Consider the following 61,714-nt stretch of genomic DNA (forward strand, 5'->3'; position numbering starts at 1 on the left):
TGCAATAAAGATCTACAATAACTTAGAATCATTTGATATGATATAGTGTGGCCCTGCTAATCTTCAAAAGAATTTGTTGTAATTTCCTGTAAATTTCCATATATAACTTCAATCTCCTATTGTGGCCCCGGGCACCCTACCTCTGGGGACCCTGAATTGAACAAACTTTCAATTTGTCAATTTACACAACTTGCATATTTTGAAATATGACTAATCATGGCCCTGTTGTTCTTGAGAAGATTTTTTGTTCCATATACATTGCCATGTAAAACTTCCCAATTGAGGCCCCAAGGACCACTTTTTGAACAAACTTGAATCTACATTACCTGGGGATGCTCGCATATTAATATGAGTAATCATGACCCTCTTGTTCTTGAGAAGGAAGATTTTTCCTCTATATATCCCAATATAAAATGTTGATATTTATTGTGGCTCTTGGATTTGAACAAACTTGAATCTACACTACGTCAGATTCGTGTCAATTTCAACTTTTCTGGCATAGTGGATCTTGAGAAGATTTTTAAATTATCCCACCCTGTTTTTGCCTTTTCTTGATTTTCTCCTCTTTGAAGGGAGCATTGCCCTTCATATGAACAAACTTGAATCACCTTTACCCAGGTAAGATTTGTGTTAAGTTTGATTGAAATTCTTGAGAAGATTTAAAAAAAAAAAAAAACAACCACAATTTTTAATCATTCTTAATTATTTCCACTTCAAAAAGGGTTGTAGCATTTCATTTGAACTTGAATCCTATTTACCCTAGCATGCTTTGTGACAAGTTTGGCTAAAATTAGCCCAGTGCTTCTGGAGAAGAGGTTGAAAATGTTAAAAGTTTACAGACAGCCAGAAAAAAAAAGTAATCAGAAAGCTCACTTGAGCTTTTAGCTCAGGTGAGCTAAACTGGTACATTTCCTGATGCCTATCATTTGCTCTTGCAGTACACATTTTAGAGCAAAAGAAAGACTGTAAAAGCGTTACCTGAATTCCCTGTCCTTATCAGTGAGACGAGACATTGCTCTTGCTTTGATGTCTTCCAATTTACTTCTCTCTTCATTCAGCTTCAGAATAGTTTCTACAAAATATTACAATGATTAACAATTTAACTATCTTAAATTCATCAATTCAAAACCTTTAAGGCCTACACAAAATATTGTAACTATCAAGCACATGTATGTGTACCTTGATCAGAAGACTGTTGTTCTAGCATGTCTTTTTCCTTTGCTCTAAGATTCTCTATAACTTTGTCTTTCTCTTGAGCCAGTTTTATCACAGCTGCATTAAAGGCTACCTGTAATTTACAAAGAAGTATTAGTTACAAACAAGAATTCCTTCCTGACAACAAAACATTCTGTGATCATTTACTTATAAATTCTTAACCTGTTTTTCAGCTTGTAAACTGTTATGGATGGCAGTCAGGGAATCTGACTTTTCTTTTTCCAGCTTGCTGATTATCTCTGAAATATCTCTTTCACACTTTTGCTTCATTTCTATCAGAGCCTGTAGGGGAAAAAAGTGTTCAAATAATGCAATGTGTCTACACTTAGCTTACATTTTAAGATTTAATTAATGCCCAACTGACAAAACTGCCAAGAAAGTTTAGATTCTCAATTAAAATAACATCCTCAGACAATACATGTGACTCGAGATAACTTGAAGTTCAAGGAACCTTGGTAAAACTTTGAGAGATCAAGAGTTCAAAGGTGATTAAATCCAGAAATTAAAGGTCCGACATTTATGGTTAGATTTTAAAGTAACTGGAAGTGTATATTTACAGAATCCAAGGATGAGAATATTCAATGGCATGTCTTGAAATTATTTTCTGAAAATTGCTGTCTCATTGTCAAGTGAAAATAAACCTTTAATACCACTATCCAGTCATCGTTAAAACTAAACGCAGTATTAAGTCTTCCCCGGAAGACATGTGTCGCCTGCTAGTTCATTCTATATGTAATATATCACGTATAATGTTGAAAAAGTAAATTATTGAAATGGTTTTTGTCACTAAACAGGAAGTTGATAAGCGACAGATTCGAAAATGTCTTACACAATACAGTTGGCCACACTGATGCTCTGTGCCAAATATCAGGGAGTTGCCCCATGTGGTTCTTGAGAAAACTGTGACAGAAATTTTTTTGCTGTAAAAAATTCTAAGTCCCGGCAAACAGGAAGTTGATAAGCGACAGATTCGAAAATGTCTTACACAATACAGTTGGCCACACTGATGCTCTGTGCCAAATATCAGGAAGTTGACCCATGTGGTTCTTGAGAAAACTGTGACAGAATTTTTTTTGCTGTAAAAAATTCTAAGTCCCGGCAAACAGGAAGTTGATAAGCGACAGATTCGAAAATGTCTTACACAATACAGTTGGCCACACTGATGCTCTGTGCCAAATATCAGGGAGTTGCCCCATGTGGTTCTTGAGAAAACTGTGACAGAAATTTTTTTGCTGTAAAAAATTCTAAGTCCCAGCAAACAGGAAGTTGATAAGCGACAGATTCGAAAATGTCTTACACAATACAGTTGGCCACAGTGATGCTCTGTGCCAAATATCAGGGAGTTGCCCCATGTGGTTCTTGAGAAAACTGTGACAGAAATTTTTTGTGACGACGACGCCAGACGACGACGCAGGACGACGGATAGTGATCCCTATATGTCGCCACTGCGTAACGCAGGCGACACAACAATTACATGTATCTACCCCTGAAAAGAAACACCGATGTGACATTAAAACTGACAATATCTACCACATAAAGATGCACAAGTGTTCAGGTGTTGTGTCCCCTATGTAAACTTGGCCATACTAGCCCCAGAAATTCCCCATTTTTCAGGTAAGGTCCAAGTGGACACAATGATGTTTGATTCATGATGCTACCACCACTTCAAGATATCAAGAGTGAAAAACAAGAAATATGTTTTATAGGACCCAAATTTCACATCAAGAGATTAAAAGTTCAAGAGATCAACAAAAAATTTGCTTAGTTATATAGAGGAAACAAATTGGGAGTGTCAATTCACATAAAGAGGTCAAGAACTTTGAGAGATCAAAGTTTGAGCCATTGAGAGTCACCTGTATATCACTTTGAATTTCTGCATGGCATACATACTTCGTACATACATTTTTATAAGAGGCTTTCCATTAAAAGTCGGACACTGCCTATATACAATATAGGTGGCACATAAAATATCAGGTCACATAACTTTTTTGGTTCCTGTAGGAACTGTAATGATTTTCTCCTATCATGAATGTTGTCATACAGAATAGAGTTTCCTTATATATTCTTTTAAATGCAAGTACAGACAAGAATTCTCCCCCCTTACAATTGATTTATAGAGTGACTGTCTACCTGGTTTTACCAAAGACAGTCTCATATTACAATACAATACAATTTCAATGCATGATATTTGGAAGAGCCTACCTTGTCTTTTTCAGCTGTAAGTCTTACTTCCAAAAATGCCATCTGGTTTCTGTGTTCCTGAGTGCTGATAGCTGTCTCATTGTCACCTGCATTGGTTTGAATCTCCTTCTCCTGAATAACCTTTTCTTCATTTTGCTCTGTTCCTTTGTTTGTTACTTCATAAGATGTCTGAATCTCTTGCTGTATGACTTGTCTACTGTCTGTCTGAGTCTCCATTTCTGACACCTCACAAGTTTTCTCCAGAGACAAGCTTGTTTGTATTCCTTGAGGGATTTGTTCTGTAATTTCAGTCTGTGTTTCTGTGTCCATTTCCTCTACATTCATACAAAGGATTGTTTGTATTTCTTGCTGAACGATCACTGGGTTATCTGTCTGGGTGTTTCTCTCTCTCCCATCCTGCATGGATAAGTTGGTTTGGGCCTCTTGCTGTACAACTGCTGCCATTTCTGTCTGTGTATCTACTTCCATTCCAATAGTCAGAGATAGGCTTGTCTGAGCCTCCCGTTGCATCACAAGCGTAGTTTCAGTCTGTGTTTTGACCTCTACTCCTCGCCACTGGTCTGTTTGTATCGCTGTTTGGGTTGTATCTAGTATATCTGTTTGGACTTCTTGCTGTGCGCTTTCCTTGCAAGTTGTCTGTGACTCCTTATGGTAATACTTTTTCTCTGTAAATATATTCAGCTTTTGTTGAAGTTCATCAATTTGTTTTTCAAATATTCCTTCATTATGAAGTTTTTCCTCCTTGTATTTTTGTTCACTTTGAGACATGAAATCTATCAAAGCTTTTTTATGATCTTCCTCAATAGTTTCTTTCAATACTTGGTATGACTTTTCAAATTCTGAATTCAATTGCTCAGAGAGTTTTTCAAGTTCATCATCCTTCTCCTTTGTTAACAATTCTTTCTGATCCTTTATCATAGTGTCCAGTGCATCATTGTGCAATTTTTGCATTGCCTTGGTCTCTTCTTTGTGTTTAGCATCCAGAGATGTTCTACATTCCAGCATTTCCTTTTTCAATTTCTCTTCATACTCAGCCTGGAGTATCTTTGTGATGTCATTTTTTTCCTGTTGGAATTGAGAAAATAACTTTTCTTCCTCTCTGCTCTTCTCTGTTGACAGACTGGTGATTTTTTCATTAAGTTTGGCTTGAACAGCTTCATGTTCATGTACATTGTTTTCCAATTCTGAAATCTGTTCCTGAAACTCTGACCTTAGTTTATCCAGCTCAACTTCCAGTTCAAGTGAGTTTTCTTTGTTGATTTCTTCAATCTCATTTTTATGCTTTTCTATCAATTTCTCCTTTTCTTTTTCGATAGTTTCCTTTTCTTTTACTTTTTCATTTTCCAAGTCTATCAAATTTTGTTTTAATCCTTCAATAGTATTATGTAGGTTTGAAACTTCAGACTCATTTTCAGAGAGCTTCTTCTGAAACAGTGTTTCCTTTTCATGAAACTGAGCAATTATTTCCTCTTTTTCCAAACATTTTTCTTTCTCCTCCTCTAGCTCTCTCTTAGCTTTGTCAAAATTCTGTTGAATTGAAAGAAGACTTTCTGTAATAGCCTTCAGCAAGGTGGTTTGTGTATTTGTCATCTCAGATGACACAACATTTTTATTTTCTTTAACACATGTATGCAAATCCAACAAGTCAGATTTCAGCCTCAATGTCTCTTGTGATAAATTCACAAGTTTTTCAAGTTTACCTCTAGACTCCTCTAGCTCACAAGTCAAAGCTTGAAGTCTGACCTCCAAAATTTTCACTTCCTCCTCTGGGAGTAATGGTCTTGCTTTTTGTTTGTCTCCTTTACTCGGTGGAGAGTCTGCTATTGAGGAGGGCATAGAATCCTCAATGTAGAAATCTGCTGTAGTGAATTCCTGTGATGTCTCCATCTCTTGGTCTGTCTGTCTCCTCACTCGCTTCTTCCCAGAAGGAGCACTTTCGGACGTTTTCTCTTGTTCAGACAATTCACTCTCTGTAGATTTTAAATGTTCTCCTGAGGAGGTTGAAGTTCCGAAGGACTCACTGGTTGCTTCCACATGACACATAGACTTTTTGGCACTATCATCAGTTTCAAATTTTATTGCACTATCCCTTGGATAAGTTTTGGTAAAATTATCTACACTTGCAACACTTGGTATTTTGTCTTTACTGCAAATTCTCATTTGTTTTGTCAATTCTTCTGAAAGACTTCTTGGCATTAAAAGTTCAGGTTTGTCTGCACAACTTTCTTTCTGAATCTGTAACAACAGATTTGGATCCATCTCACTGCTAGCAACTTGATGCTCTAATGAAAGACTTTGATCTGTTGTCAAAAAGGTTTCTTCATCACAGTTGTCGATTATCTCAATGTCTGAGGTAGCCATTTTCTGACCAGATGCCTCATCAAACTTAAACAGTGACCTTTCAAAAAACACATCCTTCATCAAAAATGACACATCCAAAGGAACCCTGTAAAGCAATGAAAATAATATTTCGTGAAGTAATGTAACAGTTCTTTAAGGTGTGTAACGATTCTCAGCAAGTATAAATACATGTCCCCTCCCAGTTGCTGGTAATCTTTTTTCATTCAAAAGCATATGACTCACTGTAGATCATTGGCAAGTTCTGGAACCTCATTTCTGAGCATGGTCACATCATCTGGTGTAATTGGGGGCAGGTGTTGATCAAATACTTTTGGTTTCTCAGTCTGCAGAAAAGTTAAGATGGCATTAATTTTGATATTAGAAATATGAAGTCAATTCCAGAAAATAGTTTCACAACTTACAGCAAAAGATGAAGGAGAATCTTCCAGTCCATTGAAAAGTGACTGAAGAAAATGGTTGCCTACAATAAAATAAAGCCATTACTTATCATTCACTTCAAACCAACTAAAGAAAACGGATGCAAGCTTTGCCCATATCTCCAAACATACAACAAGTCTCCAAACATACAACAAAACATAGTCATAGCGAACATCCAGCCAGTGAAAAACAGTTCGTAATAACCAAACTTTTAATTATATCCAATAAAATTTTCATTATTTTCCTCTCATGGGGGAACAAATAAGTGAGGGGAACAAATAAGTGAGAGGGAACAAATAAGTGAGGGGGAACAAATAAGTGAGGGGGAACAGTGAGGGGAACAAATAAGTGAGGGGGAACAGTGAGGGGGGAACAGTGAGGGGAACAAATAAGTGAGGGGGAACAGTGAGGGGGGAACAGTGAGAGGGAACAAATAAGTGAGGGGGAACAGTGAGAGGGAACAAATAAGTGAGGGGGAACAGTGAGGGGGGAACAGTGAGAGGGAACAAATAAGTGAGGGGGAACAAATAAGTGAGAGGGAACAAGTAAGTGAGAATTCATTATCAGCATGTTTTACTGTATGGCTAAAAATTCTTAGTGTGACTGGTGTTATTAGAAAACCTTAAACCTGAAAATCAATAGCGGTCATGTACCAGTCGGGAAGTGTGATGGCCATTGGACAAAAGGCTCTATGGTAAATGGTCAAACAACATAATCCCTTCCGATCAGCATATCGACCGACAGATGTACCAGCTTATGCCCCCTTCTTATGCCCCTTTCTTTGAAGGGGGCATAAATACACTGTTGGTATAATCTCAAAAACACTAGTACAATGAACATCTTCTAAATTTCTCAGTTACATGTGTATTGCAATGAAATTGTGTTATACATACCAACTTCTCTTTGGAATGCTTCCCTTCTCTTTACTTCATCTTCATGTACATGTTGCGATTCCACAGCTAAATGTGATGCCCACTAAAATCATGGATTAGAAAACAAATAATATGTATTTCATCATTTGTCACTTAATATCACAAACAAAACAATATACAGTTATACCAAAGATGTGTATCAAGTCACCTTTAAGAACTGAGTAGAGAACTTCCTTCTTCGGACCACCTCTACCACTAGTTTGGCATACATCTGTGGGGCATTGTGGATTTGCTTCAGAATGTCTAACCTCTTTCTAAGTCGTTTCAAATTATCGTGGTAAATCATCAGCTTCCCATCCACATCACAGATCCGCTTTTCCACCAGCATCACCCATCTACCAACATATGGGTGTTAAAGTTATTGCATTAAAGAAATTTAGTAACTAGATGTCTGTATTTTATCAAATAATAATGTTAGAACATGATACATGTATTCCATATTGAGCAACAGAGTTTTACATGAAAATTCATGTGAAATCTTGGAAGATTTTTTTTTTTTCAAACTTCAATTCTTATGCATAATAATATTCAAGACAAGATTTTATCCATTTCTCTTCAAGTGACATAAAAAAAGAAACATTTTACCTTCTATTGTTTTTTCATTTATTGCAGGCGAATTTTACGAGCCAAAGTACTTGAAATTAGGCCCAAATAACAGTCCTTTGGTTATCATGCAAACAGACTGCAGTAATCTATCAAAATAACTTACAGATTTCATCTTCAACATTACCTCAGTCTGGTGTGAAGATTCACTGACAGCTCTTCTTTGGCCATTTTACACTTTTTCTTGGTTTCCTGAAGCTTTTTGTGGTTGTTGACCATCACCACTAACTGTTTTTTGTGACTGTTACACAGATCAGGGAGGATGGAGGTGTCCCTTAGCTTGCTGACCCGTGTCTGATTCTGGTATAATGCCTGCACAGTAAAGAAATAATCAATGTAAGTGCTTTGCTCCATTTTTTTTCACAAGATCCATTGATACTAGATTCATTACTTTATGGTAAATATGAATTCACTACAGCGTGATAGCGAAATAACATTGGGTTCTGTTTATTGGTACATAATTTATCGAGATCCAACATCATTTAAAGTAAACATTTCCGTGTGTATTAAGACACTTTTTGCTGACCTGTGCCAGATCACTTTGTTCTTGTACAATTTTCCTGGCTCCATTCAATATCTGGTCCAAGCCATACAACCTATCCTCAATGCCCTTGACCTCCTTCATGCAGGGGTTGTCCACCTGTTTGAAGGTGTCTTCAACTTCCAACATAAGGTTATCCAGTATCAGCTGATTTAACTGTTCTGTGGCTTTCAAACACTGGTGTACCATGTCGTGTAAGCTGTGCTTGGGATCCTTTTAAAACAAAATAATCACATAAATACAAACTGGCATATCATACTAAGGCCTATAGAATTTGCATACAATTTTTTTATTTTACTGTTTTTATTAATTTTCACAATCATAGTATTTTCACAAAACAAACAATACCATATATATATGTATAATAGATTATTATAATTTGCATACAACTTTCTAGCAAGTTCTGATCATGCAATCATCTTTTATGATACTGTAACTCCATAAAACTGTCTTAACAAATATTGATGCTAAATCTAGGTGGTTTTTTTTTCATTTGTATGTAGTATTTCAATTGTATTACTGGTTAAGAATCCAGATGCATTGCTGATTCATGGTGTAGGACTTAAAATTTTTACCTGTGTAGTTATCCAATCAAACAAGTTTTTATTTGACAAGGAAACTTCCTCCACAGGATACAGAAGACAGGGTAAAACTGGTATTTTTGAAAGGAGATCTACCGAAGATGCCACACTGAAACAAAAACAAGGTGTCATGAATATTTGATGAGTACAAGACAAATGAGACAAAGCTCTTACATAAAAAATATACTTCTTCATCAGCAAACTTTACATGTGTACTTGAAGCACAAGCAATTGGTAAGCTAAAGTACTGTGTATCTCACTATATAGAGCATAATAGATACCCTATTCTCTATCACACTGACACATCCCATATCAAACCAAAACCCAACTAGTAGCTGGAGGACTGATCATAGGCTGTAGGTATGTATCATTGTGTTCATTATATACTTAAAGGACATATTTCATGTTTTCAAAGTATACAATACTACATGCATTTTGTCTTCTTTATGCTTATAGTAATTAATTGTAATAGTTCGTTCGCCGAAATTTTGCGATAATTAACCACAATACAGACTTAAATCTAAGCCCCGATTTCAAAAAGTCAAGTTAATTAGGTAGGTAGTCACGTGGTACATTGACGTCACATGCGCCCTTCGGATTGTGAAAGTACTGCGAGATATTATTAAAAACTTTTAGGGGCCTAATTAATTTACCATGGGCAACATTTAAATCGATGTTGATAAATTGTCCGAGTTTTATATGTGTTCGCCACCAGTGCACACATATAACGATGTAAATACCCAAATATAGCGAGTAAAGCGTGTATGAAATCGGTAAAATTGTGAGTAAATAATGTTTATATGGGTCGCTGTCTACAAACTGTTTGGGGATGTTATTCCTTTATACATCTGTAATTGGCGCTGTTTTTCTAAAATAAACAGTGCAATCATTATTTATTTTTGGATTAGACAAATTATGATACGTTAAATTGTTGACAACTAGGCCCTACGCCAAGTTATTGTCACGCGTGCATTTCGGAAAGAAAGAAAAAGACAACACACACACAAATCAATAAAAATATTCAAATTTAAAGTGGTAATCACATTATTTTATTTTGATAAAGCAATCTTATTACTATTTTTGAATTGTGATCTGCACGTCTTTAGGAAGTACGAAGTGGGAGCACGGCGCACTCAAGATGCTACGAGTTCAATAAGGAAATGGCTAATAGATGTTTTCAAACCCGAGGGCGCATATGACGTCACACAAAATGGCGCGTAAACTAGCGAAAGAAAATATCCATATCGCAAGATTTGAATTTCATCGCTTTCAAACTCGAAAACTACGCAAAATATTTCATTTAAAACACATTTAAAGTAGTTTTAGGCATAAAAAGAGTTAATTTTGTTGAAAAAATGAAAAAGTTTAGAAACATGCGTTGTGTCCTTTAATAATAACATACAAAAATAAAATAAACCGAGACAAAAATCATTATTCAATATTGACATTTATTTGAAGGATGAAAATTACAGATTTGTTGTAAACACAAACCTTGAGAAATTTAAAGAAGTATATGTGATACTGACTATTTTCTGCCCCTTTAATCACATTTTCAAAAGTATATCACTTAAGGAATACTAACTTGTTTCAAAACAGTAGAAAATAATTTTTATTACCATTAATACATCTATTGTGGAACTTTAGGATCAATACACTGATACAAGCATTGTGTGCCTCTACTCCCTAGCATTCACTGACTGAAATGATCACTTTTACATGATAAGTCAGCAGAGTGTACCATCTAATCAATACAGTTTGGAATGAATAAGGAAACTTAGAGAGCACCTGGTAAAGAAAATAGCTCAACCCACCATCCAGTTTACATAAAAATGATATCATAGCTGTACAGGGATATTGAACCTTTGACCCCTGCTTTAATATGTACTCTTAATGCTGAGCTAACCAAGCTGATGTACTGAACTAACCAAACCAAATTATTTGATACAAACTGATTAATTGTATTATATATTGTTAAGATACCCTTTAAAATCTAATCAAGTTTTCCTTGACCTTTAAATCTAATCAATTTTCCTTGACCAAATGCCTTCCTTTCTACATAAGATTTTACTGAAATGAGCAGTCTGCTGTCGGGTACTTATTGTGGACAAACTAACAAATAAGAACAGAAACTTCTACTGACCTGGAGAGAGTTGTTATGTAATCCTCACGATACAACATGTAACTGGTGTAGGCTTCTGAGAATACATCCGATCTGTTTTTCAGGGCACTGCCAAGCAAAGAGAACTCTACATCAAACCAATCAACAACAGCATAAAAGTGTTGTAAAAGCATACACCTCATTTTTCTGTGTTGCATTACATTGCTATATTCCCTCCTGGTTCAGTGCAATGGAATAATAAACAGACTTACTATTTATATCATTATAGAGGTCATCCTTTTGGAATAGATATTCTTTGAGTGAAATTTCACTAATGAATTCCAAATGGTGTTTGAGATATCATCCAAAAATCATTTCTTACCATTGTGGATACATTTCATTCAATTTACATATAGAGTTTTCAACCACACAATGGACAATTAAAAATATGATACTTTATCATATACTTGGTAATGAATATGCAGATTTTGCACAGCGTGATATGGGTGACGTCACAATAGTCAATATTGATAGCTGGTCTGAAAATCCATATCACGTATCAGACCGACTACAAAAATGCATATCAGTCTGGAAATTGCATCTTCGCTTGTAATAATCTGTGTATCAACATTTTACATGGTAAATCAATGTATCAAGGTGTTTACTGTAGTAAAACAATATAAATAATATCAACGTTTTTAATATAGTTAACCAATGCATGTATCAAATTAAGTTTTTACTGTTGTTATTCAAGTTTTTATCATTATAGTAAATAAATGTATTAAAGTATTAACCAGTTATTAAGGTAGGCAACGTAGGCTACATGTAAAATCAGCCCTCAAACCCTATATCAGATTACCCACCCCCCTCAAAAACACTCTACTGCATGTATACAAGATTTATTTATAAGTATATAAAAATGCAGTATATGATAAATAGAATATTACATGCTAAAATTCATATGATATGGAGCCACTCAGTCAGATATGAAATACAATATGTATTTTAGCATGTAATATTTTCTATGTATAGCATGGACTTTTATGTATTTTTGCCAGTCAGGTGTGATGGATTTGGGACATACTGTTTACCAGCTATGATATCTTGGAATAATTTACCTAGTAATGTCCTCCATGTTTGCCACAACAGCAGCCCAGCCCTGCTGTTGTAGATGTTGGTCATGGACCAGCTTCTCACAAGCCTCCTCTTCCTCTCTATCAACTTCATGAATTTGCTAGAAAAAAACAGGAATGAATAATTTCTCAGTGCATATACAACTATATCTGATTAGAAATGGTTATATTATGATGAAAAGTTACGCTAATTATAATGTTCATTATAATGAAAAGCTATGTTTTCAGTTTTTAACTTTCCAAATTATATGGCTATGTAACTCATCTAAATTTGGTGTTAGTTTGATCTAAAATTACTTACTATAGCCAGTTGAGACCTGGCCACAACAGTTCCAAACGTTGGGGGCAGAAGGAGTGAACCTTCAACTTGACTAGGAATATCCACGTCTGGAGTATAATAAAAACATTATGGCAAATGGTTTAGAAGTGTCCGATTTTCCACAAGCTATGATATTTAACCATTCTGTCTTGTGATTTTGTCATCAGCAATGCCTAGCACTTAGACTTACCTATACCATAGTGCACACTAGGATATGGAGGGTTAGCTGCCTCTATTGCCATTTTGCTGAACAGGTAAATTGGATTTGTGTCCTGAAAATTTAAATTTTACTGTTAATTTCATGAAATTTCACTAGATCTATCTGAGATATAAGCAAAATTAGAAATCTTTGAATAAGCTAAGATTAAAATTGCAGTCCATGTTTTTCTTCAGAATGCTACTTGGAGCTACCTTATCACAGGTATTGAAATACTTACAGTCCCTGAATGGTACTTGTGGACCTGCATGCTCGGGTCCAGACTCTCTCCCCCACTGATCAGTAGTACCTGCTTCTCCTCTGATATACGACATGCTTGGCTAATCACTCTCTGTAAATTTGCCACACTGGAAGCACAATTGAGCTTGGTTCAAGTATGTATGAAAAGATGCCAAAACAGGTTTACCCGAGTTACACTCTTCTATGTGCATATATATATATTAACTAGAAAACTGATTCAGTCAGAAAAGGGTCCCACCAATCTTAATTTATGTATTACATGTACTAGTGCTAATGACACAGAATTCATTCATGTTTGTCTGAGATATGTGATTTTGTTCCTTTCCAAGATCTGACCGCAGGATCAACTACATTCGTGTAAAACATAACAGCTCTTAGTGTAGTAAACTTAGTGCTGTAACCTTGACCTTTGACCTCATGACCAAAAAATCTATAGGTATCCTTTTTTAATGATCATAGAATATGAAAGCTTGAAAAATGTTAAAGATGTCAAGTTTCAACAAAAGTGCTGATGGACAGACAGGCAGATTCCCATAATCTTATAGATGTCTTCTTTCAATAACAGCTACCTTTCTGTAGAATATGAAAGCTGTATGTTGAAAATTTTTCATAATATTATATCATAATGAAAATGTATTTAACTTGGATTGAAGGTCTGTTGTGACCTACCGGTAGACTTTTCTGTAAAATATAAAGCTTCCTACTTGTTGAAAACTATTCAACTTATCACAATAAAAGTAAAGTCAGAGACTGAAGGTTTGTTGTGACTCCGACCTTTGACCTGATAACTCCAAAATATATTAATAGGTGTCTTATTTTAATGGTCAACTATTTTTTTAATAAAATACAAAAGATCCACAGGCCTTATCCGTCACCTGATTATTAGTTAAAAGTATTACTAGCCCCACGGGCTATTGAATCTATATCAATTTTCCTGTTCTGCATATTGATCAGAAGCTAAATTGTAATATTCAGCAACAGAATAAAATAAAATGTGTTCTTAAAACACAATGCTCCCCAAAATACCCATACTGATGAAAGACTTTGCTTAATATGTGTTATCTTCAAACTACATGAATATTTTGGACCCACTATAGAGTAAAAACCCTGGGGTTGCAAAATTCACAATTTTGGTAAATCCCTTTCTGCATTTCCTAAGATGCATTTAGTTTTTTATAAATTATCAGCAAAATTAAAGAAGTCCTTCAAATGATAGAGAAAATATTCACTATGATCATTTTGGCCCCACCCTGGAACCAAAACATCTTGTCTTGGGATCATGAAATTTACAAGTTCGTAGAGGCTTTTCTGCTCTACATGGCTATGCATTTAGTTTTTCTTACAGATGATGAAGATTTTTGAAAATTGGTCAATGTTTGGCAGTTTTTCCCCACGCCTAGGACCCCGGGGGTGCAGGAGTCCTAAAATTTACAATTTATGTCACTTTTGTCTCCAAGATGCTTCATACCAAATTTTAAAAGAATTGGAAGGGTAGTTAGTTATCAAGAAATTCAAAATGTTAAATTGTTAACATTATGACTGTTTTTTGGCCCAACCCCAGTACCATAACCCCTACCCATAGAATCCGGATTCACAACTTTGGTAAAGGGCTACCTGCTCCTTCTAAATATCCATTTAGTTTCAATTCAGTATCAATAGCATTAAAGAAGATGTTATCTAAATGTCTTACACATAAACACTATGTACAGAGTTTAGTACCATCCTGGAGTCAGAACCTCTACTTTGAGGATCATGAAATTTATACTTCTGGTAGAGGCCTTCCTGTTCTACATGACTATGCATTTAGTTTTTCTCATACATATATGTAGATGTGTTCTTGAAAAGAACAATTTTGAAAAATTTTGCCCCACCCCTGAGGCCACAGGGTGCAGGGGTCCTGAAATTTACAATTTATGTCCCCCTTGTCCCTAAGATGCTTCATACCAAATTTGAAAAGAATTAATGGAAGAGTAGTTATCAAGAAGTTAAAAATGTAATTGTTAATGTACAATGTGCGACAAAAGATGATGACCAATAGCAATAGTTCACCTGAGTGACTCAGGTGACCTAATGAAAGCTATATCTTGAAAAAAAAAACGTGATACTGGACAGACAGAACAAAATCTATTGGTGTCTTACTACCTTTGTAGGCTATGTTGAAAACTTTTCAACTTATCCTGTCCTATACATACAGACAGACAGACAAACAAAGCAATATGAACTGCAGTCCCAAAATTTATTGATCAACAAAATTTGAAAACTGACGACAAACAGACAGACAGATGCCCTAACAAACAATGTGATTCCTACAGGACTCCCACATTTCAAGTGAGACCCTAATGATAAGGGAAAAAGTAGAGTTATCTCTCCTAGTAACATCGTATCGCTTGCCCACGAAATTACATCCCCACGAAACAGCAAAATTTTGCTTATACCCATCAATTAAAATGATTCAACAGTATCATGTGAATAAAAGGATTAATTCAACATTGCCTAGCACAAACCTTCTCCAATTTGACCAAAATAGGAAAATCCCCTAGCCTTCCTTTCAGTTTCAGGAGTTTCCTTCAGAAAGCAATACATTTTGCTGGAAAATGAATCTGACATGCCACCATAAGAGTTTCATCTAATAGAGAAAATTTGATGACCTTTTCATAAATTGAGGGATGTCTGGTAATTGGGGAAGAAGCTACGAGGCAAAACATTGTCACTTATGGGAAATAAATTAGTAGACTGTGCCTAGCCTACTTGGCATATAAATAATTATGCTAGATACACAGACATGCTTATGACAAAATTTTGATAAAAAAAACTGTGGAAATCTATGTTTGTTGTTTCTAAGTAAATTTGAAAGCATTGAAAACTTATTACCTTCCTGCTAGGAGACCCATGTCAAAGGTCATCATGGTTCCCGTGTCAACATGGAAGACGAACAACATCTTGGATCAATCTGAAATGAAAAGAGACTAATGGACCACACTGTTCACCTGAATTGCCTTCATCGGATTGAGTTTTTGTTTTTGAGGATATTTTTAGCAGTCACACCTCACTGGATAAAGCTAACGGATGTCCAATGCATGACAAAATTGACAATCCGTTGGTCTCAATTCCTTTGCATTTCTTGTCTGTTTCGAAGTCCAGTCTATCCGCCAGAAAGTTTTGAGCATGTTCAAAACTTCAAACTTATATATATTAAGTTTCACAAATTATTGTAATGATCTTGAGAAGATTCGAACATAGAGACAAATTATGAAAAACTAAAAAATATAGTCATAATTTTTCTTTTATTTGTACACTGAATTTTCATTGTGGAAAAGTGAAAGTAATCAATGAATTATCTGCCCCTTATTAAAGTTGGTAAGCCCAACACATTGTGAATGGCGAATGCCATATATATTCTTACAATACTATCTAAGGTAGATAAAGTAATTACTGTGGAGAGAATGGAAGAATATTCTACCATCTTCTAATACCAACAGAATAAATGTCTTCCAGACCAGATGTCTCAAAAGAATCTTGCTTATCTTCTGGTCAAGAACCATCAGCAATGAAGAGCTCTATAGACAAACCAACACACAGCCTCTTTTCCTTGTGGTAAAAGAAAGGAGATGGGAATGGATAAGTCATGTCTTAAGAATGCAACCAGACTCCATCCCAAGGGTTGCAATGAGATGGACTCCAGCAGGAAGAAGAGAGGAAGACCAAGAGTGACATGGCATCGTACAACAGAAAAAGAAATGAAGGAACAGGGATGGGCACGGGGACAGATCCAACATTTGCCCCAAGACAGACAGCAGGGGAGAGCTCTGGTGATGGCCTTATGTGCTAACCAGCACTAAAAGGACTAATATAATGTAATGGTAAAATCCAGTGGCACATCTCATTTATTTGTTATAGACTTTCTTTTAAAGTTTTGGAGACATCAAGGGTTTAAAACCAAGGTGGGGACGCACAATTGACTTGCACGCAACCGTGTGAATTTCATATGAGAACTGAAATCTCTCTTGTTCTCATGTGGTTTTGGGAATTGGGTGGTTTTACCCCAAGTGGATTCACCCTTGTTGGTTTCACCCTGTTTTAACATGTCAAATTATGAATGGTTGAAGAATGAGCTATAGTCGAGTGGTTTTGCCTTTAACTTACCTATGCAGAACTCCTTTAAAACAGTAGTCTACACATGTCAAAACATGGCACATGGTTGATTGGGGCAGTGTTTCCTGTGCCAAACAAGAGGTACTGTGAGCAATGCTCACTAAGAATACCCCCCGCTTACCCCAATCTCCCAAAGGGTGTTGGTAATAGGTATAAACTACCTCTTTTCTGAGTGTAAAAAACAAATGGCATGACAAACCGAACCATATTGCTACTTCGATGTCCAGTGCACGTGACCTTTGACCTTTTGACCCCAAAATCGATAGGGAACATCTTCATCCCATGGGTAGTCCATATGTATGATATGGTGACTGTAGGTGGAAAGGATAACACTTTAGAGCCCGGAAACCATATTGCTACTTCGATGTCCAGTGCGCTTGACCTTTGACCTTTTGACCCCAAAATCGATAGGGAACATCTTCATCCCATGGGTAGTCCATATGTATGATATGGTGACGGTAGGTGAAAAGGATAATGCTTTAGAGCCCGGAAACCATTGCGTCTACAGACGGACGGACAGACAGACGGACAACCCGATTCCAGTATACCCCCCCCCCCCACAACTTGTTGCGGGGGGTATAATTACCAATGTCAGACATTGGATTTTTGAACATTTCTTTGGAGAAAATTTTCTGAAGTTCTAGATAAAGTCAAATTATCGTGTTTATATCATAATGTTATTACTGACATAAAGAATTTCAACTGGACAGGTTTAAGTAGTAAATGTATAATATACTGTAGAAGTTAGCTGGATTTGATCGCTGGTGGCCAGATAGCTCAGTTGGTAAAGCATCTGACTAGAGATTCAGGGGGCCCGGGTTTGAATCCCGGTCTGATTTGTTGCATTTTCCCCTTTCTGTTCAATATATTTGGTCTAATGAAATCAGTATCGAACCAGTAAACAGTTTGTGTTATCTTCCCTAGATTAACATAATAATAATTTTGTAAATAAACAATTGAACATTTTTTAATGGTAAATGCTGATGAAAACCCTGTGACACAATATCTTTAGACATTGGAACCATTTTTGGAAAATGGCTGGGTTTTTTTTTTTTTGGGGGGGGGGGGGGCATCTGCTATCATCAGCCGAAAGTGAAGTAACATTATGCAAGTGCATTATCCGAGTGAACCACAGAATACACATATTTAAGCTTTCTATTATTTGTCTAGGAAGCCAAATTAAACATAAAAGCAGTGGAACACTCTGTTCATTCATTAAATAAGAAAAATGTGTTAACTTTTAATATAACATGTTTAAATGTGAAACTTCGATATTATAAGCAATTTTATCTATAACAAAAGGTGAAGATAACGAACAGTGATCAATCTCATAACTCCTATAAGCAATACAAAATAGAGAGTTGGGCAAACACAGACCCCTGGATATACCAGAGGTGGAATCAGATGCCTAGGCGGAGTAAGCATACCCTGTCGACCAGTCACATCTGCCACAGTTATATCTTGGTCAGGAAAACGGAGTTATCCGTAGTCGAAGTCAGTGTGCCAAAAACGGCCTATAACAATCGGTATGAAACAAGTCAGACAGCATTTGACCCAATGATAAGTTATATTGGCAAATATAATGTTTAGACCAAGAATTTTTTATTTTACCAAAAATGATGATTATTGCTTAATCAAAATGCTATTCATAAATTGATCAATCTGCATGACCAGTTACAATGGACACACGGGTAACTAAAACAAACCACTTAGATGAACAGATAATCGGAACGAAACCACCTAGTAGACATCTGTTGATGAGGTAAGCCTTATCTTGTGTATTTCAACTCATACCATATATATACAGTAAAGGCCTAGTCCTGTGTATTTCAACTCATCCAATATATATACAGTAAAGGCCTAGTCCTGTGTATTTCAACTCGTATGCATTACAGTAAAATAAGTTTAATACATGGATACAGCAAAGTTACAGATATTATAGGGCTGAAACAATACGCTCCCTTCACGATACAATACATATTGCAATACTTATGCCATGATTCAATACTTTCAATATATATGATACAATTTCAAGAAACCAATAATAACATTGAAGAAAAATTTAATTACCAAGTTTCACAATCTTAATTTTAAAAGCAAAATGTTTCCAAACTGCCAAACGGTAGGATGTCTGTTGGCTCTGTGATTCAAACCGATAAAGTTCATTATTATTTTCATCAGACTCTAGGCAAACGACAGTCTGAATGTTATTTGATGCTATTTTGTCCCTCATGCAGGTAAAAATAATAAGTGCAGGCCGAGCCTGATGTATTTTACTGAACACGTTTGTAATAAACGTATTGATCTGAAAATCGAAGCAATGAATCATACATTGATTTAAGCGTTTATATTGAACAGTATTGGTATTTCATTTTTTAAAAATTTGATACAACAAATTTGGATATAGCAAATCTTTCAATTGTAAATGATTCATTATCATTTTTCAAATGCATTAAAACAATGTATCTGTACCTGTTTATGGTGAATCCTTGCTCCTAGAGAATCAATTTCATTTACATCTAATTCATTACTACATTCATTGAATTGTTTCTTCTTTCATTTATATCAGGTGACATCCCTATCCACTCCTATTTTAGACACTGTTCACTCTGTGAGAAAGCACTCATAATTAAGCCTATTAAGTGAATTATCATGGATACCACCAATTAGACTACTTATTGGTCTGAATATGGCAGGCAAGCTCTGCTTAAGGTGTCAATAATTACACCCTGAGTGGAGTGATTTATTTATTTACTAGGTAAATCAAAAATAATGTCTATTTCACTCAATTAGGAATTTAATATTAACATTTGATTTACTTTACAACTAGCATTTCTCTGGATAAAATGATGGCCTTCATGACCTCTTTCTTCTTTTAAAGTTTAAAATATCATATACATTTTGTTTCAAAAATAAAATAAAAGCACTTGCATTATTGGACACAATTTCACAAATATTTCATTAATATTTTCATTTCACAAATTGTTACAGTAGTAGGGCTGGATACTGGCCTGGGAAGCTCAGTGGTTAGAGCACCTGACTAGTAATGCAGTGGTCCCGGGTTTGATTCCCAGTCCAGCCATAGATTTTCTCCTTTCCTATATACATCTGGTGCCGTAAACACTCCTAGTCCTCTAAAGGAACTTCTCCCTGGGGCAAAGGAATATGGGCCATGTGTCTTCAAGGGTAAAGACAATTTTTAAAAGAAGGGAGGAAAAATGAGTAGTTAGGCCTGGCTATATGGACCGTGGATATTGGCCTGGGTAGCTTGGTGGTTAGAGCATCTTACTAGTAATGCAGGGGTCCCGGGTTCGATTCCCAGTCCAACCATAGATTTTCTCCTTTCTTATATTACAATATTATCAGTAAACAGTGTCTCCTCTCCAATAAATACCGATACATATAATTTTGCTAAAAACAGAAGAAGAAAAATACTAAATTAAGAAAATTATGAAATTACCTCATTTTCTTGGCATCATTACTAAAATGTGACATCATAAAAGGAATAAAATTTCAATGTGGTATTTTCAAGTGTTATACTGGTGTAAATATCTCAAAATGTAATTTAGGTGGCCAGAAAATAGTAACTATTGCATGGAGTCCTTTGGACATTATCAAATAATCCCAAAAATATATATATCCATAGTATATGTTCAAAGAGCTACAATTCATATTCCACAATCATTTATAATTAATATAGTAGTCAGATTAAGATTCCATGAATTAAATTAAAATGTGGCAGCTCGAAGCTAATCCTGTTCAAGATGGGACATGTTTAGTAGTATAAACGCACAAAAGATTCAGTAACATGTCCAATCAAAATATATCTAGAAGTGCAATCAAGGAATGAATTGATTGAAACAAAATAACCTTTCTAGTTTTATGCCTGTGTACAGATAACCATAAAGCTACCTATAGCTGTCATCAGATTTATTTGAAACACAGTAACATTAAACTCAACTCAAATGAGTAAATGAGAAGTAACAAGTACAAAATAAAAATATCTGTTTACTTTCATATGCATTACAGTTAATGATTCGCCTGTATATTCTATACATTCAGGCTAACTGCTTGACCATCTCTCAAGAACTACTGCACAGATACATAATATTATATATAGATCTATATATATGTTAGCAACGAGACGCAATTTCCCCAATTCCTACTTATCAAGTTAAATTCGCATCATTTCTTGATCAAAGGAAGTTACATGTATTTCCAGAATGCTATTACTGTGCTGATAAGACACGGTAATGGACAGATGATCTCGTGTTACCAACAGCTGTTTTTGTAAGCCATGGTTGACTGGACGAACCTTTGACCTAATTTATCAACTTCACTTTTCTGAAAACAAAGGTTTCTAATTTTAATAACACGTTTTTCACAAACCCTTATTTTCTTCTTACCTGATGCACTTGTTCACCTTGATCTGTTGTGTTTACAAATTCACTCTTCTGATCGACCAGATGACGACACCATAAACTTTATGGTAAAGACGCCAAAATATATTCATGCGGGTGTCATTCTCTCGATCCTAAATACAAATGGTCAAATATCGTCATATAATTTCGGATACACTTCAACTACAAACATTTGTTGCGCGTTTCAATGAGTAATGTATATTTTTACACAACAAAAATATTTGGGTAGACATTTTCCATGTTTACAATGTAATACATGAAAGAGTTCTTGAATGGGAAATAACTCTTTACTATGATTGATAATCGGAACATTGCTCGGTCTTTTCCGTCAATATCGAATTTTTTCCGGCCGAACGATGTGTTGTACCCACTATACCCGTTAAAGCAGAGGTATAAATGACTAGGTGTTATGTGATCAAGCTGAAATCATTTCAAATTGAAAAACTTATATATAATGTTGACGGTCTTACCTAATGGGAACATTGCTCGTGGGTTTGTTTACTTGACAGAAAACACCGAGCGATGTTCGGAGTTCGAATGATCGCAGCTGTGTGAACAGGATCCTGTCCTCTGTCATAGTACTTAACGAGCAACAGTCATTCCCGTATAATTCAACCAATTGCCAAGTACAATTATTGAAATATGAACTTAATAGTTAGGACAAAACAATATAACAGTTTCCTTCTCCAATTATCAGTGAAACAGGATATCACACGTGAAATAATTTATTATCAGTGAAAATTCAAAATCACCTTTTGGCGTATTCAGAGCCATGGTCCTTGAAGTTTTTAAAATTATAAATAAGCAAAGTCCATTGTTCCTACAAGACTTGGTCCAGCTAAGAAACACGAAACATAATTTCAGATATACCAAAAGATCGACCTTAGAACTTCCAAGACCAAGAACTACTAGGTGTGGTAAGCCACGGTATGCAGCCGCCATTGTGGAAATCCTTACCCAACCATATAAAGGAAATCTCCTTCTTCAGTCAATTTAGAACTTTCATAGACACTTGGACGGGGGAAAAACTACAGATGCAGCTCCTGTCGAGGACACGTACGGTGTGGAGGTGTATGGGTGAAAGAAAATCTCATTTTTCAATTTATATACTGTTTTAGTTTGCTGTTTAGTTTTATGCAAATTTTGCAGCCTTTCATCTGCATTAATACCAATTTTTGCTTTTTGTTTAATTTGTCATTTTAATTTCATTTTTCTAAACTTTTTTTTTTTGGTTGCATATTTTGTAACTTATTTACTGTAAACTCCTATATAGGCATATTATTTATTTTATTGTCCCCCACCGCAACGCCCGTCCGTCCCACTTCACTTTGTGGACGCAACTCCTCAGAAACTGCTCAACGGATTTTGTTCATATTTTGTAGGATTGTTAGTCACCATGTGTAGTTGATCATATTGCGCTGCCATTTTGATTCGACAATTTTTACAGGAGTTATGGGACTTTGTTGAATTTGTACGTGCTACACCATAGGGGCACTTTGTGGACGCAACTCCTCCGAAACTGCTCAACGGATTTTGTTCAAATTTTGTAGGAATGTTAGTCACCATATGTAGTAGTCTGGAGCATGCCTGACCCAATTTCCGCTACGCTAATGTAGCGTAGCGGAAATTGGGTCAGGCATGCGCCAGACTACATATGTAGCTGATCACATTTCGCTGTCATTTTGATTCGACAAATTTTAGTACAGGAGTTATGGGACTTTTGTGCTTCAACTTTTTTTGCGGCGGTGGGGGACATGGCTACGTGTAGCAATCTTGTTATTATCATATTTTTCCTTAATTCACATTATAACAGTTATAGTACTAAAACAATTCTTTTGCTGTGGTTTGAATTATGTGCTTAAATTTTATAGTGAAAGACGTTTGTTTGATTTTTATTTAATTCTTAACTTCTGAAACTGTTTATTTATATAGTATGCGGGTAAATATATATTCATGTATGTGTTTTTGCATGCTTACCTTACGATATTTGTATTTTATTTTGTCTGTGATAGTCGGTTTAAGAGCTCTGTAGAGCTCATGTTATTGTTACTTGTACACAGCGCCGACTTTAAATAAAAATTACTGACTTACATTTGGTAACATTTCAGTAACGGAGGTTATGTACAACATTAATTAAGCAAATGGTCATGAAAAATAAAGCAACTATTTGTATACTCTAATCTTCACCCCCAAAGAAACTTTGTTTTACGTAGTATCAAGCAACATTGTTAATAATTCCAAACTTTGAATAGAAATGATATTGATGCAATATTGATTAAAAGAAATTTCTATATTTTCGTTGCCTGAAATAATCGCCTTTTCTGCAAATGAATATTTGGCAATAAAGTTATTCTTTTTCTAAATGTTTCACACTAAAACATATCATAAATGAAATGTGAAAATATTTTGTCAACTTCGATAATAAAAAAAAAATGGTTATTCTCATGTTTATCCTCTTACGTTTTGTGTTTATATACTTAAAAGTTTATTATATTTCGTATGTTCGTGGTTGAAGTTGCTTTTTCTTTTTTCTTTTTTTAAATCTAAACCCTCCGTTACAAAATATATTTATTTAGCCTAACCTCCGTCACCAAGAGTTAATGTCTTTATGGTTACCCTGTATTATTTTTCAATCAAATGGTAGCAGGTCGTTCCGTCCCACAGTCGGTCCGTCCCATGGTCGATTCGGCCCCTCCAATTTTTTTTTTTATCAAAGATACAATAAATGATTATTACTTAAGAAAAAGGGAAGTTTTATTGCAATATTGCAGTTATAGTTATCAAAATTAGATAACTGCCGAAATTAAACGTGTAAATAAAATTGTTTATACAACCCTTAACTAGGATTTACATAAACATGAACACGGATCGACTTGGGACGGACCGACTGGGGGACGGAACGACCTGTTACCGCCACACACAGGTCTAGATTTGTGGCACCATTCTCTTCCACAGAGTTATCGGTCCTTTCTCTCCCTTATATAAGGGAGAGAAAGGACCAATAACTCTGTGGAAGAGAATGTTGTGGCACTTGAACACCGGAACCAATCAAAACAAAGACCATGGTGTCCCATGTATCGTTTCGCCCCGCGGCTATGCTCATTACATGTATTAGATTTCGGTATGAAGCATGCCTATTCAGTCAATACTATCTATACCGGTAAAAACTTTGTTTTTCCTTGTTGTTTTCTAAAAGTAGTTCTAAGAAGATTGATGCATTTAGTGGTGTTAACATTGATATAAATTGAGTAAAATCATATCACGGGTATCATTGCAATGCTTGTAACACGCTTGTGAACCTGATTAAAATGCCCAAGAATTTTTTAATTCTCCTAGACGTATTTGATATAAAATTTTCAAAATGCAATTTTGGGTATGAAAAATGCGTACCACATTTACCAGTTGCGTCTGGGGATGGACTGGTATTACGTATACCATGTGTCTGTGGATCGATTGGTATACCACATTTACTAATCAAAATCAGACTTCTTAGACCGCGCCGTATACTCTGCGATAGTGAGCGTATATCTTATAGGATCTGATTTTAATTAGATTGTTAATTATACTGAAGAAAATTCAGATATGATAAAATATATCAAAAAAGAAAATTCAAAAATTAAAACCGAAAAATTGGTTAATGGCGCATGGCAAAATGTTTAATGGAAAACGATTACAGAAGGTAAAAAAAAAAAAAAAAAAAAATCACGGAGCAGCGAATGGCCAGAATATTTTGTGTCGCACTTCGGAAATCCCCAATAGAAACTGCTCAAATGCTGGAAGAAGTGAGTCGCACTTTAGTGTACAACTGGCACAGACGATTTTCTTGTGGCAGAGACTCCATATTGGATTTTCAATAATAACACAAAGTGACGTATCGTCAGCATATATTTTAAGTACACAGCAAATCATTGACGTTAAAAAGAGAATAGTGGTCATAATAAATTACCTTCAAGTACACCTGCCTTTATTTCAACCAGTTTTGATGTAGTAGTTCCATCAGTTGCAATCATTTATTTTGTTCTGAATAAGCTCGAATAAGAGACCGCTATATCCCAATCGTTATCAAAAGCTGTGCTGGTTTCCTCCTGGTCAACGGCAAATCGAAACACCCCCCAAAAAATGCCGTACGGTTTCTTTACGGGTCAAAGGACGTGGGCGGGGCTTATGTATGGTCATTGTCATCTACCTGGCGTTGTGTACACAGAAAGTGTCTCGGGGCCATTTGCAGAGTTTCTATGGTCATATTAATTGGTTAATTCAAGGTAAAAATCGAACCCCCCCCCCCCCCCCCCCCCCCCAAATGCTGTACGGTTTCTTCACGGATCACAGGGTGTGGGCGGAGCTTACCGATTACCGTCATCTACCTGGCGTTGTGTATAATTTTGATATACACAGGAAGTGTCTCAGGGCCATCTGCAGAGTTTCTGTGGTCATATATATTTGTATAATGAGCTGACACACATTCGACACCCCCCTCTTTCTCTCTCTCTCTCTTAATTCTCATTGCCTCAATGAATAGTTTCTTTTTATAGATATAAAGCTATCATAAATTATCAATAGAAATTATTGCAATAAGTTACAAGTTTTAGGAGTTAATGTGCAAATTATTGTTTGATTTCTAATATACACAGGAAGTGTCTCATGGCCATCTGCAGAGTTTCTGTGGTCATATGTGTTTGTATAATGAGCTGACACACATTCGACACCCCCTCGTTCTCTCTCTCTTAATTCTCATTGCCTCAATGAATAGTTTCCTTTTTATAGTTATAAAGCTATCATAAATTATCAATTGAAATTATTGCAATAAGTTACAAGTTTTAGGAGTTAATGTGCAAATGATTGTTTGATTTCTGATTGTGTACATGTATATAAAGGAAAAAAATACAATGGTATCAAAATTGCATTGTTCAGAGGACTTTTTTAAAACAAACAATTGAACTAGGAGAAAATGGCAATCGCGGTCAGGTCAATGCTATCAAAACTCCGGTGGCGTGGGCTTCCTCAAGATCTAAAGAATGCCAGTAAATATTGTCAGTTATTGTTATCAAAACACCTCTCCTAGACCACCCACTGCGATCGTCACTCCACCCGAGATCTATTGTTACATGTTGGATTGACAGACGGCTTACCATTGATCACAATACAGGAAAATTGGGGGGTGTGAACTTAAAATTGGGGCTTCAATGAAGCCAATCTACACGAGGCAGCGACAATACAAACAAACAAAAACCAAACAAACAACAACAACAACAAAAAAACAAAGAGCGGATTGAGGAAATAATTTCAATCAGATTTGGTCTGGAGCCAGACCGCAAAGCGATTAATTATGTAGTTGTTAATGAAATTTTGATATATATTTTTAAAAAACCCATTAATTTCTATGTATTTTAATTAACATTGGACAGTATAGTCTGCAGTTATTTACAACAACAGTTCTTCAGCTTTTTTGTATACTGATTGGGGAATGACGGTGTTGTATAGTAGCCTTCCCCCCTAGCCCCCCCCCCCCCCCCCCCGGAAAAATTGCTATATAGTAGCCCCCCATCCCCGGAAAAATAATGGCGATATAGTAGGTCTTCCCCTGTGGAAATGTGGCTATATGGTAAGATTTCCCCCTTTTATAGCCAGATGACCCCACAGGAAAAACTTACCATAATAGTAGATCCCCCCCCCCCCTCTTTTCATTCCGGCTATGTTTACGGCGGACCATTCCCATACATATTAACTCTTTCCATTCTGAAATTAATCCTTTTCTGGCTATTCATTTCTTTTATATCCTAAATTAATTTCCGAATTCCCATGATTGGGATTTTTGGAAATATTTATTATTCAACAAACATATCACTCAGTCGAATGTTATATGAAACAATCATATATTTAGAATGTAAAATCAGAATATTTCGTGCTTGTTAAACAGCACCTATATGGGCAACTCAGAATTTGTTAGTTAAACAGATAAGTATTTATCGTACGACTCGAGGAATCATAATTGTCTCTCTCCATTTGATTAACACAAAAAAAACTTTTCATACAGATAGTGGAGTAAAACTTAAATTCTATGTACAACTCTGTTGATTGTCTACCCCTGATTCCAAATTGCCGATTGCCTCTACTAAGGAATCAACTCGTTCTCTCACTAGACATGATTCTTAACACCTCATTAGGAGAAAGTGAGATTTTTCAATTGAATTAGAGATTTTGGAGAGGAACACCCACCTCCACCCCCCACCCCCAACTGTTCTCGGGTTATTGGTGGATTAATAGACGTGAACATGTTTTCGATATGATCGTAACTATTCCAGGGGGTTGCAACTCCCAGTTGTACTGTCAGTACTTTGATTCATACATATTCGTTTACAAAATTTCTCCAAGGATGAATTTATTTCGAATCTGACAGATGGACAACGTCATCATACTTTAATCCCATACGAAGAATATTCTGGAAAACGTTTGATTTTTAACATGCACTCCTAAAACTTTTTAGCTCACCTGATCTGAAAGTCTGATCACCTATTGTCCGTCGTCTACCCGTCTGTAACCTTTCCACACTCTCGACTTCTTCTCCAGAACTATTGGACCAATTTCAACCAAACTTGGCACAAAACAACATTGGGTAAAGGGCTTTCAAGTTTGCCAAGTTCTAATGAAGGGTCATGCCCTTCTTCAAGTAGAAATAATAGCAAAATATCCATCTAAAGGTGAATATAAGAGATTCACTAATTTTCTCTTTAATTTGCCCCTTGTAAAAATGTGACCTTTCTACTTGATGAGCCGTTTTCGGAACATTTATGTAACTGTTCTCCTATACAGTTTAAAGTCTTAATGAACTCATTATAACATAAAAATATATGGGTAAAGGGATGGTGGTGGTGGTGTTTAAATGTTAAGAGAGAGGGGGGGGGGGGGGGGGGGTAAATGAAAGGAGGTACATCCTGTTCCTTAGGGGGGAGGGGGTAATAACGACAATACTAATATATAGTAGTAATACAGTATTGACCTTTCAAAATGTTCTTCTTCATCAGAACAACAATGCCGGTATAATTCAACTCTACTCAAGCTTTCTTAAATATATGTATAATAGGCTAGTGGTAGAGTTTTACAGATTCTTGGAACTTTTCAAAGTGTTTGTTTCTATTTGATCCCTTGACTAATGAAATAAACACAAAAAGTAATGGCTCACACTAAGCGCACGGTACTGGTGTCACTTTATGTTACACTTATAACGTCATAAATTGTGGCAAAAGAATCACGAAAGCAACGTCAGATTTTAAACAAATTCATTATCTCCAAGCTGTAATATCATAATTAAAGCACATGCATGGTTTATCGTTTAAAAATTCAAAATAAATCTTTGTACGTGTATAGCGTACATTCATGAAAATTATGAATTCTTAGAAATACTCCAAAGTATACGTACTGTATTTATTTCACCGTGCCTACAACAGCAGGCATGTCGTATGAAATAGGGCACCCATTTATGTAGGTTTCGTTTCGCCTCGGTAGATTTCGTTTCATTTCGATTTCGTTTCGCATTTTATAAGATAAGATAAGAAAACTTTATTTCAATTCGGCATGTATAAAACACAAATAACATAAGCTCTATAGAGCTTTTTACCGAATATAAAACATATACATCAACATTAAAATAATAAAACAACATGCAGCAATATTTAAGATTCATGCAATCTGGTATTTCATATAGATCCTAGCCGGAGATCAGGTGGCAAGCGCCTCTCTGTCCAACGACCAACATCTACATGCAGTATGACATACAACAAACAGGGAGAAATATTAATTTTTCATGGTTGAGTAAAAATTTATAAATACGATTAAGACACAGAACTTAGAATTTAAAAATAACTAGATGATTTCTAAAAATATGGTTATTTTAAATAAATATTATAAGCTAAAGAAAGTTACAACTGAAAGGAGCAAACCAGAAAATACAATCATCTGCATGCAGAACAGCAACATTTAGTACCACTCCAGGACTGCATTAAGCTCTTAAATTGAGAGAAGCTATTTTCAGTCCTGAAATGGTCCGGAAGGCTGTTCCACAGTGTGGCAGCAGCAAATTTAAAAGACCTCTTGCCATATTTTGATGTTCTGACTTGTGGAATGTCCAAAATGTTATTGTATCTAAAAGAGTATTTTGAATTTCTTGTGTGTACAAGATTGTGCAGACATGAGGGCGACAGTTTATTCAAAATTTTAAAAGTTTCAAGCGCCATAGTTCTCATTCTTCGAATCTGCAAAGAAGGCACCTTTGCTTTAATCAATAAGTTTTCATATGAGCTGTTGAGATCATCGTATACAAAGCGAAGCGCTCTTTCCTGCACTTTTTCTATCTTTTTGGAATTTTTCTCTGTACAAACATGCCAGGCCAAAGGGCAAAAATTAAAATTACTAAGAATAAAAGTATGAAAAATTGTAAGTTTGCTTAATCTGTTCAAAAATGGGCCTAAACGTTTAAGAATATTCAGTTGTTGGGATGCCTTCCTGCAGATTGTACTAATATGAGCATCAAAATTTAATTGATAGTCAATCTCAATCCCCAGCAATTTAACACTTTCTTCACAAGTTAGTTCAAAATTTTGCATATTTACAGACGGAGATTTTTCAAAAGTTTTCTTCCCAACTGTCAAGACTTGAAATTTATCAGGGTTTGCCTGCATCTTGTTACTTTTTAACCAGTCAATGAGCTGGTTTGAGTCAGACTCTAAAGTCGAAATAAGTAGATCAAAATTTGGACTACCAAAGGATAAAGTATTGTCATCTGTATAATTATACAGAGAACTTTCTTTTATAAACAAAAATATATCATTTATGAAAATATTAAATAAAAGAGGTCCAAGTATAGAACCTTGCGGAACCCCTTTTTGGATGTCAGCCCAGTCGCTCAAGATACTATTAACTTTTATTTGTTGTTTTCTGTTTGATAAGTATGATTTAAGTAATGAAACCGAATGATTTGAAACTCCATAAGCTGACAATTTGTCAAGCAAAATGGCATGAGGTAGGCAATCAAAAGCCTTTGAAAGATCCATGAGGACAGCTGCTATATAATAATTTTTATCCAAGGCTTCCCGTCAGTCTTCTAAAAGTCTGAGCAACGTGGTCTGACACCCATGTCCGTGCCTAAATGCACACAAGAAGGGATTGAAAATTTTATCAAAAAAATCATACAGTTGTATTTCACACACCTTTTGAAAAACCTTAGAAAAAACAGGAAGAACACTCACAGGTCTATAATTTGATATACATAAGGGATCGTTTTTCTTATGTAATGGTGTAATTTTACAGGTAACCATCTGATTGATAGTTTTGGTTTTATTCTACAATGCTAGTCCTCGTTCTCGGCGTTTTTGGAGTTGCATATATCTATAGAATTCAAATCTTTCCCTTTGTGATATTTTCTTTTTCTCATCCACTTTCTGAAATCCATAATGAAATAACAAAAGTATTGTTAAAACTATTATAGATTTAAGCTTTTACAATAGATTTTTTGGGGGGTGGGGGGTCGTCATGCAAGTGAAAAATGATTTAATCATAAATTCAAACCTTTCCATATTTTTGGAAAAAAAAGCTACGAGATTAATTTCGTACAGTATACATATATGAGCACTTGTGGCTTATTTACTAAATCAAAACTTATTACCAGCCTGGAGGCGGTCGGTTAGGGGCGGGATCAAAAGATCGATGTGGGATAAAAATCTAAATTCAAATAGTTATGCGAATGGGGGGTGGGGGGTGGTTAAAAACTCCGGTACGTTTCTGTCATCTGACATCGATCACGCTCTAGTGAAAAAAAACACCCAACCATCACATAGAAAGTATATGTAAGTCTGCGCTTTATAAATGAATAAAATAATAATAACCACGGTGAGTTAGTGAGAGATAAAAACCTCCAAATTATATTACATTTTAACGTTTTAATGTTCACTTTCGTTTGTGAACAGTAGAAAAGGTATACAGAGTGTTATTTATACTCGTATTTTTTACTTGTGTATCGATAAAATATGCACGTATCGATGGCGGATTCAGAGGAGGTTACCGAGATTGCATCTCCCTCTCTTTAGTTGAACATTTTTCACATATTGGTTTCTGAACAGAAAAAGTACAGAGGGTTGAAAACCCCTCCTTCAAAAATTTTCTGGATCTACACCTGTGCATGCTACATGTGTCATTTTCAGTTGTACAAATGTCCCCCTCTTCTTGTTCGTCCGTCTGTTACAAAATCTTGTGAATGCTTCTCCTCCTATACGACTTATGGGATAGACTTGAAACTTTGTCCAAAGCCTCATTGCCTTTTGTTGGGACGGGAGGATCCAATTATGTTCCTAAAAGTTATAGTGGATCTGAGAGGGGTGGAGGATGTTAAAATAGCTTTAGTCACAGGCTTTCTTTTGGAGGATTACAAGTTGTTTGCAATTCAGCTGGAATGGTCCGTCCTTGACCTACTTTTGGGCTAAAAATAGGTCAAACAGTTTTCCGGGCTTCTTGTGGTGGCTTATCAGGTAGACTTGAAACTTTGCACAATGCTTCATTGCCATTTGTAGATGTGCATATTGTTGTGACTGGAGGATCCAATTATTTTCTTAAAAGTTATAGTGGATCTAAGAGGGGTGGGGAATGTTAAATTTTAAACCTGTCTAAATATTGGTGTAACTTGCGCCAAAATCTACACCACTTCGAGAAATGGGTACCAGGTGTGTTTCTTAGCAGTTTTAGTGTTTGTCAATTCATGTTTAATTCTTTCTTGATTTGCTTCAACTACATTGATATACAGCATGCTAATTATATTAATACAGTAAGCACAATTAAAGATTACAGTAGCTTTCCTTTTAGCTCTTACAAGTTTTTTTGTCATTTCGAATTTCCAAAATTTCAGCTTGAGCATCACTGAAGGGACATTATTTGTCGAAATGTGCATCTGCTGCATCAAAATTGGTACCGTATAAGTTTTACATTGAACTAGACTGCTGGGATTAGCAAATGAATTCATCATGTCAGTTACTAGAAAAGGCATGTATGTGTCATTCTAAAATCCTCTTTATACAGCAAGGAAAACACCAGATATTAAGTTTTCTTTATTTAATACAATGTCGTGGACTCAAGTCACCTTTCCAATAGACATCTCTTTCCTTTCAAACAAAAACAACATATTCAAACACTTTATTCCTGTAAAGTTCATGTATGCATTTAAGTGACTAAATAGCACTAATCCTGCTCCATGGCAATCAATTCATCCCTGGGGTATTGTGGGAAATCGGAGGATCCAATTTCTTTAATTTTAAAGAAGTGACCACAGTAACACCGCTTGGGCTCTCCCTTGTATAGCCAGAAGTACTGAATTTGTCCAGTATCTTCATCACCTGGATAACAAAGCAAAACAACACATTACACTTTGCAAACTGAAAGGGTAATTATAATGAAACTAATTAACTGTGCATGTCTGGACTCAATTTTCATATCATCTGAAGTGGCATTAAAAAAGCAAAACTTTTGATCTGCATTCTCGTTCCATCTTTACCCACAGGGTCATCGTTTGAACAATTAGTTCATTAGTATGCAAGACAACTTTCATTCCAGTTTTAGCTTACTGGTTTTGTTTGTATATATGTTTTTTCTAGCTTTTGAGGTTTTTTCACTCATCAGAGACGTCACCAGCTCCATGAATGATGCCCAGGGCTGCAACTCTGAGAGTTCTTAATTGTGTCAACACCTACAGTAACACAGAACCTTTGTTAATAAGGTCAAATCTGAAAGACCCATGATTTTTCACTTCTAAAGCCAGGCACTTGGTGATGGAACAGTCACTACCTATATTAAAGGAGCATATTAGCTGTCAAGGTCATATTTGCCGATTGTTATCAAAATGACTGAAATACATACATATGTCATTTTTACATTACAATTTCTTTTATTTATATAGAGACAATGGCAGGAAAATGATTGCATGAGAGTAAACAAGAGGTCCATGGGCCACATCGCTTATCTGAATTACCTTGGTCCTGTTGTTCAACTGTTGTGATTTTTAAAAAAGATATTTATTTCCATTTTTATTCCCATGAAAAATTTCAAAGGGTCCCATTATAACTGAAGATGAATTATCACAACACTAATATCACTCACATGACCTTGGTATTCTGGGAGAAGGTTAAGGTCACATAGACCATGGTATAAAATCAAAGGTCTTGCCATAAAAACTCTATATACTATTCTAAATATAAAAGTTCTACCTGAAATAGTTCTGGAGATATTGAATAGATCAGATTTTTAAAAAGTAGGTCACAATCCAGGTCAAGGTCACACACCTTGGTATCGACATGAAAGGTCTTGTCATAAAGAATATATATACAACTATGCCAGCCCTACCTTAAATAGTTCAGGAGATGTTTGTTATACTTTTTCTTAAAAGTAGGTCAAAGTCCATGGTCAAGGACTGAAAACTTTATTAAGAACAAAGAGTATGTATATATGACACATCCGACATGAGAGTAAGGTTAAAGTTTTGAAATTTAGACCAACTCCAAGGCCAAGGTCAAAAGTGATGTATAAAATGTAAGGCCTTACCATAAGGAATCCAAATTATGAAAGTACTACTTTAAATAGTTCAGGAAATATTAAATAAGTTTTAAAAGTAGGTCACACTCCAATGTCAAGGTCACAAGGTTAAAAACATTGGTTCAAAAGAAAAGATCATGTCACAATGAATGCACATATGAAATATGAAAACCCTATCACTTACCACTTGCAAGTTATGAGCAAGGTTAAAGTTTCAGACAGACAGAGAGGACAAAATATGCCCTCAGTTATAATAATAGGGGCAAAGAACTTGAATCCACACAACTTGCGAACATTTGCATATATGGTTTTGATTTAGTGTGGCCCTGTTACTTTTGAATAGAATTTGTTTTAACAATTAATTTCCTCTATATTTCCATATAAAATTTCATCCCCTATTGCCTTTTCTTGATTATCTCCTCTTTGAAAGGGACATGGTCTTTCATTCGAACAAACTTGAATCCCTTTCACCCAAGGATGATTTGTGCCTAGTTTGATTGAAATTGGCCGAGTGGTTCTGGAGAAAAAGATTAAAACCAAATAACTTTTCGACCATCGACACAATTTTGCAGGCTGTGTACTTATCTACCCAAAAATTGTGAGATTTTCCATATCAGAGAGACTCTATGTCATAATAAATTAACTTACATATACATCCTACAAGACGCCTGTCATAAACTGAATTTACTATATGGGGGTTGTCCCTTGTTCCAAAACCTTTCTGTTTGGTGCTTGGCTTCATATCCCATGGATCCTGTAAAAGAAATAATATAAGTTTCCCATAGTGCATACATTAATAAAGCTAAAACATATATCAACAAAAGGCCAATGGGCAACATCACTCACCTTGGCTCATATTCAAAGATTTCCCCATTATATTCACAAACTCTGATCCCTATTGTGGCTCTAACCTACCCCTGGGGGCCATGATTTTTACAAACTTGAATCTGCATTATGTCAAGAAGCTATCATATAAATGTCAACTTCTTTGGCCCAGTGGTTCTTGAGAAGATTTTAAAAAAAATTTCTCTATATATATTCGTATGTAAAACTGAGATCCCCTATCATGGTCCCATCCTACCCCCGGGGGTCATGATTTTAACAAACTTGAATCTGCACTATGTAAGGAAGCTCTCATGTAAATCTCAGCTTTTCTGGCCCAATGGTTCTTGAAAAGATTTTTAAATGACCCCACCCTATTTTTGCATTTTTGTGATTATCTCCCCTTTGCAGGGGCATGGCCCTTCATTTGAACAAACTTGAATACCCTTCACCCAAGGATACTTTGTGCCAAGTTTGGTTGAAATTAGCCCAGTAGTTCTGGAGAAGATAAAAATGTGAAAAGTTTACACAGTTGCCGACAGACAATGGACAAATTTTGATCAGAAAAGCTCACATGAGCGTTCGGCTCAGGTGAGCTAAAAAGTTGTATCGCATGCTCTTGGGCCACAATGTCCACATAAAATTCGATAAGAATGTAAAATTTGGACCCCCTAAGACCCAGATGTCTGTGGAGAACACGCTCTGAACAAACTAGCATATCAATTATGAACCCAGATTTCCCTTGTATATTTCATATTTTGGCCCCATCCTACTGGAGCATGGTTTGAACAAACTCAGATCAAAACGGCTTGAAAAGGCCTTCCTACCACTTAAAGGGGCATGGACACCATTTGAGCTGAAAATTTTCAAATTTTACTTTTTTATTTTTTTTTAAATGTTTAGAATGCTTAATTAAATAAGATATTACTAATGATCAGCAAAAATTTCAATGTCAGTAGTCGAGGTACATGGGAGATACAGAGCTAGGTCAGAAGTCTTTGTTATGTAAACAAGGCTCGTGCCATGTTTTTGTTTACACAGGTCAAATAAACTAGTAAAAGTTTCGTTTAAAGCAGATTTTTTCAATTTATCAGTGAATTCTTAACACAATTCAATATTTTCTAGTGTTTGGCACATCTCATGTTGTTTTAAACACGCTATTTTCTATTCAACAGTCTAATGTAGACACAATCTAATTAAAATTAGATGTTAGATCCGCTCACATACTCGCTACACAAACATCTAACAACATCCCGTAGAGGGTCACGTCAGAGGTCAAATTTGCATGAAAAAGTAACCAATCGCTACAAAGACGAAAATGATAACGGTATCCAATCAGAATCATCATTGTATACTGTATTTGGTTACTTATTAAAGATGGCGACTGAAGAAGAAATGGAAGCGATTAAAACCGCTTTGAAGATATTTGATCTCGAGGCTTTGAAAAATGAACAAGAACAGATACTTAAATGTCTTTTTTGTTGAAGTATACATGAAAAGATCCCCCGATGTCGCCATGGTTTAAAATCCAAATAAAAACACGCGATAAACAAGTCACGATCGTGGGTGCCGCCATTTTTTCACTTCCTTGCGTAAACAATACATGGAATTGTGGGATAATACCCTATCGATATGAAGCGAGAAATTTGATTGGCTGTTGCACATTTGACCTCTAACGTGACCCTCTACAGGATGTTCTTAGATGTTTGTGTTGCGAGTATGTGAGCGGATCTAACATCTAATTTTAATTAGATTGATGTAGACAAAAACATGGCACGAGCCTTGTTTACATAACAAAGAAATCCGAGTGTTGTATCTTACATATACCCGTAACTCAACATCTGATATTCAAATTTTGGTTGACCTTTAGAAATACTTTAATTAAGCATTGTAAACAATAAAACTTTAATTAAGCATTGTAAACAATAAAAATGGAAAAATAAAATTTGAACATTTTCAGCTCAAATCGTGTCCATGCCCCTTTAAAAATTATTACCTTATATACTCGCCTATAAGTCAGATTTTTGGGAGTTAAAATTTGGAACAAAACTCTATGTCCGACTTATAGGCGAGTCCTAAGAAGATTACTATTTTTCTGGATGGCGTAGTGTATAGACTTATTTAAAATAACTCCGTACTCCAACGATTATTATGATTAACTACTTTTTCTAAATATACATTTTGTTTTTATACAGTATCAGCACAATTTAGAAGGAAGTCTTTCAAATGACGAAGACCTTAATAATCACTATATATGACTAATTTGGCCCCACCCTAGTAACAAAAACCCTACTCCTTTCGGTAAAAGGCTACTTGCTCCTTCTAAATATCCATACACATGTAGTTTCAATTTAGTATCAACAGCTATAAAGATGTTATTCAAAATGTTTTACACATAAATAGTTTGGTCCTGCCCTGGAGTCACAAAACCTCTACCGCAGGGATCACAAAATTTACAATTTTCGTAGAAGCCTTCCTGCTCTACATGACTATGCATTTATTTTTCTAACAGATGTGCTGTTGTAGAGAAGATTTTTGAAAATTGGTAATTTTTTGGCAGCTTTTGCACTGCCCTGAAAGCCAAAGATGTTTCATACCAAATTTGAAAAGAATCGAAAGAGTAGTTATCAAGAAGTCAATTTTTTCAGAGAATGAGTAATTCATATCAACATATTACAAAGGCAGAAATTCATTGTTGATCAGAAAAATGTAAATCGACCCTTTTTAAAAAAAAAATTCCCTAAGTTCTTGAAAAGTTGAGATAACATTTAAACACCTTTGCACACAATCAACATGGTTTGAACACACTTGAATCTTTAACTACACAAAAATGCTTGCATAATAATTTCAAATGGTCTGGGCTTGTAAATTATTTTTTTAAGAACAGGAATTTCATATCATACACAAAGTGAATCAAAGCTAACTTATCTAATTTATTACATTCAAACTAAGGTATGTCCTTGGTTTTAAATTACAAAGATGCATTCTTTTGATATGTTATTAAGTAAATCACAAAAATTAATAAATTCAAAAATGATATTAAAATACAAGTATTAACTAAACTAGTTTACAAAAAAAAAAAACTAACAAAAAACAAACCACACCAATATTTCAAAGCATAAATCCTAATGATTCTAGATTCACGGCATATTGAAACAGAAAATCTCTTCAGGAATGCTGCTGTACATTTCAGTTTAGAAGCCAAGTTCTAAAATCATTATTTAGTAGCTCAGGTTCAAAATGAGGGACCCATGTTTAAAAAAAGACTCAAGCCCCAAGTCACTCGATATCCAAAGTAACTACAACATGTCTGAAGTGAAAAATTTATGCAAACAAAATTATATCACATGACAAGGTAACACATAAAACATCAAGTCTCAGTTTTAATGTATAATGGTGTATACATCATCTGGATCATCAGTCACACAATTTTTCATCATATCAGAGTTTTTCGCAGGTTCGATGCTTTTGTCCATTCATTGGGACCAACAAGAAGTGACAGTATATATTTCCATTGTTCCTTGGGACAAGCAAAAATTATCCGACAATTTGGTCAAGCATCCAAAAATTAGATTTCAAAAACCCTATTAAAAATAATTAATATAACGAAAGTTGCAATTTTGATCCCCAACCCTCAATAATGTAGCTCGCCTCAATTTTTAAAGATTTTGAGGAGGAATATAATATCAGATAATTCAAAACCCTCCTCCCATTTTACACACCACCTCAATGACCTATTTGTCAGAAGGTTTTTTTTTTTTCATTTCTGGAAGAGAGCTACAATTCTAAACGGTCTTTTCTTTCGTAGAACTGCGGATTCATCATTTTTTGTTACCATTTTGAAACCTGCTACTGTTTATCCACATCATCTAAAGGTATTATACACTACTTTTGTTGGTGTTCAAGACTCAAAGCACTCCAAATTTCCCCCCAAATTTAAAAGATATCCATATTTTTGTAAATTTTCTCTGATGTCAAGTGATTATCTCTGCTTTGTTTACAGGCCTCGATGGACACTCACAGTATTTTTGGGGCAACAGTGAGAAAATGGGAACAGATCTATAATATTGTAGCATTTTCAATTTTTTGACAAATAAATGTTGGCTTGTTGAATAGGAATCAAGATTTCACCATATCTAGGTTAATCCTGATTGGAAAACAGATCACTGTCGACTGCAGCACTGCAGCAGCTATCCCAAATCTGGACAACTACTTTTGTGGACCCAGGTAAAATTTTACTTGCAATGGGCGACTGTAAAGCAACATTTGTGCAGTAGAATATACAAAGTGTCTGTTCAACTTATCCGCAGCATGCATTCTCAAACTGCTGACTTTTAAGATAACTTTTATGACTTGATCTTACCTTGCCTTCCATTTCACACAAAATTTCATATCGTTCCATTCCAACAGCATGTCCTCCCAAGTCAGGAACCTGACCCTCAATTTCTGTAAAACAAAATTGAATCCAGATTGATGTCAACTAGTTCCATGACCAACTCATAGTATTAAAGTCGTACCACTTCAGTCAAATATGGCATGGCTGGAATGTTTTTGCCAACATATGTGCATGAATATCTCCATGTTTAAATATCATATGAAGTGAATTTTTATATCGGTACAGTACACCAACTTTTATTTGCAACATTAAACTTTATTTTGTGATTTATCAATGATAAACTGGTTTGTGGCATCTAACTTCTGCACCCAAGATAATCTTAAAACAAATACTCGAGACATTAAGGGACTGGTTCAACAGTCAATGATATTAAGATTTGCAAACCACAAGCCATTCGGGCAACCATTTTCAGGAAATCCACATGCCTGAACTCAATTACACTTACCCGAAAATGAAAGTAAATTATACGCATGCGAAATCTGAATAATTTTCAAGACAAATCCGGAACAGACTGAGTGAAGATGCGTAATTAATGGGACGAATGACTTTGTTTGGGGCGAGTTATTCTAATTCTATGACTTGAGCATGTGCGTAATATTTATTTACTTCCGATTGTGAAATTAAAACTCCGACGGGCATTTTCTTTTACAAGTCAGTCGGACTTGTTGCCAACCGGATTTTACAAGTCCGACAGGAAAATCACTGGCCGCGGGCATTCAGACCACCGCTAATTTCGCAGACTGGTTCAAAGCAAGAAAATTTCGCTATGACAAGGCTCTCACAAACATTACAAAAATTTCTCGAACACATACATTATCTTAATATGCACTTTCTTTGAAAATAAGTTATTGAAACCAAAATGGGATGGAACACAGATGGACTGACAGTCTGACATGTACTATACTATTTAACTTTGCCCAGACAATATATACAATTGTGAGGCAAAAAAATAACAGGGATTGACATTAACAGTTTTTACTAACAGAAGCACCAAGTCATACTATATTTCATTCTATCAATAAGTCATTCTGAATAACAATCTATTTGATGTATGACCATGATGACTTATCTTATTCAGGGGGGGGGGGGGGGGGGGGGGGGGGGGGGGGGGGGGGGAGGAGGAGGAGGCATGCCAGAAATCAGGTGTAGCCCATTATGTATGACTGGTTGCAATGCTATATTGAAATATATCCTGTCTCAAGTTTTTAAAATTTTACAGGTTGGGAACACTTCCCCTTTAGTGAGATCTACTTGCTAAAGCACGATTATTCCTCTTTAGCAAGAAAGCAAACATTACCATAAACAGGTGTTTTGGTGTCTTTATTGAAAATAATGGCAAATTCCATGCGATGCTGAATAAGTGCAACACACACTCAAAATGACGCGAATTGTCCAAATAAAATTGACAACACAGACAAGAAATTTCATATCAAAGTTGCTGCATAAGAGGGAAGGAGTCTGAAATCCAATGCACATCGTGAGTGTTTTTCTTTTGATATATATATTTGCAGAAGTCTCAAACATTTTAGCACTTTTTCTTCTTTTCATGTGAAACACCTTCGTGTACTCCATGGGTGTTTTTCTCGGTTGTTTGAGAAATATCAGGGTTCCAAATTACCGCTCGCCCACTCGCAATGGTAACTAAATTTTCGTTCTCGTCGCCCACTTGGCGACCGTATTTGTCCAATCAACATTTTTCTTTCCGACCGATCTGAGTCCTATTATAATTGAAGTTCAATTTCCGGTTTAGGTTTTGCCACTTGGCGAGACATTCATGATTCCTGGGGTATCAAATCTTCCAAAATGTATTTAAACCAGAAGTTGAACAACGCAAGGGTTACTTCAAACGAAAAGAAAGCGTCTGCTTTCAACCAAAGTAGAAAGAAGGGGAGAATATGACTCGATGACGGCAAAAAGGGGATGACGTGCTGTGTGTACAAAACATGACACGAAAGGTCCAATCGTTGTGACAGCTTGCCCAAGTTATAAACTTGACAGCATTGTAAAGCTGAGAAATTTTGAAATATAACATTAAAAAGTCTGAAGAAACATGTGTTAAAGTCAGACGCCGCGAAGATCATAAAGTTGCTAGGTTGTGGAAATGAGAGAGGTATTTGAAAGAATTACAGAGAAGGAAACAGAATTTAAATATTGATATTTTAATTTTTTAAATAAATTGCAATGTGACCTGATGTTTCTTTTTTCTTGTAAAAAAAAACACCATGTTATTCAATTTCATGATATGTGTGGGCTACTAAAATTTCATGTGGGCTAACAGGATTTCTTATTTAGGGGCCCACTTGGCCCCTAAGGTATTCAGTCAAAGTTGGAACCCTGGAAATATTCACTCTCACTAGAGAGAGATAATCACATTTTCACAGGAATATCTTGCTGTAGGGAAAGTGTTTTCAACCTGTTTTAGGATAATATTTTGGATGAAAGTCAGAGGCAAAGGTACTGATCGAGGTTAACACACAGGTAAATTTGGACAGGACTGATTATACAGTGCAATCTTGTATGGAAACGGGATGATTAACAAAATATGATAACAATAAGGACTCCGTTTTAAGGCGAGATTTTAACTCCCATGTTTTGTAAATTATCTAGTGGAAAGGTTACATGAAGGGTACAGAACTGAACAACAGTTAACAAGTCTATACTAAAACTTTAGATACGATGCTTTCTTCCAATATTCAGCTTATTACTACTTAGTTTCTGCAAATTCACCACTTAATCTAATAAACTAAGGACGACTGCGTTTACCGGTCTTCATTATAGTCGTCGAACATAAAGGAAATTCGAACTACCACAACATACCGGGTCATGCACAAAAGGATTAGGTGAATATCTCCCTAGGATGTACACACGGTTCTAATGCTATTAATATATGAAAGTGCATACATTTTCCCTCTGTTGGACACTATGATTTTGATATATTTGATAAGTTTGTGGTTTACGTGACTACTTGAATATATTTACTATCTTACAGTTTAATCAAAATTACCTTTATTTCCTTTAAAATGGTCCTCTAAACCACCCCCAAGATTAATTCCTTTAGCCGAGACTCGAGCACTCGTGTGCAATAGTCGCTGTGTATTTCTTAGCGGACTTCTTACACTCCTCAAGAGAGTCCTACACAAGGACGAGGCCATTTTTGCAAAGAGAGTGCGACCAAGGTCAGGGAACTCTCGCGGGATCTCGCTCTCGTGATCAACAAAACTGAGTAACTAGTACTAAAAATAATTCGGATGGGATGAAATTTATGTAGAATATGACATAAAATTATGCAATGGTTACACCATATACAAATAAATTTTTTGATAGTCTATTATGTTACACCATGTAAACAAACTCGTTAAACATATCTTAATGATGTGAAATTTTGTTGGACTGAGCTAAATTAATATCTTGGAACACATCAAGTAGAATTATACATTTGTACATATATATATATGTATCATTTTACCCATGGAAATTTATAGTTTATGATGTTACACCATATGAAAACAAAGCCCTTGATCCACCCAAGAGAATTGTAAGTTGCTAATGTAACAGGAAGGGAGAAAATGCAATGACACCAGACCAGGATTCGAACCAGCGCCCCCTGAATCTCTAGTCAGGTGCTCATGCAGCTACCAAATGGTCCAACTGAGCTATCTGGCCACCGGCGATTGAACCTGGCTGACCGCTACACTAGCAACAGTCCTGTTCATATATATATACCTTGTGAGAATATATATATATGGAACACAACATATAGTCAGCTTAATGAATTAGTAGCTTATTAACTTGACTTAAAAAATTTTCTTAAGGATAAGTCAATCAGCTACTTGGCATGACTTGAAGTATCGAGCCAGTACGTACAACATGACTGATTCATTGAACTGGCAAACAACATGGGAATTATATATGCTGATCCACTTTCCCAGGTTTTAGTGGTGTCCAGAAAGGAAATTTTAAGTGATCGAACTGCATTATAGCTAGCTTATATATCTCCTACCCAGCTTCCTTAATGTGGTGGCTGTTGCAAGCTACTAATTAATGTGAGGACATGCCTAAGCGGACAGGATGTAGATGATGTTGCAGTACGTACTACGTACTAGCCAGCTAGGATATCGCACCATACTTGATCAACTTGTTCATGCTGCGCGACCATCTTGTATCACTGTTTAACAATCATGGGGAGGTTGATTATATGAGTTCAGTTATCATTGAGTAAATTAGGACCTACATACATATATAGATATATTTCCTGTGCAGATCCAAATGTATATCTATTGTCACAAGGACAGAGCAGTTACCTCCAGCATACAGCTGCTACCACGGTTTGCTGGCATCAAGTACAGTGTATAAATGCACCTGAAGGATTTAAAGAAATCTCAGAAAGATGATACAGACCTTAGTCAATTCTTCCCTTGACTTAATCCTCTGGGTTCCCTGGGGAACATAGGGCCGCAACCACACTCTAAATTCCAACGTAAACGGTTCTGGGCGATCATCTTTATAATTCAGCCCAGCATGTCATTCCAGCAGCCTTCACTTCTTTGTTTACGCTTCTGTGCCAGGTCTGTCTGGGTCTTCCTACTTTACTTTTGCCCTTCGGGTTCCATTCAAGGGCTTAATTGTCTGGTGACGTTTGATAAGCACTTTCAAAAAGTGTGGCCAATTCAGCTCCACTTCAGTTTTCTGATTTCCAGGTCTATTAGAACTTGCTTGGTCTTATTCCTATGGAGCGCCAAATTAACATAAACTCAAATAATTGAAGATATCTTCAATTATTTGAAGACATCATCAATTCAATTATTGCTCTCTTTAATTGAATTAATTAATGCACGCATTAAATCAATTATTGCTCTCATCAAATGAATTAATGCGCGCTTCAATTCAATTATTGCTCTCATCAATTGAGTTAATGCGCGCATCAATTGAATTAATGAGAGCAACAATTGATTTAATGCGCGCATTAATTCAATTATTGCTCTCTTCAATTCAATTGATGCGCGCATTAATTCAATTAATGAGAGCAATAATAGATTTGATGTGCGCATTAATTCAATTATTGCTCTCTTCAATTCATTTGATGAGAGCATCAATTTAGTAGAAATATTGCTCGCAATAATTAATTTAGAGCTCGGTATAAATAATTTGATGATCTCTTTAATTCAATTGAAGATATCTTTAAATCATTTACAATGCTTTTGTATATTAAGGAATTAATGCGCGCATCAATTTTTTTAAAGAGAGCAACAATTCAATTCAAGATATCATTAATTCAATTCTGGATATGTTGAATTGAAGATATCTTTAATTATATAGTTGCTCTCTCTAAAAGAATTATTGCTCTCTTCAAATGAATTAATGCGCGCATCAATTCAATTATTGCTCTCATCAATTGATTTAATGCACGCATTAAATCAATTATTGCTCTCATCAATTGAATTGTAGCTCCATCAATTCAATTGTTGATATCATTAATTCATTTGAAGAGATCATTAATTCAATTAAAGCGCATATCAATTAAGCTGAAGAATTAATGCTATCATCAATTCAATTAATGCGCGCAATAATTCAGAATTGAAGATTTCATTAATTATTTGAAGAGATCTTTAATTCAATTGTTGCGCGCATCAAATGAATTGATGATATCTTCAAATAATTGAAGATATCTTCAATTATTTGAGTTTATGTTAATTTGGCGCTCCATATATTCCAGGGTTCTGCATTGGAATAACATCTGGATATCTAATGTTAATGAGGCATCAGAGACATCTGTTGATGAATGTCTGGAGCTTGTGGGTGTTTGTTTTTGTTCGCCAAGTTTCAGAGCCATAAAGAAGGACAGATTTTATATTGGTGTTAAAAATTCTGATTTTGTTGTGGAGTGAAAGTGCAGAGGAATTCCAGATTGGTCTGAGGACAATAAAGGCATGTCGCGGTTTGTTGGTGCGACTCTTTATGTCCTCGTCTGTCCCGCCATCTTTGCTGACCACACTACCGAGATAGACAAACTTGTCTGTTTCCTTGATGTCTTCCTGCCCAAGTCGTAGTGGGTTCTGTTGCCGGTTGTTTACTCTCATCACTAGCTCTGTCTTTTTTGTGTTGATCTGGAGGCCTGCCTTTCCTGCTTCTTTTGCAACATGGCACAACTTTTCTTGGACATCTTGCTGCTTGTGGGAGAGAAGACTGATGTCATCAGCAGAGTCCAGGTCCTCTAACTGTTTAGTGAAGGTCCCCTGGATTCCTGTCTTCTGGTCTGCTGTGGACTGCTGCATTACCCAATCGATCACTATCAGGAAAATTGTCAGCAAGAGTAAGCAGCCTTGACGAATGCCGGTTCCTACAGAGAAAGGTTCCATCAGCTTCCCATCTTGTACGACCTGGCATGTGGCATCTTCGTAAAGTTGTTGGATGATGGAGACAAATTGTGCATGGGAAGCCGTAGTGATCAATGCATGAGTTTCCAGATGGTATCCCTGTCAACACTGTCAAATGCTTTCTGGAAATCAACAAAGACTGCATACAGGGGGGTCTGCTACTCCATAGACTGCTTTATGATTATTCTCATTGTGGCAATGTGGTTGGTGCAGGATCTGTCTTGACAAAATCCTGCCTTTCTTCACGCAGAGTCTTGCCGAGGGCAGTCTTTAGTCTCTCCAACATGATCCTGGCTAGCACCTTCACTGGAATGGATAACAGCATGACGCCCCTCCAGTTGTTGCATGATGAGATCTCTCCTTTTTTCGGCAGCGCTACACAAGATGTCCTTTCTTCTGGCACTGTTTCCTGCTCCCAGATCTTGTGTAGGAGGGGATGCAACATTTCTGTTGATGTGTGATGTCTGCTTTCAGTTTTTCAGGTGGTATTCCATCGGGACCCGCTGCTTTGCCCAACTTGACGGACTTAATAGCTTTGGTGACCTCTGTCTTGGCTGGCGGGCCAGTATTGATGTCTAAAAGCTGGGTTGGTGATGGAATATCTGGGGGTGGGGGGTGGGTGGGGGTGGAACTGGTCTGTTCAGTGTCTCTTTGAAGTGCTCTGCCTACCCTGCTCTCTGCTCTGTTTCTCCTGGGATTGTGTGTCCATTTTTTTTTTTGACTGGACGTGTGGGGTTGCCAGTTTTTTCAGAAAGTGTTCTCATTATCTCATAGAGTCTTTTCATATTTCTCTGTCCTGCTGCTGTTTCTGCCTCCTCTGTGAGCTCATCAATGAATTTCTTCTTATCCTGTATCACACTTCTTTTGACTTGACGGATGACTTCCCAGTAGTGTGGCTGTATGTTGTGTCTGATGACCTCCCAGTAGTGTGGCTGTATGTTGTGTCTGATGACCTCCCAGTAGTGTGGCTGTATGTTGTGTCTGATGACCTCCCAGTAGTGTGGCTGTATGTTGTGTCTGTGATCTACATCCTGGATCTGGTTGATCTTGTTTTTAATCAGGTCTTTCCGTTTTGTGATCTGAGTCCAAGTTCTAGGTGTTAACCATTCATTATGTCTTCTTGATTTATTTCCAAGAGCTTTGTTGTCTGTCAAACATCTTTCAGGCCACACCAGAGTTCTTCAACTGTTTCTTCATTTAGTTGGGAAAGTACACTGAATTTGTTTCTTAGCTCCAGTTTGTACTCATTTGCTGTCTCCCTCTCCTTGAGGCTGTGAACATTGTATTTGTGGGATGTTCGATCTGCTTAGTCTTTGTAGGCTTTCAGTTTGGTCTTCAGCTCAGCCACTACTAAGTTGTGATCCGAGGCTGCGTCTGCCCCCCGCTTAACTCTTACGTCATGCAAACTTCTGCACCACTTTCTGCTGCTGGTGATATGGTCTATCTGGTTATAAGTCTTCCCATCGGGTGAAGTCCAAGTTGTCTTGTGGATTTCCTTGTGTGGAAATATTGTCCCTCTGATGACTAGATCATTGAATGCACAGAATTCCACAAACAGTTCTCCAATTTCATTTTGTGTTCCAACACCATGTTTGCCCATAGTCTCTTTTCTGTGTTTGTTTTCTGTCCCCACGTTTTTGCATTGAGATCTCCCATGAGGATCTTGAGGTCTCTCTTTGGTGCTGTATCAATGGCTGCTTGAAGTTGTCTTTAGAATTCTTTCTTTTCTTGTATACATCTGCAACATTTGTTGGGGCATAGCACTGTACAATTGTTGTTTTTCTGCCCTTTGAGTTAAATCTTGCTGTGAGGATCCTTGGTGACACTGGTTCCCAGGACAGCAATGCTTGAGTTGCTTCAGATGTCATTAGTAACCCAACTCCATGAGTGTGCCTGGCCTTCTTCTTGGCCTGAGTAGATTATGGTGTCTCCACTCGTGAATCTGGTGCGTCCAGTTCCTGTCCATCTGGTCTCACATAGGCCAAGAATCTTCAGGTTGTATCTGTTCACACTTGCGCACTCTTCCCCGTTTCATAAAGGGTTCTGATGTTCCATGTCCCAATCAGAAGAGTTGTCAGCTCACTGTCTTCCAGTAGGCTTTCATCAGCTTGCGTCATAGGCTCTGCCAAGGAGGACTCTTTCTGAACCAAGTTGTTTCAGATATTGTCGTTGCGGTTTCTGTAACAAGCTTCTTTTTAGAGAATCAGGTTGTTAGTCTAATTAAACTCCCAACGTGGAGGACCAGCAGATTTTTAGTTGAGATTCCATTTCTCTATATCAGTTACCAGCCAAGTTTTACGAGCCAATATCTACCCGGTTTGATGTCAGAGTTGTCTCTCCTAGGTGGATTAGGGTTGCCTTACTGGGCTATTGACTCCCATCTGGCCAGCAATTTTGTTCGGGTTTACTCCTTAGCCTTTTCACATCCAAGTGATACCTACAAGGCAGCAGGTTGCTATTTACCCATAGCTGGGGATTAGGATTACAGGCATCAGGGTATATCCACACACCGGTGGGCCATGTATACCGTGCATTTAGGGGCCTAGTCTCCTCAAAGACCTTGTGGTTCTGCTTGGGGCCGTCAGGTACCCAATTTCCATCTGCTACCTCGAGGAAGATCCCATATCTGGGCCACATAGGTCTAGCTGTGGAAAGGCTATACCTGGCAGGGAAGAATTATGCATATTCTGCTTCCTTTTCACAGCAAGGTGTTAGCCAAGGTGGAGCTAAAAGCGAGAGTGACAAGCATGGACACGAACAACACACACACTGTACACATCACACAGCCATTATAGCAGACCGATTCTTCCCTACATGGTGTCCCATGACATTCCATCGGAGGATGAACGTTTCATTAGTAGTTAACAGCAAAGAAGTTCTGGGTTAACAAGAAATATGTTTCTTATTAAGTTTTGTATAATACCCCAAAAAGACATGGAACAGTCTAGATTATACTAGTTGTTCTGAGGAATCCGTGGAACCACAAAATATAAGACTGTCAAGATAAATACCAGCAATAGGACTAGCAATGTGTACCCAAGACATTTATGAAGATATCATCCCAATAACAAAATATTACTCACTGGGTAAAAATCACCGATGGAGCTTGATTTTTTCAGTCCATTACCAGAATCTGCAGCAGGAAATTCCAACATTCTATATATAGTTATGGTTGATCAAGTCACCAAATTATAGGATGAATGTGTACTATTCTATTTACAAACAGGTAAAGTGACTGGAAGAGCAGCAGCTACTAAATTTTTCTCTTGATTTGCTTTTCTGTTCAATCTTTACTAATCAAGAAGAGAATTTTGAAAGTTGTCTTTTCAAGTTCCTGTGTGAAGTACTCCAAATACAAAACAGTAGCACAACACCAGCAAATGGTCAGGTTGAGGGAGTTAATACTAGTACAACTTTTATGGATGCAGTAGATGTTTTGTTGACAAGTTGTCATAGAACAATTGGGATATGAACAATCTATCTTAGCAAAATAAGGTCATCCATAAACAGACATACAGAGGTTATGATGAGCCATGAAATCAGTGACCTTGTACTTCACACACCATGAGGTTTATACAGAGCCATTACAGGAATCAGTTTGGTTATCTCTAATGTATGGGTATTGAAAATTCACTACGATCACATCAAAAGAAGTTTATGACTTCATACCAGGGCATATGAACTAGGTGACTCTGTCTATATTTGGGACGGTCAGAAATGATTAGGACAGAAAGGTACCAGCTTGGCTATGTCAATGCCAACATCGTTTCCAAGATGGAGTAATTATTTTTCAGTTAGATTTGTTGGTTGTTTTTGCATTTGTATAACAAACTCAAAGACGGTCATTTAACGATTAAGTGTGATGGGGGTGACAATTGGTTTTACAAAGCCTGTGTAGCAATTACTAATGATCGAGATATCTGACACTTTAAGAACATGTGCTTGATTTCAATTAATAAACATTTATTTAAACTAGTACCACATGTTCTCTTTCAGTAGACCTACATGTATCATGGTCAGTGGTGATACGATGTACATGTATATCATTGCCAACAGAGATCCCTGGAAAAAGTAGTGATCAAGAATCAGATGAATTTTTCCCCAGAGAGGCTGATCTGTCATAAGAGGAGGCTGCAGATGACAGCAGGTATTGCTAACCTAAGGGAGTGCAAAGAGCCTGAGCACAGTCCGTCACCACAGTAAAGATGCTTGGATATGTCTACAGAATTTTCAGGAAGCTCCTTTGTAGTATCCTAGATAGGAGTGAATCAGGATCAAAAAGGTGACTAATTTGATCAGTGCTCTGCAGCACCAGTGCTAGACCTGGTTACTGGTTCTTGATGGCTCTTGTGTGCTTGGTATCCTAGGAAAGAAGGAGAACATTTCGTATCTGGGTATTAAGCTTTTAAGGCTACAAGATGAGGTGAAGTCAACTCTGATACTGTCCAGATGAACATCACAAGGAGATGATAAGCCAAAGGAAGTTAGTCAAGGAGATAAAGAGTGGGTAGATGTGGATGATTGCAATGCAGATGAGGTTTCCCTTTAAGACATAGTGTCTTATGAAGTTGTTGTGTTGAAAGAAGCCAACAGCATAGTAGGGCCTGGACAGAGTGGACAAAAGCCTGTGGGAGCACAAGTCTGATTGAAGGCCCTAAAAGCATCCTAGTAAACACTGGTAACCTGTCAGAAGGCCTGAAGCAGAATGGTCTTAAGAGAGCATGTACTCAGTCTCTCTGATTACACAAGGAATCTGAATATTTTCTTCCATGCAGGACATATTGCATCTTCGCCAGTCAGAGGTTTACGATCCGCTTCACTACTCTACAACCCTTGGCTGCATTAGCACGATTTTCGTGTCAACAATTTCCTGCATATGATTGGATGCAGGCCAAGTCCTCTGCATCTAATCAGATAGCGTGTTGTGTTACACCATGTGCAAAACGAAGGAATGTATAAACAATTAGTCCTTGTCTTCAAAATGCTTCCATTTAATCAGATTTTCATAGTCTCCATCAAGATGGTGGTGTGCAGACTGTGCAATGAGGCTCTGCCTGTGAAAAAAGTTTATTGATTTTGAATGATTTGCATATAACATCATGTAACTCACGGGTGCAGCTATTTTTATTTTAAAAACATACAAAGTGTAGTTGAAAATTGCATTTTCATTGATTGAACATGATGTAATCCAAACAGAGTTTGTTTTCTCCATCCACTAGAGGACGCCACTCAAAGCTACGAAAATCATGCTAACACAGCCAAGGGTTGTAGAAAAGCGGAGTGGATCATAAACCCTTGGCTAGCGAAGATGTACATAATGTATCCTATGTTGTGTGTCTTGGTAACACATATTACATGCATGCTTTCAAATTTTGCATTCCCTACATCATAGATTGTGATGTAAATTATGCGACTCTTGTATACACACTGATATTTCCATCATCGACAGGAACACAGCTGAGAACTCTTGGAGTTACAGGGGATTTATTCTCAACCTTCAAAAAGTCATATAGTGGACACCCAGAACTTCAGCGACAACACAGGATGGAGATCCTCCGCTCTGCAGACTATATCATCCCAGGAAATGGAAAAACGTTCAAGGTCCCTTTTTAGAACAACAGATTTTCTGTGAGAGTTGCTGAGTTTCATTGACAGTGATAAATCAAGAACATTTAAGACAGAATTTTTTTAATATTTGTAAACGAGTACCCTCTTTTTCAAAAGGGAGGGAAGTGTAGTAGTACTGTACATGTTTGGGGTGATTTGATATCATACCCTTTGCTTGAAAGGTGTAGAATAGTTGTGGGTGTGTTACAGTAGAGGTGTAGAATAGTTGAGAGGGTGGTATAGTAGAGGTGTAGAATAGTTGTGGGCGTGTTATAGTAGAGGTGTAGAATAGTTGTGGGTGTGTTATAGTAGAGGTGTAGAATAGTTGAGAGGGTGGTATAGTAGAGGTGTAGAATAGTTGTGGGTGTGTTACAGTAGAGGTGTAGAATAGTTGAGAGGGTGGTATAGTAGAGGTGTAGAATAGTTGTGGGCATGTTATAGTAGAGGTGTAGAATAGTTGTGGGTGTGGTATAGTAGAGGTGTAGAATAGTTGAGAGGGTGGTATAGTAGAGGTGTAGAATAGTTGTGGGTGTGTTACAGTAGAGGTGTAGAATAGTTGAGAGGGTGGTATAGTAGAGGTGTAGAATAGTTGTGGGCGTGTTATAGTAGAGGTGTAGAATAGTTGTGGGTGTGTTATAGTAGAGGTGTAGAATAGTTGTGGGTGTGTGATAGTAGAGGTGTAGAATAGTTGTGGGCGTGTGACAGTAGAGGTGTAGAATAGTTGTGGGTGTGTTACAGTAGAGGTGTAGAATAGTTGTGGGCGTGTTATAGTAGAGGTGTAGAATAGTTGTGGGTGTGTTACAGTAGAGGTGTAGAATAGTTGAGAGGGTGGTATAGTAGAGGTGTAGAATAGTTGTGGGCGTGTTATAGTGGAGGTGTGGAATAGTTGTGGGTGTGTGATAGTAGAGGTGTAGAATAGTTGTGGGCGTGTTATAGTAGGTGTGGAATAGTTGTGGGCGTGTTATAGTAGGTGTGGAATAGTTGTGGGCATGTTATAGTAGTTGTAGAATAGTTGTGGGCGTGTTATAGTAGGTGTGGAATAGTTGTGGGTGTGTTATAGTAGGTGTGGAATAGTTGTGGGCGTGTTATAGTAGGTGTGGAATAGTTGTGGGCGTGTTATAGTAAGAACACGATATTAAGAAACTGCATTGTAATGTATGCTACTTACACATATTAAAGCTATGATCAATTCCTATTTTATACTTTGCAACAAGAATCATCCACGTTATAGTTACTGAATGGCAAGTAGTAAAACTGCAGAAGAACAATAACTTTGTCATTCATCTCAAAAAATAGAGATCAGAGGAAGTTTAAACTACAAACCGAGGAATGACCCTGCTGCAAAAACTATAAAACAGTCACTTATCCTTCAAATATTCGTCGGATGCGGCTTACAAATCATAACTGGCAATGTGCATCCATAGATGCATCATCCAAGCAAGTTTGAATCCTGTTGAATCTATAATTTTTATGACTTGAAAATGATCATGTAAAAACTTCAACCAGATGTCCAAGGACTTTCCTGAAGCACTACGGGTATCACAAAAGCTCCCCAGGGACATAGGCTACAACCCCAGACCCAAAAAATCATAATAAACTTTTGAAAAACAAGGCATATAAGGACTACAATTCAATCCTAGTATTTATTGAAAACATGAGTATAAACAGTTTTTATAACATTGACAAACAAAGTTTTGTACAGTCATATTTATACATAAAGTAATTCAAATGTCACTTAGGATCTCCAAAAGCGTCAACCTCTTCCAACCTGAAGAATACTCCACATAGACATCTTTGTGGTTCTCCCTTGTGTAGCCACATATACTGAAGTTTGTTAGAATCCTCATCACCTACAACACATGTAATTGCATTCATTGAATCATTACACTATATAAAACAACAAGCACGAATTGCAAGTAACTGAAAAATGGACCATGTATGATAGCAGCCTTTCTGGGGCCCTGTATTTTAGCTAAAGTCTTAAAGCCTTAAAGAATCTTATTTTATTTCTTAAGAGATTATGTCCAATACAGTTTCACGTAATTTGTCTCTGATGTTTGTTGTCATTTGATACAGTTTCATGTAATTCGTCTCTGATATTTAATGTCATTTGATACAGTTTCATGTAATTTGTCTCTGGTGTTTATTGTCATTTGATGCAGTTTCAAGTAATTCGTCTCTGATATTTAATGTCATTTGATGCAGTTTCACATAAATCGTCTCTGATGTTTATTGTCATTTGATGCAGTTTCACGTTGTTGCACCCATGAGATACACTTTTATTAGGATATTTACGATAGAGTTTAAGTCTGATATCACTTAAAAGTATTAAAAAATTTCTTTGTTTATTACCTGGATGTCACTAGATGTACAGATGGGAAATGCTTTTCACACGATAATTACAGAATCCGTATGATCGAGACGGATATTTTCCGGATTTAGGAATGACATGTGGACATGTCAATAATTTTATAAATAAAACTTTATAAATGAAATGCTTAGATTACCTTAAAAATCATAGATAAATTAACAAGTTATACAGTATATGAATTATACTAGTAAGTCAGAAGATCTCACTTTATTGAGAAAAGCATGTTTTAGGAGTTTTAGGTACAGTACATGACGTAATCAGCTGTACCATTGCGTCAAGATATAAAAGCCGCGATTCATAGTCCACGGCGACAGGATTCTACATTATATTTTATTACGACGAAGTTTGGCACTGACTGCTGCACCGAAGTTGAGGTATTTCTTTTATTTTAGTAAATACTTTAAGTATTAAATTACATAGCAGATTTAAATCATCTAGATAGTACAAGAAAGGGAATTTTAGAGAAATAAAGTATAGTAAATTTATTGAGTACTTAGAAATTCAATATCAATTCTTGATGTGAATTTTGATAGTCGGTGCACTCGGGGTTCTGTCCCTGGGAGATACCCAAGGTCTCTCCCAGTTAGTTAATATTTAATATTTTATAGTTTACAGTTAGTATTAAAGTTATTGTTATTTCAATGGATCTAGTTGGATCGTGAATTTATTACATTCTAATAAATTAGAAAACTTGAATAATTTTATAGTTCGGTGCAAAGTTGCACCGTCACCGCACATTTCAGGTGTGTTGAATTTAGAATTGATTAATTATATCTTCTGTATGAATGTAGACTTGGTAGCGGTAGATTTGCATGGCATGCGTATGATATATCCCCATTTCATTGAATATATAGTCTACGACGTGGTTAACAGTTAAATCTATGGTATGAATAAGAAGTTTGTACAAACCTGAGCTCGATATTTTCTAATAGAACAAGATGTGTTTGTGAAACACAAATGCCCCCGATAATGGCCAATTCCGAAGATGGCCAAGGTCACAAGGACAAATATCTTGGTACCAGTAGAGAGATCTTGACACAAGAAATGTTCATGTGCAATATGACCAATGTCAATTTTTTAAAAAGTAGGTAAAATGTCAAGATCAGAAGGTTTAGTACCCACGGAAAGGTCTTGTCACAAGGAATACACATGTGAAATGTCAAAGTTTTCAAAAAGTAGGTCAAACTCCAAGGTCAAGGTCACAAGGTCAAAAATGTTGGTAACCACCGAAAGGTCTTGCCACAAGGAATACTCATGTGAAATATCAAAGCCCTGTCACTTACTGTTCAAAAGTTATTAGCAAGGTTAAAGTTTTCAAAAAGTAGGTCAATCTACAAGGTCAAGGTCACAGGGTCAAAAATGTTGGTACCCACGGAAAGGCCTTGCCACAAGGAATACTCATGTGAAATATCAAAGCTCTATCACTTACTGTTCAAAAGTTATTAGCAAGGTTAAAGTTTCAGACAGAATGACAGAATGGACAAAAACAATATGCCCCCCGATCTTCGATCTTGGGGGCATAAAAACTGCACGAAAAATAGCAATTTCATGCAAATATACTGATAATGTAATAATAACCGCATGTTTACATGGTTCTGGTTTTATGTCATTTTCATCCAATTAAAATAAACGAGTTGCACCATGATTCTGGTAAGAATGTTGATTTTGGTGGGTAAATAAAACAAGAGGCCCATGGACCACATCACTCACCTGAGTCTCTTTTGCCCTGCTTTTCATCAGCTGTTGCAATTTTCAAAAGATTTAATCTTTATTCCATGAAGAATTTTGACCCCATTTTGTGATCCGAACCTAGTTCCAAAGGGTCACGACATAACCATAATACAAGGTGTGAAATGTAAGGTCTTGCCATAAGGAATCTATATACAAAATATGAAAGCCCTACCTGAAACAGTTCAGGAGATATTGCCTAGGTTAACTTTTCTTAAGGAGGTCAAACTCCAAGGTAAAGGTTACAAGGTAAAAAAGAAATAGTACTAAAAAAGGTCTTGTCACAAGAAATGCACATATTACATATGAGACCAGGAAAAAAGACAAATTTATAATTAGGTTTAGGTCTTTAACCAATTAAATCAATAAACTGTGACATGTAGGTGATCATGAATAATTTAGCTATATTGTTGTATTACTATGCTAGAAGTTTTAATGAGTGTAGTATTTTTATCTACAGAGATAAGAAAATTGGATGTAAACTAACAATTTATGCTATTTTTCTAAGTAACTAAGTGAAAATTCAACGGACCAAGACCAAATTCAAACTTGATCTGTAACTTGTTATGGCAACGCAATGTACCAAATATCAGATAAATATCTGCAAGAACAGAGGAAAAACTTGCGGAAAACTGGACTGACAGACAGACGGAGCGCAAACCTAATTAAGTCCCCTTCGACTTCGTTGGTAGGGGACTAAAAATAGGACCATTTTACAGACAGAATGAGAAGTTAGAAACTATCTAGTCAACATTGAAAAACTTTGCAAAACAAAACTTATTTTACTTTTGAAATGGTGAGTGTTCATATTAACTTACATAAACATGCAATTAAGCGTTTCTCTTTTGTTGATGGTATCACGTGGGGGTTTTCTATCTGTCCAAACTGAGGTGTCATGTGTATTACTCCCGTTGAATATACATCCTGCAACAAAATGATTCAAAATAAACAGTTGATATATTGTGGTTGTTTACTAATTTTGACACTAAGACTGGTTCAATCACTGGATGGCCCAGATTATAGAGCACCTAAGTCCAGAGGAATAAGTTCAAACCCTGGTCTGGTGCATCCCAGTTTCTCCCTTTCATATACATTTGGTGCTTTAGTTACATTCAGTTTACATGACATGAGGCCAATGGGCCTTGATCGTCATCCAAGTATCACACAACAAAATACTAAATAGATGTGGTGCATGTTGAGAGTGCATCTTTTAACTTCTAACTTTTTTTATTGAGTGATCTTCATATTGGTCAAGTGATCTTTGTTCAAAGTCAACGTGTATCTTTTAGTCACACAACCTTTTTGCTATGTATGAGCTTTTAATGTTCTCCATTACAAAGTTAGCTATGGTCAAGGACAAATGTTTCTATTGACCTTGAGTGATACTGTTTTAATAAGGTAATGACATGCTTTTTGGTTAACATTTATGTTGGGCATGATTTGCTAACATCTCTCCATTGCAATGCAAGTTCTGACCTAAACAATATTTCAAACTTTTTCAAGTGACTTTGTTTCAGAATCATGACACATTGTCTGATGATATGCTTACCTTTGTGCCATACTTGTATGATTTTCTAATGTCTTCCATTACAATGATACATGACGCATTGTTTGATGATACGCTATCTTTGTGTGTAGGATTTTCTAATGTCTTCCATTACAATGATACATGACGCATTGTCTGATGATACGCTATCTTTGTGTGTAGGATTTTCTAATGTCTTCCATTACAATGATACATGACGCATTGTCTGATGATACGCTATCTTTGTGTGTAGGATTTTCTAATATCTTCCATTACAATGATACATGACGCATTGTCTGATGATATGCTACATTTGTGTGTATGATTTTCTAATGCCACTACAATGATACAGGTTAGAAGATGGACCTGATGGATTGACAAACAAACATGGTGATTTCCATGTCCCACCAATGACTTAATCTATGGGATAAATAGAAATTACAATATCAATATGCATAAATTTTCCCACAAATTTTAGTCAACTTAGTTGTAAAGTTGTACTTGGGATAAACTGACTCCCAATTATTATCACTTTTGCTTTAGATATCAGTATATATACTGCTGGAATTCTACTTTTTTCCCTCCATGAAATGATATTTTGCAACTTCATTCAGAATGATCTACAGAAACAATAAATGATATGTCTAATACACAGTATCCAACCCCCCCCCCCCCCCCCCCCCACCCCGTTGTTTAAATTTCTTGAAAAATTTTGTTTTGTCAAGAATGCAAAAGCATGTGTAAAGTCTGATTTACCTTTGTTTCATCCTTTGTTAATACTTCATACTGTTCCAACCCCAAGGCATGACCTGTAAACTCTGGAATTGCACCCTGGAGATCTGCAAAATCACAGCTTTTATTTAATATATAACAAGAAACCCACGGTTTCACAATGCTCACCTGGGTCATCCGGGTCCTGCTGCTCTTGAAAAAGAAATTCTTAAGTAAAACGTTGATTCTATATCGAGGCTTCATTCTAACACAACACCCCCCCCCCCCCCCTGTAAGGATTTGAATAATCTTGAATCTGGGGATGCTTGCATACTAATATCACTAATAATGGTCCTGCTACTCTTAAGGAGAAGATTTTTTAAAAAAATCCCTTATACATGTAAATTCCAATGTACAGAAAACTAATCCAATGTTACCCCTATTGTGGCCCCACCCTACTTCTGAGGGGGCGTGGGGGAGACAATGATTTAAATAATTCTGAATCCAAATACCTTAAGGAAACTTTCAAGTTAAGTTTTATCTTTTCTGACAAAAACAATATGCCCCCCAATCTTCGATCTCGGGGGCATAAAAACAAAACCTCAGTGGGTTTTTTTTCTGTCTGGCAAATTTGTAACTTGCCTACTACAATGTCATTTTTTTTTATGAAACTACTCGAATCTCATTGATCCACTTCTCTCTGAAGTTTTAGACCTACATGTTTTGTTAAACGTCAATCTGAAGTCAATGCCCCCCTCCCTATATCTGCCATATCCACCTCTGTCTATTATTACACTTTACAGCACTGACCCACTTAAAACTTGCCCTCCCACTTGGAAGAATAAACACATTTCCCAGGCACAACTCATCTGACTGCACACCGGTACATGTGCCATTACCTGTAGCACACATTCGCACCTAAATGCTTACAGCAACGGAAATTACTTTGTGTCAAGCGCTTTTATGATACAGATTAAAACCAACACGGTTTTAGTAGTTCAGGATTAGGCGCCAATATAGATTTATTTTAAAGTGCCCCGGAAGTCAAGGATTCTTATATCAGTTTATAGAGTTTTTCAAAAATTGAAACCAGGAAAAAATGAAATTCCATGACCTCTCTAAAAATTCCATGACTTTTCGAGAGCTAAAACCAAATTTCATGACTTTCCATGACCGAGGTCAAATTCCATGACTTTTCATGACCCGTACAAACCATGTTATTATTATTAAGTCGAGTTCCTCCTCCCCCTCCCATGGATCCCTTCAATATAATGAAATGTAGATTTTAAAAAGTGTTCTTCTTAAAATCGAATAAACTTAAATAAGAGATACAACCTGTTAAAACTCTGCCCATAATAAAGATTTTGATACTGTAAGCTTTACAATACCCTATTTGTTACTACTATTTTATCTGAATTTTAGGACCTTATTGGTAAGCATGTCCCCTACTTCTGGGTTAAGGGCAGTAACTGCAAAAATGAGGGCCATTACATGTAATATGATTCATTGGTTTTGCCAGAGACATATGTCTTTAAATACTAAACTCTAATTTATTACAATACCAATTTCTTACACTCTGTTAATCTTCAAGTTAAGATTTGGCTCGGCTAAATATTTGGACTGACGCCTTCACCGGTGAACACAGGTACCAGAAGTATGGATATTACTACCCCCGTTTTTAATAATTTTTTTTTTTTTGTGGGAATAATTTTTCTGAAATCTGTGAATAATCCTGAGACCATTCGGATAATTCCAAGACTAAGCAAGCAATGTCTTTGCGAACCAATCACAGGCCGCATACAACAAATTCGTACTCTGTGACCTCCTTTTTGGCTGCCAGTGGAAGAGATGATTCAAGCCCTGTCCGATCAATGCACGCAAGATTGTGTCAAATAAAAGAGTGAGATGGGTTTTGAGTTGAAGAGATTTGTAGTATGACATCTCCCTGACCTGTCGCTCGCCAAAATTCCTTAGGTAACGCTACAATTACTTGGAAAATGTGCCCCGAAACGGGGACCACCTGTTTGTTTACAAATTTTTGTTTCATACCTTGTGTATTTTATTATACTGGTAGAAGGCCAATCTCTAAATCTAACAAAAAGCGTGAAACGATTACATGAATCGAAAGAGGGATGTGATAGACCGGGAATTCACAGATTTCAGAGAAATTATTGCCACCAAAAAAAATTATTTAAAAAAAAGGGGGGGGGGGGTGTAGTAATATCCATTCTTCAGGTGCCTGTGCCAGTGAAGCGTCAGTCCAAATATTCAGCTGAGCCAAATCTCAGCCGAGATAACACTCTGTATGTTGTTTGTAATCATAGTTTCTTAATGTCTATGACCGATAGGAGGTTGAAAATATTTATAGCATATGGCACATAATTCTTATACTATTTTATAAAAAAAATATTTAAAAATGCACATGGGCTTAAATTCTATTAACCCGAATTTCCTTACTACAGTAGTTTACTTTAAATATCAAAAACCAAGTGAAAGAGTTAGAGATATAATTTAAACAAACTCATCTCGAGCAGAAACCACTACTCTTTGTATTTCTAAATATTTAATCAAAGAAGACCTACTTGCGTTGGCACGATAAAATCTGTCAATTTTAACAGGTGCTCGGTCTCCCTCTGGTGTGGACACGGAACTATCATTCTGATTTGCCAACTTTTCAACTGGTACGGAATCTGACTTCAAAGCTTCCGTCTGTGACAAAGTATGGGCAAAAACTACAGGAACTCGACTTGATTTCACCACTGTCTCTTTCAAAAAACGACACAAGGTTGTAGCCATGTTCAATGTTGTTATCTAACAATAGGCTATTTATCAAAAATCCCGAGAACGAATGCGAAAATGAAAAACTCAGAAACTTTCCGAAAAATCAATTATTAACTCGTGCTTGTAATATTTCGTAGACTAATTCACACGGCACGAATTGTAATATGATCCTGATCCTGTATACGACATAGCGTCTTTTTTTTTTTTTTTTTTTTTATCAATCCATTAAAAACAAGAGGCCCATGGGCCACATCGCTCACCTGAGTCACCTTGGTCCATATCAGAAGATTTTCCATATCTATTTGCATGTAAAACCGTAGTCCCTATTATGTCCCCAAACCTACCCCTGGAGGCCATGGTTTTTGCAAACTTGAATCTACACTATGTCAGAAAGCTTTCATGTAAATATGAATTGCTTTAGCCCAATGGTTCTTGAGAAGAAGATTTTTAAAGATTTTCCCTATATATTTGTATGTAAAACTTTGATCCCCTATCGTGGCCCCATCCTACCCCAGGAGGGCATGATTTCAACAAACCTCAATCTGCACTATATCAGAAAGCTTTCATATAAATCTCAGCTTTTCTGGCTCAGTGGTTCCGGGAAAAAGATTTTTAAAGATTTTTCTTATATATTTGTATGTAAAACTTTGACCCCCTATTGTGGCCCCATCCGACCCCCGGGGGCCATGATCTTAGCAATTTATAATCTGCACTATATCAGGAAGCTTTCATATAAATCTCAGCTTTTCTGGCTCAGTGGTTCTTGAGAAGAAGATTTTAAAAGATTTTTCCTATAAATTTGTATGTAAAACTTTGATGCCCCCCTTGAGGCCCCATCCAATCCTCGGGGTCCATGATTTTAACAAACTTGAATCTGCACTATATCAAAAAAAAAACCCACCAAAAAAACAAAACAAACAAAACAAAAAACAAAACAAAAAATAAATAAATACAACTTTGACCCCCTATTGTGGCCCCATCCGACCCCTGGGGGGCATGATTTTAACAATTTAGAATCTGCATTATATAAGGAAGCTTTCATATAAATCTCAGCTTTTCTGGCTCAGTGGTTCTTAAGAAGAAGATTTTTAAAGATTTTTCCTATAAATTTGTATGTAAAACTTTGATGCCCCCCTTGAGGCCCCATCCAATCCCCGGGGTCCATGATTTTAACAAACTTGAATCTGCAATATATCAAAAAAAAAAAAAAAAATAAAAATAAAAAACGAAAGAAAAAAAAACAACAAAAATACAACTTTGACCCCCTATTGTGGCCCCCATCCGACCCCCGGGGGCCATGATTTTAACAATTTAGAATCTGCATTATATAAGGAAGCTTTCATATAAATTTCATCTTTTCTGGCCCAGTGGTTCTTGAGAAGAAGATTTTTTAATGACCC

The 61,714-nt window shown here is 36.3% G+C and overlaps 3 protein-coding genes and 1 long non-coding RNA gene across 6 annotated transcripts in view; 1 reads left to right on the forward strand and 3 right to left on the reverse strand.

Moving 5' to 3' along the window:
• The window catches only part of LOC125668610 (RB1-inducible coiled-coil protein 1-like), a 35,461-nt gene extending 13,746 nt beyond the window's left edge, over nt 1-21,715 (reverse strand). The window contains exons 1-19 of one of the 3 annotated variants that reach the window (XM_048902905.2): nt 21,418-21,685; nt 20,472-20,492; nt 15,731-15,809; nt 12,840-12,966; nt 12,593-12,674; nt 12,385-12,470; nt 12,069-12,184; nt 10,993-11,079; nt 8,847-8,961; nt 8,257-8,484; nt 7,858-8,042; nt 7,276-7,462; nt 7,089-7,170; nt 6,180-6,238; nt 6,001-6,101; nt 3,418-5,863; nt 1,378-1,497; nt 1,180-1,288; nt 979-1,072 (exon numbers count right to left, since the gene is read on the reverse strand). In XM_048902905.2, the coding sequence (XP_048758862.2) occupies nt 979-1,072; nt 1,180-1,288; nt 1,378-1,497; nt 3,418-5,863; nt 6,001-6,101; nt 6,180-6,238; nt 7,089-7,170; nt 7,276-7,462; nt 7,858-8,042; nt 8,257-8,484; nt 8,847-8,961; nt 10,993-11,079; nt 12,069-12,184; nt 12,385-12,470; nt 12,593-12,674; nt 12,840-12,966; nt 15,731-15,798 (4,292 nt within the window). In that variant the 5' untranslated portion in view covers nt 15,799-15,809; nt 20,472-20,492; nt 21,418-21,685. Of the gene's footprint in view, nt 1-978; nt 1,073-1,179; nt 1,289-1,377; nt 1,498-3,417; nt 5,864-6,000; nt 6,102-6,179; nt 6,239-7,088; nt 7,171-7,275; nt 7,463-7,857; nt 8,043-8,256; nt 8,485-8,846; nt 8,962-10,992; nt 11,080-12,068; nt 12,185-12,384; nt 12,471-12,592; nt 12,675-12,839; nt 12,967-15,730; nt 15,810-20,471; nt 20,493-21,417 lie in introns of all 3 variants that reach the window. The other 2 variants (XM_056161626.1, XM_056161627.1) reach the window with 2 other exon arrangements.
• A 10,795-nt stretch (nt 21,716-32,510) lies between these two features.
• LOC125670535 (cytochrome c oxidase subunit 5B, mitochondrial-like) lies at nt 32,511-42,447 on the reverse strand. The gene is made up of 4 exons (XM_048905745.2): nt 42,222-42,447; nt 39,185-39,267; nt 34,648-34,753; nt 32,511-32,807 (listed from the first exon to the last, which is right to left on the reverse strand). The coding sequence occupies exons 1-4, from the start codon at nt 42,367-42,369 to the stop codon at nt 32,653-32,655; spliced, it is 492 nt and encodes a 163-aa protein (XP_048761702.2). The 5' UTR covers nt 42,370-42,447; the 3' UTR covers nt 32,511-32,652.
• LOC125670561 (uncharacterized) lies at nt 38,579-42,390 on the forward strand. Its single transcript, XR_007368329.2, has 2 exons — nt 38,579-39,048; nt 40,437-42,390. It is a non-coding gene; the product is annotated as an uncharacterized LOC125670561 (long non-coding RNA).
• Nucleotides 42,448-52,827: 10,380 nt separating the features above from the next.
• On the reverse strand, nt 52,828-60,421 carry LOC125671460 (cytochrome c oxidase subunit 5B, mitochondrial-like). The gene is made up of 4 exons (XM_048907213.2): nt 60,116-60,421; nt 57,579-57,661; nt 56,116-56,221; nt 52,828-53,048 (listed from the first exon to the last, which is right to left on the reverse strand). The coding sequence occupies exons 1-4, from the start codon at nt 60,327-60,329 to the stop codon at nt 52,930-52,932; spliced, it is 522 nt and encodes a 173-aa protein (XP_048763170.2). The 5' UTR covers nt 60,330-60,421; the 3' UTR covers nt 52,828-52,929.
• Between the last annotated feature and the right edge of the window lie 1,293 nt (nt 60,422-61,714).

Source organism: Ostrea edulis, chromosome 4, assembly GCF_947568905.1.
Source record: "Ostrea edulis chromosome 4, xbOstEdul1.1, whole genome shotgun sequence".
Taxonomy (NCBI): domain Eukaryota; kingdom Metazoa; phylum Mollusca; class Bivalvia; order Ostreida; family Ostreidae; genus Ostrea; species Ostrea edulis.

Bases quoted from the DNA above. Each gene is read 5' to 3' on its own strand.
- LOC125671460 (XM_048907213.2), bottom strand. From the start codon at position 60,329: ATGGCTACAACCTTGTGTCGTTTTTTGAAAGAGACAGTGGTGAAATCA. The intron at 57,662-60,115 runs GTAGGTCTTCTT...GTGATTTTGCAG, and splicing joins ATTTTATCGTGCCAACGCAA to ATCTCCAGGGTGCAATTCCA. The intron at 56,222-57,578 runs GTAAATCAGACT...ATTTTGTTGCAG, and splicing joins TAACAAAGGATGAAACAAAG to GATGTATATTCAACGGGAGT.
- LOC125670535 (XM_048905745.2), bottom strand. From the start codon at position 42,369: ATGGCCTCGTCCTTGTGTAGGACTCTCTTGAGGAGTGTAAGAAGTCCG. The intron at 39,268-42,221 runs GTAATTTTGATT...TTTGTTTTACAG, and splicing joins CCATTTTAAAGGAAATAAAG to AAATTGAGGGTCAGGTTCCT. The intron at 32,808-34,647 runs GTAAGTTAATTT...TTTGTTATCCAG, and splicing joins GCGTCTTGTAGGATGTATAT to GTGATGAAGATACTGGACAA.